At 33.3% G+C, this 72,089-nt stretch overlaps 5 protein-coding genes across 7 annotated transcripts; 2 read left to right on the top strand and 3 right to left on the bottom strand.

Annotated features, from left to right (window-relative positions):
- Positions 1-28,650: 28,650 nt before the first annotated feature.
- LOC132306971 (uncharacterized) lies at positions 28,651-33,470 on the top strand. Of its 2 annotated transcripts, XM_059804595.1 has the most exons (4): positions 28,651-28,805; positions 28,960-29,079; positions 32,929-33,055; positions 33,154-33,470. In XM_059804595.1, exons 1-3 carry the CDS (start codon positions 28,785-28,787, stop codon positions 33,043-33,045), a joined length of 258 nt encoding a protein of 85 aa, XP_059660578.1. In that variant the 5' UTR covers positions 28,651-28,784; the 3' UTR covers positions 33,046-33,055; positions 33,154-33,470. The 2 variants fall into 2 exon arrangements, with proteins under 2 accessions (XP_059660578.1, XP_059660577.1); XM_059804594.1 differs by having other exon boundaries at positions 32,929-33,470.
- Positions 33,471-34,744: 1,274 nt separating this feature from the next.
- LOC132306970 (uncharacterized) lies at positions 34,745-35,431 on the bottom strand. The gene has a single exon (XM_059804593.1). It carries the CDS (start codon positions 35,376-35,378, stop codon positions 34,980-34,982), a length of 399 nt encoding a protein of 132 aa, XP_059660576.1. The 5' UTR covers positions 35,379-35,431; the 3' UTR covers positions 34,745-34,979.
- A 6,282-nt stretch (positions 35,432-41,713) lies between these two features.
- Positions 41,714-45,166, bottom strand: LOC132306969 (probable aquaporin PIP2-2). Its single transcript, XM_059804592.1, has 4 exons — positions 44,770-45,166; positions 42,889-43,184; positions 42,373-42,513; positions 41,714-42,119 (listed from the first exon to the last, which is right to left on the bottom strand). Exons 1-4 carry the CDS (start codon positions 45,074-45,076, stop codon positions 42,006-42,008), a joined length of 858 nt encoding a protein of 285 aa, XP_059660575.1. The 5' UTR covers positions 45,077-45,166; the 3' UTR covers positions 41,714-42,005.
- Positions 45,167-52,928: 7,762 nt separating this feature from the next.
- LOC132306968 (classical arabinogalactan protein 26-like) lies at positions 52,929-53,555 on the bottom strand. Its single transcript, XM_059804591.1, has one exon. The coding sequence runs from the start codon at positions 53,427-53,429 to the stop codon at positions 52,998-53,000; it is 432 nt and encodes a 143-aa protein (XP_059660574.1). The 5' UTR covers positions 53,430-53,555; the 3' UTR covers positions 52,929-52,997.
- A 13,807-nt stretch (positions 53,556-67,362) lies between these two features.
- Positions 67,363-70,273, top strand: LOC132306967 (probable indole-3-pyruvate monooxygenase YUCCA10). 2 transcript variants are annotated; one of them, XM_059804588.1, is made up of 4 exons: positions 67,363-68,102; positions 68,617-68,850; positions 69,300-69,425; positions 69,980-70,273. In XM_059804588.1, the coding sequence occupies exons 1-4, from the start codon at positions 67,485-67,487 to the stop codon at positions 70,145-70,147; spliced, it is 1,146 nt and encodes a 381-aa protein (XP_059660571.1). In that variant the 5' UTR covers positions 67,363-67,484; the 3' UTR covers positions 70,148-70,273. The 2 variants fall into 2 exon arrangements, with proteins under 2 accessions (XP_059660571.1, XP_059660573.1); XM_059804590.1 differs by having other exon boundaries at positions 67,365-68,102; positions 69,983-70,273.
- Positions 70,274-72,089: the final 1,816 nt, after the last annotated feature.

Below are 72,089 nucleotides of genomic sequence, written 5' to 3'. Positions count from 1 at the left end.
ATATTGAAATATAAAAAAGAATAAGAATAAGAATAAGAAAACATATAGGCATAAATATTAATATAAAAAAGGAAAAAAAAAATTTGGCATTATTTTTCGTAGTGTGACTAATGTCCCTTTAATAAATCTATATAAGATGAAAATCAATAAAAACCAAATAAATGAATGCACAATATAATTCTCAAATATATATATATATATAGCAGATAAATTTCAAGAAAAAAAAACCTAGATTTATATTGGTCTAAAGGCTGGATAAAAATGAAAATATAGTATAAATAATATTTAATAGTACATATTATATATACCATTATATTATGATACAAATTATATATAATATTATAATGATAGAAGAGTACATGTTGTTGCTGTTGGGATTTATATGCCCTAGCATAACAAATTCCTATTTAGATTAAAGTGACATGTGTTCCTAACATATTTGAAATATTTATGCTTTATACAATTAGTAAATTCAATGTATTATGTTTCGATTCATTATGGAATTGATAATGTCCACTTAATTATAAGAGATATTTATATATGTATGTGATGACGATCAATACATGAATATAAATAGTAATCATAAATAGTTCATAATCAATAATTATGGATTGACTCATTATTAACTAAGACTTAAACTGGATCCGCATTAGGTTGAGATATATTGCGAGAGCCGTTGTATGCAATTGCTCCCTATCACCGTCATGGAATTTGACTCTTAAGCATGAGAGAAGTATTGACTCTTTTATTAATTAGTAATTACTTTGATTTGTTCGGCAAAATCTTTGGAATCTTTAGACCGGCACTTTGGGTAATTATGTAATTAATAGTTAGAGGATTATATTTTCAATATTTGCATCATTACTACTTGTATTTATTTTGTATTGATTATTGTTGATCACAAAGTAAATTCGAAGGCCTTCGTTTATTTTTAGACAAAAATGATTTATTATATATTTATTTATTTAAATTATTATTTTTGTTAAACAAATGTTTTATTGTGATCAAGCCGAAAATAGTCAAAGGTACCAAAATAAATATATTAATTAAGTAGTTGGATTGATGGCTTTGTGTATCTGATAACTAATTATGCATAGAGGGTTCAAAGTGCAACATTGACTTAGAGGTTATTTATTATTTAATTTGAATTCAATTAATTTCTTTTTAATGGAGTAGAAATTTATTAATGAATTAATTGAATTGGGTCCATGGATCGGACCAATTATTATTTCATTGTAACTAAGAAAATAATAAACCCAGAGTATTCTCACTCATAGCCCAATTTGATATTGAAATCCTATTAGATTTGAGATATGTGAAATAGAGATTGAAAATGATTTATTATTTCCTTTCCTTATCTTTATGTTGCCTATATATACATAGTCCATGTATATATTAGAGGGACTTTTGGAAGAAAAAGGAAAATATATTTTTTCTCTCTAAAATTTTAGGGTTAGTGTTCTCATCTAATGGAGGCTCCCACAAGCTTAGTTTTCCAAGGTCATTCATGGAGGCTTATAGGTGATTCTTAAGGGCAAGATCATTACCAAGAAAATAAAGATCCAAGGAAAAGGCATTGAAAAGGATCTACAATAAGTGAAAAAATTCACTTTAGTAGAAAGATATAAGGTTTACTCAAATATTGATGTAAGTTTTCAATCTATTAATTGAATGATACATCATATTTTATTTTTGCATAAAACTTGTCTCTGTGTGATGAATCAAGATCTATATATGAAAATCCCTCAAAAAGTTTTTTAAACTTGCACGTTTCCCAACAGTGGTATCAGAGCATGGTTTGATTCATTACTAGAGATCATATTTTTATGAAAATCATCATTCATGGATCCAAATTATATATGTGTATATATATATATATATATATATATATATATATATATATTTATTTATTTATTTATTTATTTATTGATATATGTTGATGTATGATTTAATATGTTGATATATATTAATATATGATCATGATGTATGTATATTTGTGATTGGATGATTTTGATGTATGTTTGGGCCATGGATGAAACTTATAGGTTAATTAAATGTAATTTTATCTTTGGATGAATGTAATTAAGGCTTTGATTTAGCCATTTGAAAGTTCAATGATGTAATTTAATTTTTTTCATTGTATTTCAAGTGTAAATATTTTTTTAAAGCCATATAATATTTATCAAATGATGCTATGAAGCTTCAAGAAAGTCTAAAAGAGTTTATTTTGGCTTTAGGAATTTTTTAAAATTTTTTAGAATTTTTCTGAAATTTTTCTAAATTTTTTGGGCCAAATAATATTTTCTGGGAATTTTTTTTATTTTTCTGGAATTTTTCGGCAATTTTCCGGTGACTGGAGTACCATTGGCGGCGAGGGCGGTACCGGAGTTTGGCCGGCCGATCCGGTGCGGCACAGTGCACCCGCATATGGTGCACCCAGATCGTTGACCATTGGATAAAGATGACAGCTGAAGATTTATCATGTGCAGCGCGCCTATCATGCATCTGGCGTGTAAGGAGCACAAGCTAGAGTTAACTAGCTTGCTGGCGTGTGAAAAGCACGCGCCAGACCAAGCCATCATCTTCCACACGCGTGCCACGCGCCGTAATGCCCCCCAGGCCCGTGCCACGCACTGCTGCACCCCCAAGCGTGTGCCAGCGCGTGCGGGGTCCTCCAGGCACGTTCCAAAGGCTGTTTTACCTCTTCAGGTGCGTACCAACCTCCTGCGGGTGTTTGCAAGCCGATGAAGGACCCTCGTGCAATTATTAGAGCAATTAAATGTTAAAAGTTAAATTTATTGGCCATTTTATTTGCTTTATCTGTTATTTATTTATTTATGTGATGTATGAAATGCATGGAATAGATAATTATTAATTAATTATTATTCATGCATTGGATCCATGATATTTAATTAAATGATGAAAATTAATTGGATTTGATTACTAATTAATATAAGAGCACTTATTGGGAAACGAAAAATTATTTTTGTAAATTATTTTTAAAGTATGCCTCAAATTAAATATTAGTGAATTATTTAAAGTCTAAATTTTTTCTAAATTTAATGGGATTAAAATCAAGGCGTTTTGCATGCATCATATCATTTATTTGAATAAATGAAAAACCCTAATTATAAATAATTAAAAATTAAATGGGAGCAGGGATTTTGATACATTACCCCATGACCTTCGTTATTATAAATATTGTAATTAGATCTTCAAAAATAAGGCTCCACGCATGATTTGAAGAGTCTAAAAATTACAAGAATAATTGTCTCATGAAAATAAAAATATTAAATGTTCATTGTAATTAGATCTTTAAAATTAAGGTCTTACGCATGATTTAAAGAGTCTAGATTATAATGATAAGATATTTAATGTTTTATTTTTCGCTGGAGCATTAATAACGTTATACACTCAATCTAAAATCAATAGTGTTAGCTCCCCAACGGAGTGGTCTATACTAGGTGATTTTAGAAAGGTTAAACATAATCGGGAATCATTTCATATAGATAAACAAGGCATTGACTTAAGAGATATGGAAATGATGGGATTTGCCCGCCAATAGCAATAATAAACTTCGCCAACCGAATAAATTATTGGCGTATTGGTTATCTGATTTTTCATGCAGTGGTTAAGGGACCCATAAATATTTTAATGGAAGTGCTCGCCTAATAGCAAATGAATTTCAACAATAGTAATAATGAACTCCTCTATCAGGATAAATTATTGACGTATTGATTGTATGATTTATTATGCTACGAAGTTGAAGAACCCACATTAATTAAAAGAGATTGTTCACCAATAGTAATAATGAACTCTTATTTGATAGAGATTTATTATACTATGTGGTTGACGAACTCATTTCAATTTAAAATATGCATGATATTATTAATAATTCACCTTATATATTGTATAAATGCATTTATATTAAGATATTATGTCTAATCCATTTTATCTGTTTGCTAACATATTCAATGTAATTAGACCTCGTTTATACAGACTAGAAAAATGAACTTAGATATTTTATTCACAACGTGGTGGTACCAAATGTATTTATTACTCCTAAACCTAATCCTTTTACTTTAAGATATCCAAGAGAACATTAATGATTTTAATAAGTGAAATAAGACAAATGATATGGTTCGGTGCAACATTTTAGAGTTTATCTCGAATACGCTCCAAAGCTAACATTTGTATTATTTTATTTGTTTTAAGCATCATGTTAAATCTTAATGAGATGTTTTGGTGAGATTAGATAGATCGTATGCCTAAGTACTATGTCAAATTTAAATACCATCAAGATAACCTAAGGATCTCCAGTAAAAGATCGAATTTAGAAAATGTTTATTATTTAAAAATTTAACTGGAGGTCAATAAGGCTAACTTGGGTGGTAAGTTTCAAGTTGACATGATTATTGCCTTGTTACCACACTCGTTTGACTTTTTTGGAGTGAACTAAATAAAGAACCAGTTTGAATTCACACTCGCTGATATTCTTATATAATTGATAACATATGAAGGGATAATCAAAAGTATGGACGTTCCTATCAATCTAACCTAGTCTATACCATCTTCTTTTAGGCCCAAGTAGAAGGGCAAAAGAAAAAAGAAGGATGATAATAGGACTAGGCAAGCACAAAACACAGGTATCCAAAAGGTTAAAGGGATAAGGTAGTGTATGTTGAAGGCGAAGGAAACTGTTTCATTTGCCGCTAACTAAGACACTAAAGGACAAACTGTCTAAGTAATGACGTGACATAGGAAAATGTATACTTAATCATTGAGCCATGTTATGTGGTTGTATCTATTAGTTCCAGATGGATAGATTCTGGAGCCATTAAATATGTTTGCAATTCGTTGCAAGGATTTCAGGAATCCATAAGCCTCAATGATATGGATATATATTTGTCTTTTGACCTGATGCCAAGGTTATAGCTAAGTCAGTGAGATTATTACATATGAAATTAAAGAGTATGATGATATTAGTATTAAAGAACTATCTTTATGCACAGATGGTATAGACACATTCTCTTTCTTATTTCACTTTTGGTTTATAAAAACTGTGTTGTTACTTTTGGTAAAACTGTTTTTATAAAATTGAAGAGATATGCAATTATTTCTGGTGCATTGAAAGATGGTTAATATACTATAATCACCAGGTCTAGGTATTTGCATGATGTAAAAACTAATGTTACATCTTCTAGATTGAATATTAAGAGAAGATTTGTTATTCCTGACTCATTGTATTTTTAGTGTCTATTATTCGGTTATAATCAGTTAAAATGAAATTCAAAAATTGGTCAAAGAAGGTTTATTACCTAGTGAGGCAGGGGAGCCTAAACAAACTTTTGAATCATGTATTGAATGATAAATAACCCTAAAGGCTTTAATAAGCCAAATGAAATAGACATAAAGAACAATTGGAGTTAGTACACACTGACACGTGTGGTCTTATGAACATTCAAGCAAGATTACTCACGTTTTGGATAAATTTACCTGATGCGACACAAGTCTTAAACTTTTGGTATATTCCGAGAGTATCAAGACTGATGTGGAGCACAGATTAGGTAAACTTATCAAAACACTTCGATCTGATTGTGGATTTGAGTATTTTTCGGGATTGTGTAAAGACTATATGGTTAATGAGGGTGTTGTGTACAGGTTTTTTGCAATTGACGCTCAATGAATTGAGATGTCAAATAGGAATAACAGAATTCTGTTTAACATGGTTAGATCTATGATCAGTTATGCTACATTATCTCTTTCATTTTAGAGTTTAGCCTTGACAATATCGATGCACATTATGAACTGTATTCCATCTTAGTCTGTCTCAAGGATATCTTTTGAGTTGTATTTTTTACTAAATCTTAGTTTGAATCACATGCACATACGGAGTAGTTTTGCACATGTGCGCTTGATATGGACAAGTAAGTTGGAAGTATATCATAGGCAAACTTGATTTGATGGCTACTCTAAAGGCACTAGGATGGATTATTTTATGATCTCAATGATAAAAGTTGATTATTTACACTCACTGTTTATCTATAGGAGGATCATATTATGAATCATATACCTAGTAGCATAATGTTAAAGAATATGGTATTAGTACCAGTTGTACCATATATGAACACATTTATTATAGAAATTAAGAATTATATATGAATTCCCTATTGATACGTCGGCATCATTTAGTACACAGATTCCTGCATTGGTACATTGATGTAGTGGGAGGATTATCATCCAATCTGACAGAATCACGTTTTTAGGTGAGACCTTTATGGACATCCCTGTTAAACGTGAGTTGGACCCAGTAAGCTACATGGAAGCGTGAACCGATATGGATACGGATCGTTTTGGCAAGTTGCTATGAAATCAGAGTTGGAATCTATGTATTCTAATAAAATTTGGGATCTTGTAGAACTTTCTAGTAAGGTGATACCTATGTAAGGCAAGTTAATCTACAAAAAAGATAACAGAAGATTTCTTGGTGAATGAACCATGTGTGTGTAGGGTAATGTCATTATTTTTTCTAATTCTATATATTGATGACATCCTAATCATTTATAATGATGTGGAAGCTTCGTCATCATTAAAGAGGTAGTTATTCAATTATTTTGAAATGAAGGATCTTTAAGATGTAAGCTATATTCCTAGGATCAAGCTTTTGCAAGATCAGGTTAAAAGGAAAATAGGCTTATCTTAATAATCCTACATTGATAAAGTTTTGACCAGGTTTTGTTTGCAAAACTCAAAGAATGAGTTATTGGTTTATTGACATGGATTATTCTCTTTAGTAAGTAGTTTTCCAAGACTAGCAAAGGAGATTGAACAAATGAGAGTGGAATAATATGCTTCGGCATGTGGAATTATCATATATGTCATGATCTATACCAAACAGGACATCCGCTACATTGTAGGGATAGTCAGCAGATATCAGTCCAATCCTGGATTTGATAACTGGTTTGTGGTGAAAAATATCATTAAGTATCTTAAGAGAACCAATGATCTCATACTCATTTATGGATGTGATGATATGGTTCTAGTCAGGTATATTAATTTTGATTTTTAATCAAATGTAGAGACTATGAGGTTCATGACTTGGTGTATGGTCACCAATGGAAGGGAAATTAGTTGGTAGAGTGTTAAGCAGATTTCAACTGCTTACTCAAACCTGAAGGTGGAGTACATTGCAGCCTTAAAGGAAGCAAAGGAAGCCTTTTGGTTTGATCTTACTGATTTAGAGGTTGTGGAGCATACTAGCCTGCCTATTGAGCTTTATTATTGCAATAGTGTAGAAGTAACCCAAACCAATGATCTAAGGCTCCATAGAGGAACAAGGTACATTAATAGGAAGTATCATGTGTTACATGAGATTGTCCGGCAAGAAAATGTATTCATGGCTAGAGCATTACATTGGAACACAACTTTGGTGATCTATTAACAAAGGTATCATCGATTAATAGTTTTAATCGTCACCTGGATAACATTGGAGTTAGATGCAATAAGAATTGGCTGTGAGGGTAAGTGGGAACTGTTGGGATTTATATGCCCTAGCATAGCAAATTCCCATTTAGATTAAAGTGACATATGTTCTTAATATATTTGAAATATTTATGCTTTATACAATTAGTGAATTCAATGTATTATGTTTCGATTCATTATGGAATTGATAGTGTCCACTTGATTACAAGAAATATTTATATATGTATATGATAGCGATCAATACATGAATATAAATAGTAATAATAAATAGTTCATAGTCGGTAATTATGGATGGACTCATTATTAACTAAAACTTGAACTGGATCCGTGTTAGGTTGAGATATATTGCGAGAGCCGTCGTATGCAATTGCTCCCTATCACCATCATGGCATTTGACTCTTAAGCATGAGAGAAGTACAGATTCTTTTATTAATTAGTAATTACTTTGATTTGTTCAGCGGAATCTTCGGAATCCTTAGACCGGCACTTTGGATAATTATGTAATTAATAGTTAGAGGATTATATTTTCAATATTTACATCATTGTTATTTATATTTATTTTGTATTGATTATGGTTGATCACAAAGTAAATTCGAAGGTATTCGTGTGTTTTTAGACAAAATGATTTATTATATATTTATTTATTTATTTAAATTATTATTTTTGTCAAACAAATGTTTTATTGTGGTCAAGCCAGAAATAATCAAAGGTTCCAAAATAAATATATTAATTAAGTAGTCGGATTGATGGCTTTATATATCCGATAACTAATTATGCATAGAGGGTCAAAGTGCAATATTGACTTAAAGGTTATTTATTATTTAATTGGAGTTCAATTAATTTCTTTTTAGTGGAGTAGAAATTAATTTATGAATTAATTGAATTGGGTTCATGGATCAGGCTAATTATTTAATTCATTGTAACCAAGAAAATAATAAGCCCAAAGGATTCTCACTCATAACCCAACTTGATATTGGAATCCTATTAGATTTGATATATGTGAATTAGAGATTGAGAATGATTTATTATTTCCTTTCCTTATCTTTATGTTGTCTATATATACATGGTTCATGTATATTTTAGAGGGACTTTGGAAGAAAAAAGGAAAATATATTTTCTCTCTATAGAATTTTAGGGTTTATGTTCTCATCTAATGGAGGCTTTCACAAGCCTAGTTTTCCAAAGTCATTCATGGAGGCTTATGGGTGATTCTAAGGGCAAGATCATTACCAAGAGATGGAGGTCCAAGAAGAATGCATCTAGAAAGGGATCTACAATAAGTGAAAACATTCATTTTAGAGGAGAGATCGAAGGTTTACTCAAACATTGATGTAAGTTTTCAATCTATTAATTAAATGATACATCATATTTTATTTTTGCATAAAACTTGTTTCTATGTGATGAATCAAGATCTATATATGAAAATCATTCAAAAAGTTTTTAAAACTTACACGTTTCCCAACAGTTGCAATGGTGGAAGATATGCGGCTAAGAGTGATAATGGAGTAAATATATATGTGAGGGTATATTAAAATAGGTACAATGACATTTTTGTCTAAAAAACATATGAGAAACTAAATGTCCAAATAGCTCCCTTTCAGCTAACTTCCGTTAATTAAATCATCCCCCCCAAATAGTTGAGGGGGTTTATTGACAAAAAAATAGAAAATGGGGGTTTAGTAAAAAACACAGATAGAAAAAGGGGGGTTTAATGTAGTTCACCCTATAATATATAAACATTTCACATCAAATAAACATCTTCGATACTTCAACATACACATTCAAGTATAAACTTCCAGTGAGTACACTCACCTTGGCTACTTTTCAAATTATTTATTTTTCCTTCGGTACTGTCGATGTGGTCTTTTCCGTCTCCTTGCCTGAACAATATTATAACCATGTCCTATTCATTTCTAAAGAGAAATAAATAATAATTAATCACCCTTTTTTTTTTTTTAGGTAAAAATAATTAATCACCTTCCTATATTAAATCCCACACTTCACATATAATTGTAACTAAACTTTTAACTACAAATCTTTAACCACCAACTTCACAATTACAACAAAATAATCATGGTATCAACTCATACAAAACAACCTTTTAATCAAGTACGAAAAAATATAATAAAGTAGATGAAATATAAATTGGAACAGTTAATTAAATTAATTATTACTAAAAAGTTAAATAATAACTTTCAACATAGAATTTATAATATAAACCCCTCACCTATGCTTGAGTCTTGTAAGAACCGTAATGATACTCCTCTCCCTTTTCCTTCCTTTTTCCCCATTTTTTTTTTTTTTTTCTCTCTTCTTTTATTCTTATTATTATTATTTTCTTGATATTCCTCTAATCGTTTCCAACAACCCCGTTCTTTGAGTCCCTCACAGTATTAATAATACTAAGGGTATTAAAGCGGTGGAAAGTCCGAAGCTTCTTCAGAAAGCTTTACCAAATACTCCCTTCGCCCTAAAATAAGTGTCATGCTTTTCTTTTTTGTTTGTCTCAAACTAATTGTCCACTTTTCTTTTTCAAACAATACATTTCGCATCTTTCCATATATGTCTTTGAGTTTAAAATTTTAAACTTGAATATTCAAAACTTAAAAGGGCAAGTTAGTAATTTTTCAGGCAGATAATGTACGACCCACATGTCCCCTTAAAAATTACTACTTCCCATAAGTGACACTTAAATTGGGATGTAGGGAGTATTATTTTCAATATACATAATAGTTATCTATATGCATGAGGGTGTGTTATGCTGGCGACTCACTAAGCTTCCAGATAAACTTTCCAATTCACTTGTTATAACAACATTAAAATTTTAAAGTATAAGTTTCTATCCACAACACACACTACATTACAATTGACTGCGGGTCCCATGATTCCTCATTTCTTTTCTTTCTTTACTTTTTTTTATTATTTTTAAATCAATTAAATATGCAAAATTTGATAACAAATAAAGGACTAATAAAAATTTCAGGATATGACAATCTACCCCACTTAAAATAAATTTCATCCTCGAAATTGAAATGCATGAAACATACCAAACAAATGGGGATATTGCGTCCTTATAGTTTCCTCACTTTCCCAAGTTGCTTCTTCAACTGTATGACTTCTCCACAATACCTTTACCAATTGTATGGTTTTATTTCGTAACACTTGTTCTCGATGCTCCAGAACCTGTACTAGTTCTTCTATATAAGTCAAATCCTCCTTCAATTCAATTGGTTCCACAACTAAAACATGAGATGGATCCAATATATATTTTCGAAGCATAGACACATGGAAAACATTATGTAATTTTGATAATTCTTCCGATAATTCCAATCGATACGCCACTGCTCCTATCCGTTCCAAAATTTTGTAAGGTCCAATGTACCTGTAACTTAATTTACCCTTCTTTCCAAACCTCGTAATACCCTTCCAAGGAGAAATACGAAGAAAAACAAAATCACCAACTTTAAACTCCAAATCCCTTCTTTTTCGCACATCCACATAACTTTTTTGTCTATCATGTGTTATTTTCATACGCTGCTGAATTACCTTCACTTTCTCTGTTGTAAGTTCAATCAATTCCGGACCCAATAAATTTCTTTCACCCACCTCACTCTAACATAATGGAGTTCTACATTTTCTCTCATACAATGCTTCATACGGTGCCATCCCAATAGTATACTGATAACTATTGTTATAAGCAAATTCAATCAACGGCAAATAATTATCCCAACTACCTTTGAAATCCAGCACATAAGCTCTCTACATATCTTCCAAAATCTGAATAGTTCATTTTGATTGCCCATATATCTGCGGGTGAATAGCTGTACTGAACTTTAAATAAGTTTTCATAGTTTCATGTAGACTACCCCAAAATCTAGAAATGAATTTTGGATCTCTATCACAAATAATAGAAACTGGAGCCCCATGCAAACATATAATCTCATTAACATACAAATGAGCATACTCCTTTGTAGAACAAGTAGTTTTTACTGTCAAAAAAATGAGCTGATTTCGTCAATCTATCAACTATGACCCAAATAGAGTCATGTCCCTTTTTTGATCTTGGAAGTCCCGTCACAAAATCCACTATTACATGCTCTCACTTCCACTGAGGAACTGGCAATGGCTGCAACAACCCCGCTAGTTTCTGATGTTCAGCTTTTATTCATTGACATATCAAACACTTTGCTACAAATTCTGCAATTTCACGCTTCATATTATTCCACCAGTAGTATTCATTCAAATCCCTATACATTTTAGTACTTCCCGGATGCATAACATATATAGAACTATAGGGTTCATCTAAAATATCTTTTTTTTCAAAGAAACATCATTCGGAACGTAAATCCTATTTGACGACGGCCGTTCCAATACGCCAAACTAAATGTAGTGAATGTGTGGTTCAAGAAAAGCCTTTTATGTCAAATTTAAATTTATAAAAACCACTACCAACACCACTACTAACGTAGCAAGAGTGAGTAGGGATCGTCCCAAGGGATTATACATGTTGGAATTTCAACTTCGACTCTAGCGTACCAAATGATTGCAAAAGAGAGTTGGGTTGGTTGATTAAGCTAAATTGAATTCAACTAAATAAAATAATATGAAGTAAACAAGAGAGAGAGAGGTCTTGGGGTGTAGAGATCACCACCAAGCAATACTTTTCTATACCACTAACAAGTGATCAATTGATGGTAATGGATGTGTTGCAATAATGTTGTGTGTGTAAAAGACATTCAATTGGTAAGGGTGACTCAACAAGTGCAAATTGTCTCAATCAACATGTGTGAGGCCACAATATATCTATTGGTAGAGGAATATATTGTCTAAACATCATGTGAAGATAACAAAATAACAATTCAAGTCATTGAACCTTTCATTAAGCTCATAGTCCAAGCAATCCATAAGGATGACTTAGTTAAACATGCATTATCTAAACATCATGTGAGAGGTACAAAATATCTATTGGGAGAGGAATAAATTGTCTAAACACATGTGAAAGATAAAACATATCATACCTAGTCATTAACCCTTCATTAAGCTTAAAATTCACATACAAGACAATATTAGAGGAATATGCCATTTGGACTCACAAGTATGGAACATCAAATATCAAGAGTAGATTGTCCTCCCATCTAACATTACACTACCACTACACTAAATCTACACTACTAGCATGAAAATAAAGCTATCTAGACTAGGGGAGAGGCACAAACCATCAAGAATAGGCATAAACCATCAAATGAACCAAAATAGCATTCATTAAGCATATCATCTTGATAATCTCTAGATCTATAGCGTCAATACACATAGACATGCATCAAAAACACTAGATCTAGGGATAAGCACATGAATATCCTACTCTAGCATACATAGACATATGGATAGAATAGAATAGTCAATTGGAAACATTAAACCATACAAACCATGAAATAATCAAGATTTATATATACATGAATATCAAGATGTATCATACAACACTAATCCCTCAATAATACACAAGATTAGAGTATAGAAAGCATGCTTGGGGCTAACTCTAGCCCCAAGAAAATGTCTAGCCACTCATGGTAGTGATGATCTAACCCTCAAGGGCTAACTCCATGGCTGCTCCTTATTGGTGAAGATCTCCTCCAATGGTGCTCTAGCTTCCTCCCTTCTTCCTCTCCAAGATGATTTTCAATGTGTGACAAGAGACTCTAGAGACCTCCTTCAAAAAGTGTATCATATTCCTTATATAGGTAGGTCAAATACACCCTATGATGAGCTGTGGTCGTGCAAGGCATATTCTCCAATGATTGGATGAAGGACGGAATAAATGAGCTGGACTTTAACTTTTTCTCGCTGGAGGAAGTTCGATCGATCGAACCTTAACTTGGATCGATCGAAGATGGGTTCGATCGATCGAACTGTATCTTGGATCGATCGAAGTGGTCTGACTCCTTCGGATAAGGACAAGGCTGAGATATTTCAAAGATATTTATGGGGAAAAGGACAAAAGTGGTTGGTAGGCGTACAGCTGTGGATAAGATCAATCATTTGAATAGGACAAAATAGGGTTCGATCGATCGAAGGTGATGTTGGATCGATCGAACTTGGAATTTCAGCAAAGGCCAAGGTTGGATCTATCGAGAAGTACTGTGATCGATCATAGATGTTCGATCGATCGAACTCTAAGTTGGATCGATCGAACTTTTCAGCTGCACAACTTTGATTCCTTTTTGCTCCTTTCTTTCTCCACTTTGCTCCCTCATTTGGTTTATCTCAGGATTGCTTTAATTAAGCTCTTATTTGGCTGAGTTAGCTCAATTTTGGGATTAGTGCCTGAAAATATAAATAACACGTAATAAGTCTAAAGTGGCAAAGTAAGATAGATAAAGGTACTAGAATGCTTAAGCTTAACGGGTTTAAATGCGCACTTTTCAGTGCTCATCACACCCCCAAACTTAAATATTGCTAGTCCCTAGCAATGAACTAAGAAGTAAAGGAATGAAATGAACAACTAAACAAGTATAAACTGGAAAGCAAGTAAAATGATAGCGCTACTTTCGTAGGGAACACGATTGCATTTAACATATGCAATAAGTCTTTTAAACCCCTAGGTTACCCCTAGTGGACGAGTGAAGTCTCGTGAAGGTTTCCAGAAATGGTACCCACAAACATTAAGCTCATTCTTTCAAAAGAGGCACCAATATTGCAAACAAGCATTGGGAGAAAACTACCTCAAGTATGCAATTTTTCAACTGTTTCTAAGCAATCTCCCAAAATTTCAATATCAAGCAAGCAAGTATGATCCTCCACATATCAAGAAAATGATCATGAAAATCGAAACAAATCTAGAATCCATGTGAGAGGTCCGGCATCAAGTGTATTGCTATCTTAGCCAACTAGAGAAGTAATCACATCCTTACCCTCAAACTAGCACACAAATCTAATACCGATCATCAAAATAAGAGAGTGGACCTTTTATTAAAGATTTATTCTTCTAGGTGCGCTTATTCTTTTCACTCTATTTTTTTTTATTTTTTTTTATTGAGGAAAAAAGATGGAAATATTGTGCAATATGTTGATCTCTTAAGCTTTCTAGAAGATTCATGTAGCGAGCGTTAGGTCAATGACTCCCAAACCAGACGACTTTAGGGTATTAGGTGTTAAGACACCCCAACGGACTTACAAACTCAAATCAATTAGGCTACAAATCAAGAGAACAACCATCTAATCATTTCCTACTTCTCACCTTTTGGGAGAAGTTTTCACTTTTATTGCTTTTTGCAACTTCTTCTTCTTCTCTTTTATTTTTTTTTTTTTTTCCAATTATTAACCTAGAGTTTGGGCCCTCCACCTTTCAGCGTGAGAAGTTCACTGCTTAATGAGGCAAGAATCCCGGCTACTCAATGAAAAGGGGTTGTTATCCACCTTTATCAAGAATGAAAGCTTTCAATGCACTACTAGCCCAATTGGGATATAACCAATTCAATAATCAACAAGCATGTACCCCACAAATGAATGCTAGTGTGCACCGGTGCTAGTGTAGAATCCTAGAATGAATCTCAAAACAATCACAAATTCAGGATGATGTGGACTACACATGCAAGCAAGATATCAATCTTTTGAAAAATTTACTCCTAAATGGCATCCTCAAGGCATACAAGGAGTATTGGACTCTCAAGTCAAACAATTTTTAAATTTTAAGCAATATAGTCCTCAAAAGATCAAAATCATAGCTAACATCAATCTCAAATCTCAATCATGCATTTAAAGCTCAAATCTTAAGTATAATGTAACAAGACACCTTACCCCCAAACTTAAACCGTACATTGTCCTCAATGTGCAATGAGAACAATGGAAAAAAAGTGGAAAGAGTATACCGTGGTGGTGTAGACATGAAACCCGGTCATGATCCAATTCGAAAGACGTCTCCCCCAAACTTGGAATCAACAACCTACTTGAATAACCACGCTAGCAAACTCACATCAAATATCAAATGGGATAAGAATAATCAAATCAAGCATTCTAAGGCGATGTAACACATGATGCAAGAGAGATATAAGATCAAGCCCTAACTAAAACATAAAGTATGCATGACTACACATAAGGGCACAATGATGAATCTTTTTAATTTTTTTCATTTAATAAAAGTAAGTATATACAAAATGCAAGAAAAACAAAGAATAAAATGCATGAACAAAATATAAAAAGAAAATTAAATAAGGCAAAATGTAATGAAAGAATATGTTCAATGTAAGAAATGAAAAACAATATGTGCAATGCAAGAAATGAAAAGGGACATGTACAATGCAAAAAAAATGGAAAGAATATGTACAATGCAAGTATATACAAAATTTTCTTACTTTTTTTTTCATTTTTTTTTTTTAATATATATGTGAAAACATGCAAAGAAAAATGAAAAATGTAAGAAATATACAAAATGGGTGCTAAGTTTAACGTCTTTAACAAGACGGAATGCTTCTTTGAAAAATCGTCTTTTTTATTATTATTATTATTATTTTTTAAACAAAACAAATATGTACACAAATAAAAATAAAAAAGTAAGTAAATAAAAATGTAAGAAAATAAGGAATGCAAAGATTTTTTTTTTTTTTTTTTTTTGAAATTAAAAATTAAAGTTAAACAAAATATTTTTGAATTTTTGGAAATAAGATAAAAGGAAATAAAATAAAAGAAAAGAAATATTATTATTATTTTATATATATATATATATATTTTTTATTTTTAATACCAAGATAGAAGTAACTAAATAAAATAAAAGAAACTAAAAAATAAAATAAAATAAAATAAAAATAGAAATAGGAAAAAGTCAAAAAGTGAAAGGGTCAAAGGGGCAAAGTTGTGATTGATCGAAGATGAAGTTCGATCGATCGAACATAGCTGTGATCGATCCGAGATGAAGTTCGATCGATCAAACATGTAAAATTTTGGAGATCCCGAGAGCATGCATTTTTGAAAAATGGATGAGGCCTGAAAATTTTGCTAAGTGTTGGGACTCATGATCGATCGAACCACATGTTGGATCGATTGAAAGATAGTTCGATCGATCAAAATGGATTACGATCGATCGAGCTTTCAAAAATTTGGAGATCCCGAGAGCATGCATTTTGGAATTTGGATGCAGGTCCAAAATTTTTCTAAGTGTTGGGACTCAAGTGGAGTTCGATCGATCGAATCCATAGTTGGATCGATCGAAAAACAATTCGATCGATCGAAGGTGCTCTTGTGATCGATCGAACTGGCACGAAATGCCTAATTTTGAACTAAAAGTGCAGAAAATCTTATGCTAAGCCCCAATGACGGTAACAAGAATGAAAATTTGAAAAATAGATGGAAGAATGTATACAAGAATGAAAAATAAAAAGAAATGAGGGAGGAATAGAGTTGTGAAACTCTACGAATACTAGTGTTTGACGTCTTTAGCAAGACGTTAGGTCAACTCACTAATCAAATGAATCAAAAACTGGATATGAAACATCCTTATTGACCCTCTTTTCACTTTTCTCATTTAATGGCCCACTTATGACAATAAAATCATCCTCCAAAAGAATGACTTGAAAAGAAATAAAAGAGATGATATTGTTCCTTTCATCCACGGTCTTGAAAACAAAATCAATCATGGTTAGGCTTGCCTCTTTGTTGTGTTCTTGAAACACATTCAAATGATCATCCATATTGATAATTGGTAAGGCATTGTCTTTCAAAGACTCATTTGGATTAATAAGAAACACTCTCTCTTCATCCCTCTTCTCCTCCTCATAAATTACCATTTCCTCACCTTCTAAGTAAGCGAAGGAGTCCATTAGAGAGTTTATTTCATTTTTAGAGCTTTTAAAGTCAAAACCACAATTTTTATACATTTCCAAAAGACACTCCTCAAGAGGGTCATTAGAGATAATAGAAGGAAGGCCCTCTTTAACAAGTTCCTCCTCCTTCTCTCCTACCTCAAGTGTGGTCAACATCTCCTCACTCTAGAGTAGCCATCTCCGAGATAAAATCATAATCAAAAGCAGGAAAGTCCTCATTAATCATGTTATGTTATATTGGATTAGTCACTAACTCACTTACCACTTCCTCTTCTATACAAGATAGATTGCTAAGCATTAGCTCACTTGTTTCATTCTCCTCGCTCTCATCATCCTCATCTATATACATTGAAGTTCTTGCCATTTTTTCATTTGCCTCTTCTTCCTCCTCTTGATGAGAAAGAGTACTTGCAATTTGCTCAACTTGAGCTTCTAAGTTGGCTAAAGTTTGAGAATGAGAATTAATAAGTAAAGTGTGTGAAATATGCACATCAAGTAAAGCTAACACTTTTTCTTCAAATCCGGGTGAGTACTTAGAAGGTGGTGGAATTGATTCATCATAAAATGGTGGTGGAGGGCAATAGTAATAAGAAGGATTAAATGAGTGATCAAGTCAATAATAAGATGATGCATGAAATGAATTGGACTCAATCTCATAAGGATTAAAATGTGATGGAGGAGCATAAGGTGAAGGGATGTAATCCCCCCCCCCCCCCAAACTTGGATCAAACAATTCCTCCATTCATAATTAAAACCCAAATGCAAGAAAAAATTGGCATCAACAAGGGCCTATGCTTGGACAAAAATTTAGCAATAAAATGAGCCTCAACAAGGGCTATCACAAGCATACAAAGAAGTGAAACAATTAAAATACAAGAGTGCCAAGAATTGCACACAATGGTCCTTTAGCACTTCAACTCCAAATTTAGCTTTTAAGCTCCAATGATTGCTTTAAGTTCCAAAGTTCGCCTTCCTTGTAGTCAAGTACCTAATTGAACAAATAATAATGAGAATCAAGAGAAAAGAATATACAATGGAAAATAAAATAAAAATAGAAGCAATCTAATGAACACTATTGTTTAGTTTAATTCCAACAAAACCGTTAATCCCCGGCAACGGCGCCAAAATCTGACGACGGCCGTTCCAATACGCCAAACTAAATGTAGTGAATGTGTGGTTCAAGAAAAGCCTTTTATGTCAAATTTAAATTTATAAAAACCACTACCAACACCACTACTAACGTAGCAAGAGTGAGTAGGGATCGTCCCAAGGGATTATACGTGTTGGAATTTCAACTTCGACTCTAGCGTACCAAATGATTGCAAAAGAGAGTTGGGTTGGTTGATTAAGTTAAATTGAATTCAACTAAATAAAATAATATGAAGTAAACAAGAGAGAGAGAGGTCTTGGGGTGTAGAGATCACCATCAAGCAATACTTTTCTATACCACTAACAAGTGATCAATTGAGGGTAATGGATGTGTTGCAATAATGTTGTGTGTGTAAAAGATATTCAATTGGTAAGGGTGACTCAACAAGTGCAAATTGTCTCAATCAACATGTGTGAGGCCACAATACATCTATTGGTAGAGGAATATATTGTTTAAACATCATGTGAAGATAACAAAATAACAATTCAAGTCATTGAACCTTTCATTAAGCTCATAGTCCAAGCAATCCATAAGGATGACTTAGTTAAACATGCATTATCTAAACATCATATGAGAGGTACAAAATATCTATTGGGAGATGAATAAATTGTCTAAACACATGTGAAAGATACAACATATCATAACTAGTCATTAACCCTTCATTAAGCTTAAAATCCACATACAAGACAATATTAGAGGAATATGCCATTTGGACTCACAAGCATGGAACATCAAACATCAAGAGTAGATTGTCCTCCCATCTAACATTACACTACCACTACACTAAATCTACACTACTAGCATGAAAATAAAGCTATCTAGACTAGGGGAGAGGCACAAACCATCAAGAATAGGCATAAACCATCAAATGAACCAAAATAGCATTCATTAAGCATATCATCTTGATAATCTCTAGATCTATAGCATCAATACACATATACATGCATCAAAAACACTAGATCTAGGGATAAGCACATGAATATCCTACTCTAGCATACATAGACATATGGATAGAATAGAATAGTCAATTGGAAGCATTAAACCATACAAACCATGAAATAATCAAGATTTATATATACATGAATATCAAGATGTATCATACAACACTAATCCCTCAATAATACACAAGATTAGAGTATAGAAAGCATGCTTGGGGCTAACTCTAGCCCCAAGAAGATGTCTAGCCACTCATGGTAGTGATGATCCAACCCTCAAGGGCTAACTCCATGGCTGCTCCTTATTGGTGAAGATCTCCTCCAATGGTGCTCTAGCTTCCTCCCTTCTTCCTCTCCAAGAAAAGCCTCTAAGATGATTTTCAATGTGTGACAAGAGACTCTAGACCTCCTTCAAAAAGTGTATCATATTCCTTATATAGGTAGGTCAAATACACCCTATGATAAGCTGTGGTCGTGCAAGGCATATTCTCCAATGATTGGATGAAGGACGGAATAAATGAGCTGGACTTTAACTTTTTCTCGCTGGAGGAAGTTCGATCGATCGAACCTTAACTTGGATCGATCGAAGATGGGTTCGATCGATCGAACTGCATCTTGGATCGATCGAAGTGGTCTGACTCTTTCGGATAAGGACAAGGCTGAGATATTTCGAAGATATTTATGGGGAAAAGGACAAAAGTGGTTGGTAGGCGTACAGCTGTGGATAAGATCAATCATTTGAATAGGACAAAATAGGGTTCGATCGATCGAAGGTGATGTTGGATCGATCGAACTTGGAATTTCAGCAAAGGCCAAGGTTGGATCTATTGAGAAGTACTGTGATCGATCATAGATGTTCGATCGATCGAACTCTAAGTTGGATCGATCGAACTTTTCAGCTGCACAACTTTGATTCCTTTTTGCTCCTTTCTTTCTCCACTTTGCTCCCTCCTTTGGTTTATCTCAGGATTGCTTCAATTAAGCTCTTATTTGGCTGAGTTAGCTCAATTTTGGGATTAGTGCCTGAAAATATAAATAACACGTAATAAGTCTAAAGCGGCAAAGTAAGATAGATAAAGGTACTAAAATGCTTAAGCTTAACGGGTTTAAATGCGCACTTTTCAGTGCTCATCATTGTTTTTAAAATACAAAGTCCCATCATCCATAATTGTGAATTCAGTTTGCATACTTTCTTGAGCTTCTCTTCTTTTCTTATCTAAGAGTATATCATGAATTTGCAACTCCTTAATTTGATTAAGCAATAAAGGTCTCACCGTAACATGTACAAACAATGCTCCTTTATTAGTAATTGTCAAGTTAACTCCCATCAGTCTCAACCCCATAATATTTGCCACCTGTGCACACTGTACACAAGATAGTCTCCCTGAAGACTTCCTACTCAAAGCATTTGCTACTACATTAGCTTTTCCAAGATGATGGTGAATATTACAATCATAATCTTTGATGAACTTCAGCTAACGCCTTTGTCTCAAATTTAAGTCCTTCTGTGTAAACAAATACTTCAAACTCTTATGATCAGTAAATATTTCACAAATCTCACCATACAAATAATGCCTCAAAAATTTCAAAGCAAAAACAAGAGCAGCTAGTTCCAAGTTATGTGTAGGATAATTCAATTCATGATTCTTCAATTGTCTAGAAGCATATACAATTACCTTTCCATTCTACATCAAAACACATCACATACCTTGATGTGAAACATCAATAAAAATCACAAAACCTTCACCACCACACGGAATAGTTAACACTGGGGCTGACGTTAACTTTTTCTTCAATTCTTCAAAACTTCTTTGGCATTCTTCACTCCACACAAACTTTACTTCCTTTCTGGTCAGCTTTGTTAATGGCAATGCAATACTAGAAAACCCTTTAATGAACCTTCTGTAATAACCTGCCAATCCTAGAAAACTTCAGACTTCTGTTACATTAGTCGGCCTTTCCCATTTCACCACTGCTTCCACTTTTGACTGGTCAACATAAATACCATCCCCAGATACCATATGCCTCAAAAATACAATTTTATCAAGCCAAAACTCACATTTGCTAAACTTAACAAAAAGTTATTTCTCTCGTAAAATTTGTAGCACAATTCTCAAATGATTTTCATGTTCATCCACACTCTGAGAATATATCAAAATATCATCGATGAAGATAATAAAAAATGAGTCAACATACGGATAAAATACTCGATTCATTAAATCCATAAACACTACTGGAACATTGGTTAACCCAAAAGGCAATACCAAAAACTTATAATGGCCATATCGAGTTCGGAAAACAGTTTTAGAAATATCACTATCTTTTACCACTAGCTGGTGATATCCTGATCTCAAGTCAATCTTAGAGAACACCTTTGCCCCTTGTAAATGATCAAACATATCGTTAATTCGTGGCAATGGATACTTGTTTCTAATGGTTACTTTATTCAACTGTCTGTAGTCAATACACAACCGCATAATACCATCCTTCTTCTTAACAAATAACACTGGTGCACCCCACAGTGAAATACTAAATTGAATGAAGCCCTTGTCCATATATCTTGCAACTGTATTTTCAACTCTTTCAATTTTGTTGGTACCATTCAATATGGAGCAATGAAAAATAGAGTTGTTATCGGTAACAACTCAATAGTAAAATCTACCTCTCTGTCCACTGGTAACCCCGGCAATTCTGCTGGAAACACATCTGTGAATTCCTTTACCACTAGTACATTTTTTTAGTTTCACATCTTTATTTTCAATGTCAATTACGTAATCAAAGTAACCCTGACAACCTTTCTTTAACAACTGTTTGGTTTGTATAGCTAAGATAAGATAATTTGGAATAACATTTCTTTCTCCTGTAAATCTGAATTCTGGCTCTCCTGGTATCTGAAATATAATTTCTTTCCGGAAACAATTTATTGAGGCATGATACGCAGATAGCTAATTCATACCTAAAATGATATCAAAGTCTAGTATACCTAACGGTATCAAATTCACCTTTTAACTGTCTATCTCCCATTTGCAATACACAATCCTGATATTCATTTGCAACCACTACCACTTCCCCCATTGGTGTAGAAATAAACAATTTACTATCTAATGATGAAAGTGGTCTACCTAAATGCATAGTAATAGATGATGCAACAAATGAATGTGATGATCCTGGATCAATAAGCACAGTAACATTTCTACCTAAAATAGAAAGTATACCTGTCACCACTTTCGGTGTTGCTTGAGCATCCTGAAGTGTCATAGCAAACACTCTTCCCAGGCTTGTGAACCACTTAGAGCACCTTTACTTTCTCTTGACGAGCCCCTCTGTGCAAAACCTCTACTAAAACCAGCAACACTACCCATTGAGGTCACTCATGTCAACATAGGATATTCTCTTTTCCGATGACCTAGCTGGTGGCAATGAAACACTCTTCTACTTTTAACACAGGCCAATCTTTCTTCTGGTGACCTTCCCTTCTACACTGAAAACACTCTCTGCTATTACCACGTCCCCCAAAGCTACCCTGTTGTATAGATTGTTATTCGGAAAACCCTTAACCTATTCCAATTCCTGATGTCTGCGCTTGAGATTCACTACCACTTCCCATTCCATACTACGACCTTTGACCTCCCTGACTTGAAATTCCTTCACCTCCTCTTGATTATGATGGTTCAGATATATTTCTTTTATATCGTTCCCTTTTTTCTTGCAATTCTTTCACATCCCTTTCGGCAATTATGGCTTTATTCACAAGTCTATTGTAATTTGTTTCCTCAAAACTTGAAACTCCGGACTTAATAGCCGCCTCTAAACCATCCTGGAATCTGGTACATTTATCTTCTTCATTTTGTACAAACTTAGGTGCAAACCTCAACAAAGCTGTAAACTTAACTTCATAATCAGCTACAGACATTCGATCTTGTTTAGGAGAATAAACTCCCGTTCCTTCTCTTTTCAGTAAATTAGAGGGAAATATTTCTCATTAAAAGATTTAACAAATGGATTCCAGAATATCACATCTTTTTCTCCTGGAGTAAGCAATAAATGTTTTCCTGTGTCCCACCAATAACTAGCTTCATTTTTAACATAAATGTAATTAAGTTTACTTTCTTGTCTTCTGCTGCACCTATCATTGCAAATATTGATTTCATTCTTCTTACCCACCCCTCTTCTTCTTCTGGTTTGGTAGTACTTGAAAATTCTGGGGGTGTTAGCTTTATAAACCTCTCATGATCCAAGCCTTTCTTTCCTTTTTGTTGTCTCTCTAGCCTTTCTTGTATTATGATTTGACTTGCAATAAATTTTTTATTTTGTTCTACCAAGTTTGTTATAGCCTTCCCCATTTTGTACATAGTAGTTTACTGCTCCTGTTTTCTTCCCATACCATCTTGAATAGGTTGTTCTACTTTAGCCTCAATAAGAACATAAAAGGCTTCTTCATCGGTTCTATGATAACTACTTCCTCCTTCCATTACTTTTTATCTGCAATGAATCTCAAATATAACAATATATATATATGATACATGATCACCACATATATTTGTTAGTATAAAATCAAGTTAAATAAATGACTCTACTACACACTTCTTACAGCCACTGCCAGTCTAGACTCTTACTACCTCCAGAACCTAGAAAACCTAGGCTTTGATACCAAAAGCTGACACACCCCAACCCAATTTACACTATTTAATAAATTGAACAATTGAAATGTATCTAACCATCTGTATTAGCCTTATACATACATGACGTCATCATACATCAGAGTGCTTGCATAACAGTTTACAATTAAAAACAACTATAAACCCATCTTGCAAGTTTTGATAGCACTAAATTGTTAATTACAAGTTATATTATTAAATTCTATTATAATATTTACATCTTACATAAAAGACGTTCCATTATTCTTTTCCCCATTCACACTCAAGACTCTAGACCTGGCAGTGGCGACCCAATCTTGTACCTGAAAAACACATATATATATAGAATGAGTGAGCTTCAAGCCCAGTGAATGCAACACTATTATATCAGAGTAATATAAACAAATATTATCTGATAACTTCAATTTAACTACATTAAAATATAACTTCCAGCTTTACATGCATTAAATTACGGTACTTTCCTTCTAGGGCAGAGTATGGACCTTATATGATATAGTACTCTCCTTCTAGGCCAGAGTATGGATCTTATATAATATATTACTCTCCTTCCAGACCAGAGTATGGACATTATATAATATATATACATTTTCACATCAAATAAATATCTTTGATACTTCAACATACACATTCAAGTATAAACTTCTAGTGAGTACACTCACCTTGACTACTTTTCAAATTATTTATTTTTCCTTCGGTACTGTCGATGCGGTCCTTTCCATCTCTTTACCTGAATTCATTTCTAAAGAGAAATAAATAATAATTAATCACCTTCCTATATTAACTCCCACACTTTACATATAATTGTAACTAAACTTCTAACCACAAATCTTTAATCACCGATTTCACAATTACAACAAAATAATCATGGTATCAATTCATACAAAACAATCTTTTAATCAAGTACGGAAAAATATAATAAAGTAGATGATATATAAATTGGAAGTTAATTAAATTAATTGTTACTAAAAAGTTATATAATAACTTTCAACATAGAATTTATAATATAAACCCCTCACCTGTGCTTGAGTCTTGTAAGAATCGTAATGATTCTCATCTCCTTTTCCCTCCCCTTTTTTTTTTTTTTTTTTTTTTTTTTTTTTCTTCCTCTTATTCTTCTTATTATTTTTTTCTTGCTATTCCTCTAATCGTTTCCAATAACTCCGTTCTCTGAGTCCCTCACAGTATTAATAATACTAAGGGTACTAAAGCGGTGGAAATTCCGAAGCTTCTTCTGAAAGCTTTACCAAATATTATTTTCAATATACATAATACTTATCTATATGCATGAGGGTGTGTTATGCTGGTGGCTCACCAAGCTTCCAGATAAACTTTCTAATTCACTTGTTATAACAATATTAAAATTTTAAAGTATCAGTTTCTATCCACAACACACACTACATTACAATTGACTGCGGGTCCCAAGATTCTTCATTTCTTTTCTTTCTTTACTTTTTTTATTTTTTATTTTTTATTTTTTTAAATCAATTAAATATGCAAAATTTGATAATAAATAAAGGTTAAAAATTTCAGAATATGACAAAAATGATCCACTATGGTTGAAACAAAGTATACTCAACTTTGACTCAGGCTCACACCCTATCATTCTACCAAAAATCAATCGCTGACAATCCCTGACTTTGCGACTCTCTCGTCCAACAGCTCTCGACCTCAGGCTTACTCTTGATCTTTGTAGAAGAGTTATAGGTAGATCAAACAACACTCTACAAATGCTTTGACACCTTCAAAGTGTGATCGTTTCACCCATTTTCTTTATGATCTGAATTTGATGAACAATGAATGAATTCCGCTTTTCTGAATCTTTGAACCTTTAATTATGTTACAATTTCGATGAGATAAAGAACAACACTCCTAAATCACTTTTGTGTTTACGTGTGTGCTCTCAAAAATAAAATCGGAAAAATCAGATTTGATTTTCTGAATAAAAATCTCTCTCAAAGATGGCTCTCAATTAAATCAGAATTTTGTATGCAAAAAGTTGTACCTCAATGTTGAATAAAAGAGGCATTATATAGAGGTTCGGAAGATTTAAGAATACTTGTAAAATAAGTACAATTTGTGCATAGGTTTTAGAAGAAGGTCTGTGTAACGACCCACTCCACCACATGGTATGATATTGTCCGTTTTGGAGCTGAGCCCGCACGGTTTTACTCTTGGGCTTTATCCCAAAAGGCCTTATACCAATTGGAGATGACACACTTATATATAAGCACTTCACCTTTCTTCTGCACAGGCGATGTGGGACTGTGCATCCGTAGCTCACCAGTGTGGTAGCCTGACAGTGTCTCGCACCCGCCCACGGCACACTCGCCCACAAGGTCATCACTATCCATCCCCCTTGAGGCCCAACATCCCCGTCGGCACACTTCCGGCTGGGTCAAGCTCTGATACCATTTGTAACAACCCACTCCACCACATGGTATGATATTGTCCACTTTGGGTCTGAGCCCGCATGTTTTTACTATTGAGCTTTATCCCAAAAGGCCTCATACCAATTAGAGATGACACACTTATATATAAGCACTTCACCTTTCTTTTACCTAGGCGATGTGGGACTGTGCACCCGTAGCTCACGAGTGTGGTAGCCTGACAGTGTCTCGCACCCGCCCACGGCATACTCGCCCACAAGGTCATCACAATCCATCCCCCTTGAGGCCCAACGTCCCCGTCGGCACACTTCCGGCTAGGTTTAACTCTGATACCATTTGTAACGACTCACTTCACCACATGGTATGATATTGTCCGCTTTGGCCCTGAGCCCACACAGTTTTACTCTTGGACTTTATTCCAAAAGGCCTCATACCAATTGGAGATGACACACTTATATATAAGCACTTCACATTTCTTCTACCCAGGCGATGTGGGATTGTGCATCCGTAGCTCACCAGTGTGGTAGCCTGACAGTGTCTCGCACCCGCCCATGGCACACTCGCCCATAAGGTCATCACAGTCTAGTCCAAAAAGGAATCAAAACGGATAAGGAAACTGAAGTTTCTAAACTGATCAGGGGGCTTTGAACCAGTTCAGGATTTGTTGAACTGGTTCAAGATGGCCAGAGAAAATTCGAAGAAACCTTTTCGAGTCTTGAACCGATTCAGCATTCTTTGAACATGTTCCTTTAATTCTTGAACCAGTTCAAGTTGGGCAGAATGTATTTTCTCCCTTAAAAACTTTCAAAACTTCCTAAGTATTCTTACACACTCACAAAAACTTCCTAAAACATTGTTTTCATCATCTTAAGTGTATCAAAGTATGAACATTTGAATTTCTTCAAATTTGCATTCGATCTTCAATCTTGAAATTCTGAACCGGAATTTTACAACTCGATCGGACTTGTTTTGACAACGAAATTAGCCAACTACAAAATATATATTTTTCACAATCTTCCTAATCTACCTAAGTAGAAAAAACAAATTACAATGATTATCAAAAAAATCAATAAAAGACGAACTCTTCTTGAACTACAAGAAGCTTCAACGTTTGTAGTATTTCAAACCTGTAATCTGCACACCAGCTCAACAAAATTACCTGTGAAACTTAATCAAGAAAGATAAACAACATATATCAGTATGAATATATCAATGTATATGTATATGTCTCCCCTTCAATTCTAGAAACTCTCCCCCTCAAATATGCACACTTTTCCCTCTTTTTTTTACAAATTGACAAATAAAGCTTAACAAAGAAAGAAAAGAATAATGTGGGAGAATTGATGAGAAGAGAGATCAAAACTATCATCTATGCATAAAATATAACAATAAACATAAAAACAAGATGATATATAGTAACAATGGAACTAAAGAGAAATATCCAAATAACACATGTTTCCTTCACAACATAAATAAAACCAATCATGTTCAAAATCACACACATGATATCTCCATCCAATCAAAAACGAAATTTCCGAATAAAAATTAAAAAGAATTTTTTTTGGGTATTTTTACATGTTTCAGCATTGTAACAACAATACTGTAGAAATGAACGGTTAATTTTTTTTTGAGAAATTCTTAAATGACATTTTAAAACTAACCATTATGTTTTTCAAACTTGCAACACTTTTTTATCTAACATGTTTTCATTTTTTTGCTTCCAAAAATTTTGCAATAAATAAACGTTACCAAACATACTTTTAGTTATTATTCAAAACACTCTGCAACAAAATACTTGTTTTGTTTCGGATTAAAACAAAACGCAAACTAAATAGGCCATAGTGTTTTCTGTCAATGTTTTCCATTTGCTAGAAAAAAAAAGAGTCCATTTTCTACAATGAACTCAAGAAAGCCTTTTTTTTTTTTTTTTTCATGGCAAGACTATTAGGTATTAATTGTTATTTGTCAAAGGGGAGAGTGATGGTGCAAAACTTGAATACGGACTCTTAGACACAAATAACAACACAACCACTCTACAATATGTCACTTGCAACTCCAGAAATTTCACTTTACTACTTTGTTAAAGAAAATTATTTATTTTTTTATTTTTGATAAATTCTCACTTTATATTTTATTTTTCTAAAAATATTTTCAGTACTGATTGAAAATAAAAATGAGATGGCTGTAGGAGTAACAATTGCCTTTTTTTAAAAAAATAAAAAAATAAATTACTCCATTGCAATCACACGTGGCATTGCGACTTGCCAGGCAAAAAACACAATTGGGTGTATTTCACTGTATCAACGCAAAGGCCTGTACTTGTTCGTTGCAAAAAGATTGGGGCTGTAGGTGAAGACGCCATGATCAGCGTTCTTGCTCAGGTCTGCCACAAGATTTCCATCTTATTTATTAGGATAATTTTATGATATTACCAATTTCAATTAGTTATTCTCTCGTATATGTGTTTTTATATATATATATATATATATTTATACATGCTTATTGTTGTGCGAATTGATGTTACGAAATTCGCAGGAGCGTGTACTTGGCGCTGCAATGGGAAGCATGATCACGGGGGTTATCGTTTTCGAGCAACGCAAGAGCATCTACAAATCAATTTCAAAAAATCAACCTCAATTTACTACCCAATCTCAGGTAAACTTCGATTTTGTTGTCTTTTGTATGGAAATGACATTGTTTTGGATCTGGAATTGTTAACCACTTACTCATGCATACTGTTCGTGTATCAGCCTTTCATCTGTTTAGGGTTTACATTGCGTTTGATTGTAAAAATTTCTCATTTACCAAATAATCCCCTATTTTTAGGTTATCTGGAGGGACTGGGGATATGTGGTGCAAACAAATCTTTAATTTTACACTTGATAACTTGTATATTTTAATTATGAGGGACATTTTCGGGCTTTGTTTGATGTATAAATCTGTTCATTATTTTGGGGAGCTTTTTCATTATTGAGATTTTCGTGACCTTCCCATAGAAATTGAATCAATGGTTATTAATTGAAAATTGCATCTTTTATGTGGTTTGATCAAGTTTCAAGGAAGAGGGTGTTGGGGGACAAAGGGATGGGAAGGTCGAGAGAATGAAGGGGACTGACATGTGACATAGACACTTGACACGCAATAGAGGAATTAGAGGCTGAAGGAATTTAATTAGGCATTGTTGAGGAAGTGATAGAAGTCTATGCAAATAATTCCAAAGGTTAGGTTCGTATCAAATTTGCCCCTCCTAACACCCTTGATTAACGTGGAAAATAATTGGTAATACCCTGTCATTGCTAGGGTAGTGGATGTTGAAGTTTGTCTTAGATGGTTTGCTTATCCAATGAAATGTGATTAAGAGAAATATTGAGGGCTCGGGGTTGGTTCAACTACCTTGGAGATGAGCATTACATCTAGGTAGGTCCTTGGAAGGGTATCGGAAATGGTTTAAAAGATTTCTTAAGAATTTGTCTATTTGGGGACTGGGGATGGTTAAAAGGAAAGGTTCTGGCAGAAAATCAGGGGTGGTGGTTTTGAAAGAATCATTACATGTAAAGCAATGATAATGTGATGTGATACAACTTCATAATGTCCACGTTACACACCATCCTCGACTCTTGACTCATGTTCTTGAAAACTATTCATTCCTTTGCAATAAGAATTGCATCTAAAGTTCTGCACACTCCCATGGATGCGTTGTAAATCTCTTAGATGATGCCTCCTGCACCTCTCCCCAACAACAACAACAATTGAACTTCAACCTCTCCTCAACCACAACAATTTTGCTACCACCTAAGAAGCATGGACACAGGCCACGAAACGCCGACATGCCAAATTCTAAAATTGTAGGACATGGAACACGGCTTGGACACAACTAATATAAGTATGAACTTTCATTTATAGATCTATTGAATATTGATTAAGACAATTATAGAACTTTAGTTAATTTATAATTTTTATACTAAAGTTACATAAATTAGAAGAAGAAGCAATTTGAATATAAAAACGAATATATTTTATTATGTATGATATTACTCTCCTATCATGTTATTATAGTTATGTTTTTGTTCATTACATTTTGTGACACGTTTAATGCCAATTTTAAAAGAGAAGTAGGTTAGACATTTTGATGTAGGTTCATAATGTATGTTCTTAATGTTGTTTTCGAGACTATCATGTGTTTGATTATATAAGACAAATAGTGTAAAATCTGTTGGTTGAGTGTCCAAGATGTGTCGGCCAAGTGTCCAAGATGAGTCAGGCCTATTGGCTAAGTGTCCGAAATAATAAAAATTATTTTTAAATTATGGATACGTCCATGAAGTGTTGGACACATGTCCAGAAGTGTCCATGAAGTGTCGATATCCGACATGGACACATGACCTTCGTAGAAGTGTCCGTGCTTCTTAGGCTGCCACCATACAATGACATGTTACTGGTGTCACCATCATGACTGCCTTCTCCATCAGCACCATCACTGCCCTGCTACTATTATTCCCTCAGTGCCCTCACCACCATTGCCACACCACCTTCAGTATCACCATCATTTGATATGATCATCCCATATCCATTTCCTTCTCTTTTTTTTAGGTAAAATCCATTTCCTTCTCTTCATAATATCTCTTTATATGATTAGTTGCTACCACTATTACCTAGGCCTTTAAATGGATTGGATCCGGACCGGATTATACCTAATCTGATCTGAATCCGATAAGAGCTATATTCAATCTAATCCGATCCGATAACCTGATGGATTTTTAAGATTGAATCCATATTTGTTTTGATAATAATTGGATATCCGATCCGATAACCCAATTTGAAAAGGTTTTGGTTTTTTGTTAAAAAAAATTTAATGTCGAAAAGAGATTAAAACAATGATTAGGAAAAAAGAGAGAATCCAGAGAAGAAATATAAAATAGAAAAAAAAAAAAAAAAAAAAGTAGAAAAATTGGTATTTGACTTTTTCTTAGAGAGAGAGAGAGAGAGAAACTAGAGAGGGAAGAAGAAGAAAAACATAATGGTAAAAAAATATTTTAATAATATGTAGATATTATATATTATAGCATTATATAATATATTTATAGTATATTTTATATTATATTATCAGATTGGATTATTACAGGACTGGATTGACCTTAATTCATATCTGGATAGTTTAGCTAACAGATTATTGGATTCGGATCGTCAACTGGTTATCGGATTGAATGTTCTAATCCGTATCCGAATTTATCGGATCAGATTCGGATCAAAATCCTATCCATTGTAATGTCTACTATTACCATGATATGTCACTGTTGTTACCATCATGATTGCCTTCTCCATCAACCCCACCACTACCACTAATATGCTACTGTTATTCCCTCACCACCATCACCACCCCACCTTTAGTATCACCATCTGACCAACCTATATCCATTTCCTTCTCTTCATAATGTCTTTTTGTATTCGCCTTTCTTAATTGCTATGTGCCAAAAGCAGAAAATACGAAAGAAATGGTTTAGCTTGTTTTTCCAACAGTACCATTGAAGATATTGAATGGTGCTTAAACATTGTCAGCTAAATTAACTATGACATTTATATTGAAGAGGGCGAGCCTTGGCGCAACGGTAAGGTTGCTCCATTGTGACCTGGAGGTCATGGGTTCAAAACAAGGAAATAACCTCTTCGCAAGGTAAGGTTGAGTACATCTAACCCTCCCCAGACCCCGCAATGGCGAGAGCCTCGTGCACTGAGTTTGTCCTTTTTTATTTGTGTTTGTATAAAGACAATACTGTGCAGTCTCTTTTTCAAATATAAGATTAGCTGAGCTTTGAATCTACGAACTCTTAAAAATTCAGTTTTTTTTCTTAGGATCCTGCACCCAATCAATGTAAAATTAGATCAGGCATTGACTCTATCAATTCTTTGACATTCAACAAAATAAAAATAAAAGTACAAAAATAATAAAAAAATGCATACCATATTTTGCTAGCATTATTGCCAGCGTCTTCTCACTTTGACTATTGCAGGCAACTCTCACACAATATGCATGCTTCATGAGAGGTCCAGGGTGTATCCACCTTCTCATGTCTGTGGAAAGTTAACCATGTCAAAACAGTTGATAAATCTATGAAAATGCCAGACCTTTAATCATGCCTCAAGATCTTTAGACGTTTAATTTTATTAGAGTTCTGTGTTGGAATTTTTACCAAAGACTCTGATATATGCTTTAGATTATTGTGAATGGCGTGTTCTAGTCTGTGTCTCAGTTTTCCTCGATCAGTCTTATCAGCACAATGAGAAATCTCTAGTTATAATGTCGTTACAAATGTCGGATGCATGATTACATTTTTTGAAGAATCATGTTCCACGTATATATTTATTTATATTTTTGTACAAATATATTTATGTATATATATGTATATTTGAGTAAGTAATCATGTTCCATTTTTGTTGAAAGGAACATTCCATGCTTCTATTGATTGTATCATTAGAACTTAAAAATTTATGCTTTGCACCTTTCAGATGAGAGAGCCTTCTCTTGGAAAGAAATCTCATTTTGAGTTTGCAAACCTTTGGAACAAAGCCGTGGATCAGACACTAGGACGTGCAATTGAGTTTCTTAGCTCGCGTGGGTGGTAGAAATGTTCCGGTAATTCCAATACTGATATATGGATTATATTCCTTCCATTATGTGACATTTATATGTGTGACGGCTTTCCCCCCATTCTTTTTACTTCTGATGTGTAGGAGGGACACAGCCTGTAACAGGAGCTTTATTATAGATACCTATCATTGTTCATTCTGCTGCTGTTGTTGATGCTTAATTAAAATCACTTCGGTGAAGATTTTTGATACTATTGCTGTCTTTCCACTACATTGTGAAACCCTCAAGACTTGTGTGTGTTGCCAACCCTGTAGACATGGATTACATGATCAAGGTGTGAATTCTATGACATGGTATTTGTCTACTTGATAACATTTAATTTATCCGTCATTTCATTGGCATGAAGCCGCACATTGTTCCTCTTTATGGAAGTATAACGCCAATTTTTATGTTTATAGGATGTATTTACGTGTATGATTTTTCTGATGTACATTGTAACGCTAGTTAGAATCTAAGCCACACAATTCTTCTAAACCGGTGCCACTCTCACGCTTCGCGCCGCTCCCGTTCTCACGCTCCTCGTGCGCTCACGCTCCCATTCCCACTTTGCGTGATTTAGATTTTGCCGCTTTTGCACTCCCACTCTCGCACTTACTCCCGTGCTTTACATGACTTAGGTTAGCATGCCTACCAGGGAAAAAAAAAATGAAGCTTACAGAAGGCTGGTGCTCAGCTTAAATTCAGTTCATGGTGATTGTGAGTGAAGTCAGCTCAGATCAAAAGATTATGGTCCAATGTTCGAATATTGCTTCATTCATAACCCGGCCATTTATACAGAATAGCGAGGGTTGTTCCAGTGGTAAAAGCTTGTCCTGAATCCATAAATTAATCTCTTTTTAGAAGTATTTCATTTCCACTTCTATGGAAATTCGACTCACAAATAAAAGATGCCTAGCAACTTGTAAACAGACTTTGGAAGAACTAGGTTTGGTTCTTACAAATTAGAAGTATTCCAAACTGCCATTCCCTCCTCTATCGTGTCTCTTTGATGATTTGGTTTCTTCACTTATCTCAGAACGTGTAGAATTTTTAAACATTAATATTCTTTGAAGATATCATTTTCTCCACAAATAAGAAATCCCCAACAGAGTGTAAAGTTTTTAACAATGAGCTAATATCCATTGACCTTGTAACTTTTTTTTTTGATAACCGGGGTGTCCGGGGCTTTGCCCCGACTATTCCATGGGACCCATGCAAGGCAACCCCCCCCCCCCCCCCCCCCCCCACATGGATCGGGTAAAACTCGGACTATGTCCGTGCAAGGAATTGCTCGCACCCAAGGGGAATCGAACTTGAGACCTAAAGCTTAATGAGGCTCCAGGGCCCAAGCCTTTTCCACTAGGCCAAACCCTTGGGGTTCCATTGACCTTGTAACTTGTTGATCAGAGAAGCTGATTGGAGATTCATATGTTTGAGTTGCATATGGATGCATGGCTTGTCTTGATAAAAAGTGCGAGGCAGTTTACAGGTGAAGAAACTCAATTAAGGCTTCTTTATATTTGATTAGAAGTAAACTATTAGTATTTTAAGCTTTTAGTATCTATAGTTCCAACCCATCCTTTATTTGTTTGACTGGCTATGATGATTGTTTGATATTACCCTCAAAATTCCATTGTTGCTTAACCCTTGCCTCTGTCCCCCATTCCCTTCTATGCCAATGATAGTTGTCTAGCAATTTTCTTTTTCGACTCAAAATAGGATGTGGTAATGAATGACATTGACTAGTGTTATGAGTGCAGAATTTCATAAAATTAATAACTAATAAGAATTATAGGTACATCTCACATCCCAAATCAAAAATAAAAATAAAAAAAATAAAAATAATAACGGAAGAAGAAGAAGAAGAAAGGTTGGGGTTGGGTGAGGAAAGCTCACTCTAGGTATCACTAAGCCAGTCAGAGTGAGCATATCAAACATCAGGCTGGACAGAATTAGTTCGTCGACTCAAATTGGCTCGACGTGTGATCGTCACATAGTAAACACCCATCGCCAAAAGTACTGCAAATACAAAACTGAAAACAATTCCAGCAATGCCACCGGCACCCATTCTGTTCCCACTCGACTCTGGTGTTGACCTGCTTTCATGTGCTGAACTCGATTTCACTGTAGCTGCTAGAGTCAATGGCGAGCAATTTGAAGCAGCACACGGGGTTTTAGTACCTGGCTGCTGAGTATTCGGGTGGAAAAAGTCGAATGCTGATGGAGAGAAAGCCATGGGGTTCTCATAAGAGAGCCCGTGAGGAGCTCTCTCTTGAGCTCTAGTGATTGACAGGAAAGTAAGGAAAGTGAAGACCAAGATGGAAGCCATGGGTGTTATGTTCTGTACTTTAGTGGTGACTCAAAAGAGAAGTTTGGTTTTGATTGTGGAATGTTTGCATGCTTTGGACTGGTTTTTATAGTGTCTTGGGAAGTGGCTGTTGCTTATGCTTTAATCTAGTGATGGCCAAGGCTGTTTGAATGGAGGGAGCAAAATGATTTCCATGCCACCCCTTGTTTAAAATGCTGCTGTGACTAAATTGCCCTTTCAAGGTCCACCTAGTTGTGCATTTGATACACTTTTCTTTACTGCAGCAATGGTTTTTGACTCCTTTACTGTCCTTGTATATGTATATATAGGTATGTATTCAACACATACTTCAAGGATGGTTTGGATTCAAACCTGCAGCAATGGTTTCTAAGCTGTCATTTGATCAATAGGTCATTGGGTGCCCTTATAGTTAGGACTCTGATCATGTTAGTTTTTGGGTCATTTTTACTTTCACCTGGTCATTGCCTTTTCACATCCAACTGAATCCAACTGCAGTAAAAGTTCATTGGAAGCCATTATCAACTGGTGTCACATGGTGTGGCTCTCAAAATTATGTTTTCTCTACTTGAGTGAGTGTCTCCTCAAGTAGAAGAAATGTGTTGGGACCGGAAAATAAATTCACATGTTCATTTAATTGATCCAAAAATGCATATACAGATACAAAAATTTATATGTATATATGCTTGTGCACCAGCCAAATTAATTAACGTAGTTAAAGTTAATGTAGTTACTGTAAAGCTATCTTTACTATGGACCTGGGTATCTTTTGCTTATTGTGGAAGTTAGTCCTTGTTAATATATGAAATTTGTCTTGTCTATTTGTAAAATAATTGAGAATGAGGCGTTTTAATTGAGTGACAAATGACGGTTGTATGCCTGAGGCATTCCATATCTACTCTTTATCTACGTTGTTAAGGGTATGTTGATTAACTAACTTTTGTTCCTTCCGTCTTCAAAAGGGCGAGAATTAGATGGAAGCATGGGGTTGCTTAGCTTAATGGGCCAGCAAAGGGCATAAGCATTTATGTATTACATATACATATACATATACATATACATATACATATGATGTGTGTAATTATAATGGCTAGTAAGCCTAGTATTCATCACTCGACTTGCCGTAGACATAATTGCAAAAGGAGCAAAGCGCGTGCTAAAGCTGAAATCAATGCATCCTCCTCCCTTCCTCTCCCCCATCTAATATTAAAATAATGCCCTCCCACCACGCTTCCTTATCTTCTTTCTATGCAACAACCAGTGACTGAATCCTGTGTGTGTGTGTGTGTTTGTGTGTGTGACACATTTAGAATTTGCACGAGATCAGTGTTTCAGTTAATGGATTTTCAGTGCTTCACATGTTCTGACCATGCGCCTCCTGGGTCACAAGAATTGCCCGTATGTGATGAAAGAAGAGAGAGAGTTCCTGGTTGAGATGATTGAGTTGACCCAGTAGAGCCAATGGAAGAACTACTGAAATGTATGGGCTTGAAACAAAGCCCAAAATTACTTATGGACTACGCCTGTACTGAATTCATCAATTATGAGCATCCCATTTTACCAATATAGTAATCTTCCTCTCTTTCTGTCCATATGCCATTCTACTGGGGCAACTTCTCTAGTCTGCTATCAATTAAGGTACATTCACATATATAATTGGGGGCTTCAACTTGAGGTTGTGTGGCTTACGGCATTTGACTCCCTTGCAGCTACAACCTGAAGAAAATCCGGTTCCGTCCAGTGCGAGATGCACGGTGCATCCCACACTAAATGGAACAAGACGTGTTGTTCCGTCCAGTGCGTGATGCACGGTGCATCTCGCACTGGATGGAACAGGACATGTTGTTCCACTGAGATGATTCAGGTCCACTCCAGCTAAGTTCTTTATGCAGAAGCTTGGAAGTATGAACACGGCAATACGGCAAAAAAAGAGAAAAAAAAAAATTAGAACACGAATGTGGTATGAATATGTCAAAAATAATAATATGATATATATATATATATATATATATATATATATATATATATATATCCATCTCACTTGGCATCACTAATGGGCAGTGCTGTGAGAGAAACTTGGAAACATACATAACATTTTACACTATTTGCCCAAAGTGATTGTTATTAGATTCGAATTGTATCCTCAAATTTGTTTATATATATATAAAACAATAATTTGGTAAAAGTGTGACCAACAAATTTGAGGATACAATTCGAAAATAGTGTAAAATGTTATGTATGTTTCCAAGTTTCTCTCACAGCACTGCCCATTAGTGATGCCAAGTGAGATGGAGAGTGTAATGGGCACTGGAACATGGTCAACAATCAAGTACTCCATAATCGTAGTCTTAAAAGAAAAAGAAAATCATATTATTATATTTGTTGCCTATAATGAATCATATTCTTAAAAAAAACAAAAGGGTTTGGTAGCCTGACATAATTATGGATCTATATGAGATGTTTGTATTGACACAAGTGTACACATTTTCTATTTTGGTAATAATTACACATCATATTGGCATTAATTCTCTGAATATGAGCTTTAAGAGTGTCCACCAATTATTTTACTTTATTTTGCAGAAATCCATGTTGGAAAACAATAATGGTGTAACATATTCATCACCTTTTAATTTAGTTCCTGATCTGCTTCACTTATGAGTAGCCAAGTTGGGGCTAGGCCTCTAATTTGGTTTCTATGTACCGAGCATGGAAAAAGCCTTATCTATTTTACCTATATCTATTTTATTATTAAAAGTACAAGTGGGTGTCAAGAGATAATCAACCACCAAAAGTTAAAAGTTAATTTTTTTTTGATTTTTACATATATATATATATATATATTTTTTTGTGGGGATGCAACGTACATTTCACCACCACTTGATAAAAGAAAATTAAATTTTTGTTGCTTAAAGTATATTTCTGATTGGTGATTGATAGTGAAACCATATGCCGACCATATTGTCACTGCTTACTATCTCTCTCTTCTCTCTCTCTAGATATGTCCAAGGCAAAAGTGCATCATCAAACGTATAAATCCTCACCAACTCAGATTTAGAATAATGGTTAATTATAAGTGATGAACAAAGAAGAAGATTAGGTGGATGAGCTAACCTAATAATAAAAAAATGACTATGAAAGCATTGTCAACTTTTTAGAAGGATAGCTCTCTCTATTGATATGATCATCTCACGCATTATCTATATATGTATATGTGTGTGTGTGTGTTTCCCAGCTTAATTTATTTTCTTTATTCTTTTGCTACCTAATCGACTAATTAATTTAATTAAATGATTAAGAATAGATATACAGCATTATCATCTCAGTGCTTACAAGAAACATCACCACAAAAGATCGACAACTCACCATTATCTTGATAATAGTTTAGCCGTGTGCTTTAAGGTCAGTAATTGATGATAATATTTATATAAACTGAGGATAAGGATGCTTAGAATGAAGGCATATATAGCTTTAGAAATACTACATATTTTATCATTGATATATATATAAAATATACTCTATGTAGATGGCAACATGGATGCTACTCCAATAATATACTTGAACGTTCAAAGCATATTATTGGCATTGCACTGGTGCTGTTATTGAAAAGACTTGAACCCTTCATTTTTTTTATTTTGAAAGGAGATGAGATTATGGTACTATTTAAAGCAAATAATTAACCAGTTACAAAGTTTAGTTAATATTTGATATTGTTTATAAGACAATACTTACCTATTCACCGGTAAATAGGTCATCCTATTAATTACTGATGTGTCCCAATTGCAAATGTACAAATGGTATGTAATTACAAAAGCAATCTCTTTTTATTTTGTAATTACATTAGCAATTAGTATGATGACTTATTTACATGTGAGTAGGTAAGTATGAAAAAGACTTGATTACCCACCAGTGAGTAGGTTATCTCTACTCACCGCTGTGATCCAATTACAAATGCATAAATAGTCTGTAATTACAAAATCAAAAAAGTTACACTAATATTTTTTGGAATAAATTTAGTCACCCTACCTAATTTTCTTATTTTTTAGTTTCTTAATTTTTTAATTTTAATATGTGTGCATTTGTAATTATTAGATTACATTAATAGGAGTAAGAATGACCTACTTACGAGCGAGTAAAGCAAGATTTGTCGGTTAAGTATTCTCCTTTTACATAAAGTTGAAATTGCACTTCCACCATTATACATACAAGGCAGTGACCCCTGTTCTATGTGTTACAATTGTCCACCCTTTCCTTTCGTTAAACTACACTATATAATTTCATATGAAAAAAACAAACTGCGATCCATCTCGAACAACTAAATAAATCAAACAAAACATGAGTTCAATTTTTTATATACATTTTTCAGTTATCAAAATTAGAAAAAATAATTTTTTGGTGCTTTGATTTTGGGTCACTATTTACGAAGTATTTTAGTACTATGCAAAATAAAATAAGGTCACACTAAATATACTTTTGTTGCCAAAATCAGCATTATAGCCGCCCAAAAATAAAAATAGTAAAAATAAAACGCATGTCAAACAGGGCCAAAGAGAAAATAAAAATAAAAAAGAAAAAAAAAAAAGAATGAAGAAGAAGAAAGAAATTCAAGAAAGTCTTAAAATTAAGATGTAGGAGCATATTTGGGCAACAGGTAAAACCTTAAAGCTCATGGGTAGGTATATCATGATCATATATTAATTTAGAGTAATACTTCTATAATGAAATAATCCATCATATTACACTATTATTCAAAACATTATACTAATAATTGTATTTTCAATGCCAAAATGTCCACTATACTTTTAACAATCTATATAGGAAAAAATTATTATGGTTAAAATCATAAAACCTCAATTACTTTCAAATTTTGATCATAAAATCCCAAGTTATTAAAGAAAATTCATACACCTTTAAAAAGTGATCACATTGCCCCAACATTTGCATGTCGTTAACCGGGGTATGAAATGACAAATTTAACCTTACTATTTAATGTTAAATTAAAAATTAAAAAATATTTTTTAAATTTATAAAAATACCCTTTAATCTTTTTTTTTCACCCTTTCTCTCTAAAACTCACCTGTCTCTCTCCCTCTCAAACACAATTTTTGTAATTTAAAAAAATAATTTTTAGTTTTTAATTTAACATTAAATAATAAGGTGAAATTTATCATTTCATAACCCAATTACTAGGTCAAATACGAATATTGGGCCACTGCGATCACTTTTTAAAAGTGTAGAGATTTTTTGAAACAGGTTGGAATTTTATGATCAAAATTTGAAAGTAGTAGGGGTTTTATAATTTTAACTCAAAATATTAAGACAAAATTTACTGTGACAAGGAATGTTGGCATCTCGATCCCAATGCATAAAGCCATTTCAATTTTTCAAATAAGTTAGAATCTTTTATTAGGGGTGGCAAAGTTTGACACGATTCACCAACACCACTCGAGTTAATCGGGTTTGGGTTGACTTTAAATGAGTTCGGGTCGTAAATAGGTCGACATGATTGATCCGTTTAATTAATCGTGTAATATTTGGGTTAATGGATTCAACTCGTGTAACCAATTTATACCCGTTTAACTATACATGTCATAAATAAATTTCTATTTTAAGTTTCAAAATAACTATCTAAATTCATGTCTTATAATTTACTCTATAGTAGATTAGAGAATATTTAGTATTTTTTTTTTTTTTTTGAATGGTATACCATTTAGTAATTTGGTTGAATTAAAACTAATACTTTTCTAATATTTATTGTTTTATTGACTATTATTAATAATTTAAATAATATAATATTTTATTTTAGTAAATAGGTCATTAAACTGGTTACACGTGTACTCCGTTTAATAAACAAGTCGGGTTAGTGTTGAGGGTCTCTGACACTAAAATTAAACTGGTCATGTTAGGGTTGAGCTATTTAGTAGAATACCCTTAAGTTGACACAATACAATTATAACCTATAAACACAAATAGAGTAAATTATAAGACACAAATACTGATATAACCCCCAATCCTTACTTTATAGTTTATTAACTATGTACATTTTATTCCAAAATGGAGGTTGTTTCATAAAGTCAATGTAAACATTCTATAATTATCTTTAGATGTTCCAATTTTTTTTTCTTTCTAAATTAATAATATAAAATTTTAAATTATGAAGGTTAGTTTTGGAATTTCAGGTTAGGACTCGTTTAAAGAAGTTGAAATTTTCAAAAGGGACAATTGTTTTAGGACTAGGATAGTACAAATTAATTTATGATTGAAAATTCAACACCAATGATCATAACCCATTTACTTAATTTATCATGAACAAGCATCATGAAAGAGAAGGGAAATGAAAGTGATGAAAAAAGAAGAGAGGAAATAAGTTAAAACACCACACAAGTACATCCCAAAGCAAGATTTAAAGAAGAAACAACATGAGAGATTGTTGATACAAAAGACACCCATTTCACAAAGTAAATTTTATCTACAATTCCATGGCCCTCCAATTTGTTCTAGAACAAAACCCTTCCCCAAGGGTACTTTTGTAGACAACATTCACTCCATTGTTATTCCTTTTGGAAACTTCATTTCCATCTCTTTAGAACCATCAACAGATACATACATGTATACATACATATGTATAATTACTTAGGCATTGCTCCTGAAGGATCCCAGAGCCTTAATGGCAGCTGCTCTTAGAATGAATTGGTGGTAGAATGCAGCAATGGCAGCTCCAATGAAAGGTCCAACCCAGAATATCCACTGAGACGTATATAAATTATAAACAAATATAAATTAGACAACTCATAATAAGTAGCCGTTTATTTATTTATTTTTTTGTTTTCTTATAAGTGGAAGTTGATGTGGTAATGACATCAATCTTGTCAATAATGTCATTATGACGTCAACCCTCATTCAAGTTAAATAGTTAAATTAGTTTCGTTTGTTGGACTACGTCTTATGTTCTTTTGAATTATTGTTTATTAATGAAGATAGGGAGAGAGCATATACATACATGATCATCCCAAGCCTTGCTTTTGTTGTAGATCACAGCAGCTCCAAAACTTCTAGCAGGATTGATACCAGTGCCTGTGATTGGGATGGTGGCTAGGTGAACCATGAACACAGCAAATCCGATGGGCAGGGGAGCCAATACCTTAATTCATGAATCAACAAGGTTAATTAATCAACTGGTTCTAATGCTTTGTTTGGATATACAGAAGAGAAAAAAATAATAATAATATTAGTTATAAAAAAAAACAAAAAAAAAAAAAGAAGTAGAAGAGAATCTCTCTTTATGTTTGTATAGATATATATAGGAGGACTTTTAATAGTGAGAATGCATATAATAGTATATATATATATGTATAGGATGTGGCGTGTTAGTTATTTTGTGTTGCTTTGATTTTTTTTTTTTTTTTTTGTCTTGTCTTGTATGTCTTTTCCAGGTGAAATGATAAAAAATAATAATAATAATAATAAATAAATAAATGTACTCCAAGGCGGAGGAAGGTTTTGATAAGGTGCTTACGGGAACATGGCAGTCTCTTGCGTTCCTCTTGGGATCAGTGGCTGAGAAAACAGTGTAGACCAAAACAAAGGTGCCGATGATCTCAGCAGCCAATCCAACGCCCTTGCTGTATCCAGCAGCCAGCTCGTTGGCCCCACCACCGTACGTCACATAGTATGTCTTTTGGAACGCTTTCACCAACCCCACGCCGCAGATTGCACCCAAGCACTGTGCTACCATATACATAACTGCTCGGATCAGCGACACTTTCCGTGCCAAGAACAACCCAAACGTCACTGCCGGGTTAATGTGTCCTCCTGTGGGCACGTTAAAAACATCATTAGCCTTACACTAAAATGCGCGGACTTAATCCACAGTAGCGACTTTCCAGTGGGTATTTAAGACCTCAAATTACAGTAAAATAATAATTAAATTTAGCTAACTATTTAAAATTATATAAAAATTAATTTTCAGATAACATATGACAAAAATGCGCTTCTAGGCTTTTTAAGGGTTGTGATTAAAGTGGTAGATTTAAATTATGGGGTATTGAATCGGTGAATCTCAAATAAATAAATAAATAAAATTTATTTTAATTCTAAATTTAAAACGATTTGATGCTCCCAAATATAATATTATAATTAATTTTTCACCACTTGGTGAGATCCCTAGTGGAATTTCAAAATATATATGATGAAATTTTAAGTTTGACGTGTATATATATATTTATAGCGACAAGTGGAGAAAATATTATTAAAAGTATACTCCACATAGCACTTTTATCCTCTATTTGAAAAAGTGTGGGACAAATACTCCTAATCTTTTCACATTGTGCAAAAATATCCCATCTTATATAAATTAGTATTGTAATATTCGTTTTGCCATCTTACTCTTCCGAAAATGTTCAAGGGAGTATTATATATGCTACTAATCTCATAGTATAAGGGTATTATGTGCACATTACCTTATATATATATATATATATATATATATATATATTTGAATTTTTTTTTTTTCTCTCTCTCTATATATATATCTAAACATTTTTTTTAATTTTTTTTTGAGAATTTTAGAACAAAGATTTGAATTTTTTGATATTTCAGTTTACTCTTCTCTACAAATTATTTTTTTATTTTTTATTTTTCGTACCAACATTGTTAAACAAAAAAATAAAAAAATAAAATTCTCAATATTAATGTGCACTGGTTTTCGGAATTTGGAGTAGATTTGTTTTCTTTAGTTTGTACTTTATTTTCGTTTTTTATTTTTTATTTTTATCTTTACTTTTCTTTTAAATTTTTATTTTTATTTTATATTTTTATCTTTACTTTTCCATTTTCGGCGTCCTCCAATTGTGTTATTTTCGGTCATTTTATAAAATTATTTATTTTTATATATTTTATAAAATAGTTCAGTAATGGCAACTTAGTCAACTTAAGATTTAAATTTGTCACGGGACCTATTTGCACCAGGTATTTTTTGCACGTGAGAGACATCCTCCAATAATTTCATTTCATAAATTTAAATCTTAAGTTGACTAAATTTCTATTTATATAAAATTAAAATTTTAAGAATATTTTTTTGCACATAAAGAGTGTGATATCACTCTAAGGTTTTCTAGATTTGAACCATATACGTATATGTATTTTTTATTTCCATAAAAGTGGTAACTCGCATTAATAATGATAATTTATTAACTTGCATTAATAATGATAATTTATTTATCACACATGTTCATAAACCATGATTTTTCACCCAACTGTGAATAGTTTACTTGGTGTTTGTGCATTGAGTTTTGATTTTTGGTGTCATTATAATTTGATTGTTTGAGGTCCTAAATGAACATTTAGCAGCTCCATATATATATATATATATATATATATATTAAAACGCAATACTCACCGGAGATACCGGCGGTGCAGTAAACGAGGACGAAGATCATGCCACCAAAGGCCCAGGCGATACCGAGGATTCCAACGCCTCCACACTGGTCGGTATTCTTGGTGGGGTCTGTCTGGCTCTTGTAGCCGATGACGGTCAAGACGGTGATGTAGAGAAAGAGAAGGGTGGCGATGAACTCGGCGATGAGAGCACGGTAGAATGACCATTTGGTGAGCTCCTCGGGATCGATCAACGGAGCCGGTGGCGGGTCCTGGTAGTCCTTGGCCGAGAACTCGCCTCGCTCCGCTGCCTCAACCTCCTTTGCCATGCTATTTATCTTATGTATATACACCTACTTACAGAACTAGACTGTGTGTTTGAAGAATGAGAAAGAGAGTGAGAGAGCGCTATGTGTTGTGTGTATAATGCGAGGATGGGAAATGGAATTAGTGGAGGTTGCTATTTATGGAGAGAGAGAGAGAGACCGAGAGATAGTGTGTGTTAATAATTGTGTGTAAATTATAAACTTAATTTTTCGCCGCCCATACAAACTAAAAATCAATTTATTTCGCTTGCATGGTCCCACCAACGGCTCTATCTCTATGTTGAAATAAATTCACCCTCGCGGCCTCACCAGTCACCCTCACCCTCCCAAAATTATTACAAGCATTCTGACTATTATTCTGTTAGATAATAAATAAATAAATAAATTTTTATTGTTACTCTTAGATTTTGAGTTTATGAAACTCTTAATAAGAGATTAAACATTGCTTCATCCATCCCAAAAAAAAATTATATATATATTTTTTTATTATTTTGGGATGTCTCGAAACATATATTTTATTTAAAAATTGAATGTATTGTTTTTTTTTTTTTTTTTTTTTATTAATAATTTCTAACTATCATTTTAATATTGATTGGATTAAATAAGTATAGTAATTACGGAATAGTACATTGTCTTTTAATAAAGGTAAATTTAAAAATTTACTATTATTAATACAATAAAATATATATATATATTATAAACCTACTATCATAAAAAGTTGGGCTCCTCTAAACACCTTAAAATTTTTGGGACAAGGAAGTACTTGTTTAGAAACTTGAGAGAGTGAACTGTTGGTATGAAATTTTAGTTTCAAACAAAGGTTATTGTGTCATTTTACTGAAAAGTTTACAAGGGTACTGCTATAATTCTATGGAAAAGTATGTTTTTAAAGACTTACATGATTTGCATTCAAGAACGTTAGATGTGTGTAACGACGGGTCACTGCTTTACGATTTGGCCTAAAAATTCGAATTCAAGCAATAATACCATTTAGTACAAATTGAATACTTTACGATCCAATTTAAAAATTTAAATTATTAGGTAGTCTTAACACCCAATCTTATATGTTCAAAACCCTTCTCATTTAGATCCAACGTGAGATAAGAATTCATGACATGTGATTTGTAATGAAATGGAGTTGACATGAATACTAGGAAGTTCATCTTAGTAAGTTTGAATTTTAATTTTGAGTCTGACTTTTAAAAAGAGTTATATGTAGATCTTTGTTGAAAGATTCATTGAGAATTTAAGTCAAATATGAATTTGACTGATTCTCAAACGCTGGAGTTTTATTCAGATATGAGTCATGTCTATATGGTCTGATTTTGTTCTAATCCAAATATCAATCTAAATTGACATGAATCCGCTCTAGATCCTTTTCATTTTGAGCCTTAGTGGTAGCTCCACCATGTAAAACACTGGAATTTGAACACATCTTATAAAGAATTCAAGATTCACAATTTTTAATCTTATCATTATAATTTCAAAACTAATCAAGAGGAATATATTTATATATAGACTGATGTCACAATTAATTATAAAGTGATTCTTATTCTGGCAAGGGTAGGTGTCCTGTTGTTGGCTACTTGCAGCTTGCCAGATACATTTATCTGGACACACCAAGAATCGTATAAATTAATTAAGATATACTCGTATGTAACATATATATATATATATATATATATATACACACACACATATATACACTGTAGTGATAAATTATTATTTGGTCATGATGATTGGCATGTTTTAGCTATAATATTAACAAAGCATAATTTTTAACAGTTGAACATTTTGAATCAATCACTGATCAGAAAAGGTGATGGTAAAAGTTCTGAAATGGTCGAGTTAAAAGAATAGAAGTATTCGTTGTGTGAAGAAATATAAAATCAAAATGAATTACTGATTTGAAAAAAGTAATATATAATAAATAAAGTCAAGTGATTGTGGTAATTTCATGGCCTCTATTATTCTATCTTCGACACACACACACTTATATATATTTCTATTACTACTTTACAGAGGAAGTGAACTTTTGCTTGCTCTTATAGTTAATAAAGTGCAAACTAAGCATTGAATAATAGTATTGACATTTTATTTATTTGTTTATTTATTTTATACAGTACATAGTATTGACATTGACATATAGTATTTTTGTGAGAAATGCTAACGTATTGAACCAACCGCCCAAAAATTAAAGTCCACTGTTTTTTATTTATTTTTTATTTTTTTTAACATGTTTGTATTTAGAAAGAAAAATAATCCACGCCATAGAAAATTTGTTCCAAGTTCCCACCTATTTATATATTAGATTTTGTATTTCAAACCGACTCTTATAATAAATGTATATGGTCAACGACGAACAACGGAGTCATTAATTTTATAACTATTGTTACGTGTATTTGATGGGACTGCTATTTTGGCAACTAAAATAATTTCCCAATTGCAAATACAATATATTATGATTGGAAAATATGGATACAAAAAAACGGTTTAACAATTAAAACTCACAAACTGTCTATAATTATTCGTGACATGTAAATTTTTTTAAATTTTTTTTGCTAAATTTTATTGTTTAGGATCTCAAAATGGCCTTTTATTAATATTATTCGAAGACTATCAAATAATCGAGTTGTTTTCAGTATTTCTTTACCTTTATAAATAATATTTGTATTTTTCAGTATATCATCATTATTTTCGCTTTACATAACTTTTTCAATTTGCTCACTATTTTAGTATTCAAATTAATCTCGCCAATGAACTTTAAGACTTAACAACCTGAAGGGAGGGACTATCCTTAAGCCGGTATTGGCACTCGGGATAAGTATGACTTCTGCATATGTGCTAAGTACTGGACCACTGGTACACCCCCACACCATGCTTCATTTTATTTTATTTTTAGTGCCAAACATGGTGGTGGCCACCTTTCCAGTTTCAAGTGCAATAGATGGGATAAGTTTATGTCACCATGAATCTTGAATCTTGATTCTTGATTAGAAAATAAAATGAAAAACCAGAAATTCGATAACTGAATTGCACTTTTTTTAATGGGTAAAGACCAAAACACCGCCCTCCTATATACTAAATCTGTAAAAACCATCTATTGTATTTGGTACAAGTATCATTTAAAAATATATGCAAATTACATATTAATATAAATTTATCTACAATTTTGACCAAAATATTTTATAAAAAATCCAAAATATTCTTAATATATCCTTAAAAGCTGAAATTAATGTTTTTAAATTTTATTTTGTCTTAAGGGTATTTGAGATATTTCAGTCTCTAAATTAAAAAAATGTCTTTATTTGTTGAATGTATTCAATTTTAAAATGTAGGATCATTAATCAATAGATTAATAAGTATTTGGGAATCCTATACATATAGAGGGATTGAATTTCTTTTCTTTATTTGAAATAAGGAGAAAGAGAAATATGGATACAAACTCGTTTTTGATCCAAACTCACGAACTACCTATAATTGTTCGGTGACATGTAAATTTTTTCGTTAAATTTTATTGTTTAGGATCTCAAAATAGCCTTTGTTAATATTATTCAAAGGCTATCAAATAGTTTAGTGTTTTTAGTTAGAAGTGGAAACAGACTTGAATTACCTTAAAATTTAGAATGCACTAAATCGAATTGTTTTCGGTATTTCTTTACCTTTATAAATAGTAGTTGTATTTTTCAGTATATCGTCATTATTTTTCGCTTTACATAAAGGTTTAAAGTTGTTCACTATTTTACTATCCAAATTAACCTCGCCAATGAACTTTAAGAATCTAAGTGAACTGATCAACTATTTTACTGTCCAAAACAACGTGAAGGGAAGGAGCATCCTTTTCTGAATCTTGGGCCGGTATTGGCCAAGTATGGATTCTGCATATGTGCTAAGCACTGGACCACTGGTACACCCCCCACACCATGCTTTATTTTATTTTATTTTTAGTGCCAAACACAGTGGTGGTCACCTTTCCAGTTTCAAGTGCAATAGAAGGGATAAGTTTATGCCACCATTGATAGGGAAAAAAATAAACCTTCCCTACCCTCGATAAGATTAATTGAATTTTATTATCAAAGATAATGAAATTAAATCTAACGTGATTCAACAGGTAAGAATTATCTTACTATAACCGGAGGAGGTCAAAAGGATTAAATCATATCCCGACAAATCTGGTAATAAATCTCCTATAATTTCGCACAAGCGGAAGATAAGGTCAATCATCGATATCAGCGGAACGATTTTGATTCCAATCGACAGCCATAAATAGGGTATCAAGTCATTAAAGAAGGTACGACGTAAAAAAATTACTATTAATCCCTGCCTTCTTTTTAGACCTCCGTGACTAATTTAATCGTCGGAGAGCTCTTGGCAGGCACTACACCGGTACCGTCAAGGTTTATCGATCTTCTCCTCTCTTCCTTGCAAGAAAACGGTATCGTATCGGACTACGCGAATTTCAGCCTCAACAGTTGGCTCCGTTTGTGGGAACGACGATTCCCTTGAATCAATTAATTACTCGTTGGGTATATACGTTTGCAGTCCGGTATGGTTACCGAAGGAACACCGTCGCAGGGATCTGGTTAAAGGGTAGAGTCGGGTGAAAACCTGAACGTCCCAAACAACCAGGCACGGCTTGCAGCGTTGGAACTATAGGTTCAAACTCTAAGTTAGGGTATGAACCAGTTGATCCAGCAAAATGCAACGCTCTTGCAACACCTTGTTCCACCGGTTCAACAAAACTTTCCAGAACAAGATCTCTTAAGTCCAAATGGAAGTAATGGGAATCTTGAAGAGAGGGATAATCATTCCCCCCAAAATGAGACTGAAGTGGAACAAAACTAGGTGGGAACCCGACATAGAGAGGTGGTTCACCCATCTCTCCTACGGAATTCCCGACCTCCTGAAAGCATAGCCTTCTGTCTTAAGGAAAAGACAAAGAAAGTTACCCATCTCGACTTGCAGATCAAGGATCTCAAGGGGAAAATGGAAGATGTAATGCAGGCTATGAAAGGGAAAGGTCCTGCCATCGTAGATGACCTGGTACAAAGGACCAACTTGCCTTTCAGCCTCGCCATTATGAAATGTCCACTACCTAGCAAGTTCAGGATGCCCTCGTTCGAAAGTTTCGATGGGACCAAAGATCCCCTCGATCACTTGGAAACTTTTCAAGCTCTTATGCATTTACACGCTGTGCCAGATGAAATCATGTGCAGAGCTTTTCCCACTACACTTAAGGGATCAGCGAGAGTTTGGTTCAACAAGTTGAAGTCAGGAACCATCAACACCTTCGAAGAATTGAGTAAGCAGTTTGTGAGCCACTTCATTGCAGGTCAGAGGTATAGGAGGTAGGCTACCTACCTGTTTACCGTGGAACAACAAAAGGAAGAGTCGATTCGGGAATACATTACCCGATTCAACGCATAGATGTTGCAGGTAGAAGAGGCGGACGACAAGGTAGCTTTGACCGCTTTCATAGGAGGACTCCAAACCTCCAGATTCTTGTTCTCCTTATCAAAAGAACCTCCCACCAGCATGATAGAGTTACTGGTCAGAGCGCAAAAACACATCAACGCTGAAGACACCATGAGTGCACGGAAGGAAGGAGAGGACAAGAAGAGGCCAGCCCTTTTAGCCAGGGATGAAAATAATACCAAATATAAGAAATCGTTCTTCAGCCAGAGTGACAGCATATATCATGAGAATGACTCAGATGAGTATACCGACTAGAAATTGTCTCGCGGCTGGAATTAGCCTTATCAAGTCATTCACAATAAAGACTAGGGGCATCTTAATTAATCATTTTAAATGGAGGATAACTCCATCACGTGTTATTTTGTTTTTAATAATGATGGTCTTTAATAAAATTCCTTTTAGTTTATACGTGCAGTATCCCCGTACTATAAGGGGATAGTAAATGAGTGTCCTGTATTACAAGGACCCAGGCTGAGTGAATCCCGTAATCCGTATCCCCGTACTATAAGGGATAGTAAATGAGTGTCCTGTATTACAAGGACCCGGGCTGAGTGAATCCCGTAATCCGTATCCCCGTACTATAAAGGAATAGTAAATGAGTGTCTTTTATTACAAGGACTCGGGCTGAATGAATCCCGTCATCCATATCCCCGGACTATAGGGGATAAGTATCATGTATTATCAGGACCCAGGTTGAATGAATCTCGTAATCCATATCCCCGTAATATAAGGGATAATAAATGAATGTCCTGTACTACAAGGACCTGGGTTGGATGAATCCCGTAATTAATATCTCCTTACAATAAGGGATAGTAAATAAAAATCATTTATTAAAGAGGTGAGTTGAGTAAAACTCGTAAAGTTCAATTCCCTTACTAAAAGGATGGGCTGAGTAAAACTCGTAAAGTTCAATTCCCTTACTAAAAGGATGGGCTGAGTAAAACTCGTAAAGTTCAATTCCCTTATTAAGGAGTGAAACTCATATAATTTATTCTCTTATCAAAGGAAGAGTACTGTTCCCTTGGGTGCCAAAAAAAAAAAAAAAAAAAAAAAAAAAAAAAAAAAATCATGAGTTACTATTCACATGAATAGTGCCCGCGGGAATAGTACCCGCAGGTACTGTTCACAGGAGTATTAAAAAAAAAATTCCATGAGTTACTATTTAAGTGAATAGTACCCGCGCCCAAAGCTAGACGTGTAAGCTTGAGAATGGGGGACAACTGATAGGGAAAAATATAAACCTACCCTACCCTCGATAAGATTGATTAGATTTTATTATCAAGGATAATGAAATCAAATCTGACGTGATTTAACAGGTAAGAATAATCCTACTATAACTGGAGGAGGTCAAAAGGATTAAATCATATCCCGACAAATTTGGTAATAAATCTCCTATGATTTCGCACAAGCGGAAGATAAGGTCAACCATCGACATCAGCGGAACGATTTTGATTCCAATCGACAGTCATAAATAAGGCATCAAGCCATTAAAGAAGGTACGACCTAAAAAAACTATTATTAATCGCTGCCTTCTTTTTAGACCTTCGTGACTAATTTGATCGTCGGAGAGCTCTTGGCAGGCACTATATCGGTGCCGTCAAGGTTCATCGATCTTCTCCTCTCTTTCTTGCAGGAAAATGGTATCGTATCGGACTGCGCGAATTCCAGCCTCAACAACCATGATTCTTGATTAGAAAATAAAATGAAAAATCTAGATGGAAAAGTAGAGATTCGATAAGTTTATGTCACCGTTGTGCCTTTTTTTTTTTATGGGTAAAGTGTAAAACACCGCCCTCTTATATAAAAATTGCGTAAAAATCATCTATTTTATTTGGTACATCTATCATTTAAAAATATGTGCAAATTACCTATTAATATAAATTTATCTACAATTTTGACCAAAATATTTTATAAAAAATCCAAAGTATTCTTAATATATCCGTAAAAGTTTAAATTAATGTTTTCAAATTTTATTTTGCCTTAAGAGTATTTGAGATATTTCAGTCTCTAAATTGAAAAAATATCTTTATTTGTTGAATGTATTCAATTTTAAAATGTAGGATCATTAATCAATAGATTAATAAGTATTTGGGAATCCTATGCATAGAGGGAAGGTCCATCAATAATTGTGGATGCTAGCTACAACATGCACCATAATAATGCTGATTTGACACAACTCATTCACAATTATATACTTGAGATAAATGAAAATCTGCAATCAGAAAGAGAAAATATGAAACATAATAATTAATATTAATTTAACATAACACGTTCACAATTATATACTTCGAGATAAATGAAAATCTGCAATCAGAAAGAGAAAATATGAACCACAAGAATCTAAATCAAACACAACACATTCACAATTATGTACTTGGGATAAAGAAAATCAGAAAGTTGAAAACAATAAGAATTAATTGGACATTATCAATCCCATACAAATAAATCATCACAAACCATAAAGCTGCATCAACCAAAATGCTACCAAACGAAGAATTACAATTATATTCAGATACCCAGACAACTTGAGAGCTACTGAAGAGGAGGTGGAAACTGGCAAGGACCCAGATGGCGCGAAGGCGGTGTCCGGCCGAGCACCGACCATTGCATCTGGATTTGGAGGGCTTGGGCTGGCGGGAATGGTGGGCAGTGATGACTCGGTTGGACTACCTGCAGGTGAAGGTAACAATGGAGCAATGTCTGGAGAGAGAGTAGGAGCTTCAGGAGAGGACTCTGGAGGATATGGGAGCAATGCAGGTGCTGATGAGATAGCAGAGATAGGTAAGTTTAGGTTATTAGATGTTGATAATGGTAGTGATGAAGATGGGCAGACCATAAAAGCTATGGTCAATCCCAAGAGTAGTGACCATACAAAAGCCATTGCCAAATGATAATGGAATCAATGCCCCTTTACTAGGGACTATTATAAAGTTATATTCCTAGAGAGAGAGAGAGAGAGAGAGCCAAGAGATGGTTGATTGGGTAATGTTGTGATCGAGTATGGGAAATAAATATTGAGTGCGCTAGATGCACAGTGCACCTACTCATTTAAGTTGTACGTGTATAATATGTATGGTTCAAATTAGTTCAGTGAACGTACTTAATATCTTTTTTAGTTTGGAATTCTTTGCAGTGCAGCACAAGTGTTGTACTGCATTGAATACTCAGAATTATTTTTATGTATACGTGATCAAACATACGAGTGTTGATATCATGTGAATAATGTGAACCGTCAATTGCAGCATAACGGTTGCGCCTCAATGCAGTTGATCCACTCCCATTGTGGTGGTACCAACATACCATGTTCCGCCAAGTGCTAAGGGACAAGATTGATGGTTTTGTTGTTTGTTATGGGACACATGAATATGAGGTGTCATTGTCCTTTTTCCTGTGTGATTGATTGTGGTTGATCTTCTTTGTCCTGTTTTTTTTTCTTTTTCGAGGTGCGCAGAGAGAGAAAGAGTGGATTGTGAGCTGGGTTTGACAATTGATATGGAAGATTCAGAAGTTGAGGATCTAACTCCTCAAAAAGACATTATCTGATCAAGTTTTTGAATTTATTAGTTATTGCATTCAGATTAGAAGGAAATCAGTATAAAATCTACACTAATATTATCTCTAGCTTTGATTAATTACGAAATCTATTCTACCAATGCCGCTTTAGCTTTTGGAAGCACCAAATCTAAAGCGCCGATTCGTTACCCATGAATAATGCATATGAAAATTTATTAATAATGGTTTCGCGAATTTGAAAATGTGAGGTTGAGGACGAAGTCTGATATTAAAGTTGCAAAGAAGACTAAGTAATGCAGATTTGTTGCATTCTTACCATCATGCCTGAGGATCAGTGGATGCAGATTATTTAATTATCGATAATGGTACCATTCAGAATAATCCTACCATGAAATATTGCTCTTCAAAAATATATAATTCTCTTAAATTGCGTTTTTTTAATTTTAATTATTATATATATATATATATATATATATATATATAAAACTATACTAGATGAAGTCTTTAGCAAGACTGGCCCAGTTTTTGTAGCTTAAAATGGTCGCCATCAACATCCTTACTTTCCATCTTGGGTCAATTAGCAGGCCTTAAGGCCCATAAGATAGAAACACTATTCTTTAACAAGTTTAGTCTATTTGGGTAAGGCCCCAAACCCAATCCTTAGTTTTGGGGTCAATGCATTCCAGGTCAGCTCAGTGGTGGGCTTGGGTCTGATAAACTTTCAGGCCCTTCCGAGAAAGTACTCTCTCATTCCACATGGTCAGGTGTACAAGTAAAATTTTGGGTCTTGTAGTTTCACCTTGCACTCAAGTGGACCATTGTTGGATTTGGCCCATTCGAGTTCAACTGCTTGCGTGGAAAAGAAAAATATATGGTGAGAAAAAGTGTTTGATGTAAACTAATACTCAATATAACCAACAAGCCTTTAGTTCTAAATATTATATATATATATATATATATATATATATATATAATAAATTATATTATTATTTTTAACGTATTCATGTTATGTCTGTATCATACCGTTTTCATATCCGTACGTCTTGGTCCTCATCTTCACATACCAGAGGTTTATAATACAAGTCCCATATAGTTGAGGATTCATGCCCCATATATATTAGATACGGTGGGTGTGTACCTTGAGTAAAGTGTGTGTAGGAGTATTTCCTTTTATAATGATTTGAATCTCCAAATGATCAAAGTGGGTAAATATGAGTTAGGTGTATTTTTGTTGCCCAAAAAAAATATATATATATATATTATAAATAAATAAATAAACTTACTACTTGCATAGTTACATAGTATAACCTTCTACGCCATCACAGAACTGATCGTGCATCATTGACAAGTAAATTACTAGTCGAACCTTTGGAGACATTGAAAAAATAGTTCATTTATACCTGTGGCAGAGATAGTTGACTATGTGGTGGAATACAATGTCTTTAGCATGTATTGCAACTAATTTATGTTGCGTGTAGGAGTATCACTTTGAAATTGAGATTCAAAATTTTAATTACATATCTAAATTCAACCTGGCGATACAAATGGAGAACTTGGTTCTGACTTGTCCGACCAACAATTACTTGGTACCCTCAACTAAGATTTTTCTTTGGGTTAATATAACTTGTATTAGAAAAAATCAAGATGAGTAAAAAGTATATTTACCGGAAATGATCAATTTTACTTTTTATATTACCACTTTCTTGAATCAAAACCATATATATATAACCTTCCGAAAAAAAAAAAACCATATATATATATATATATATATGGTTTTGATTCAAGAAAGTGGTAATATAAAAAGTAAAATTGATTATATATATATATATATATATATATATAGTTTCTTTTCCAAGTGCAGTGACACTTTGCATGCCCTTTTATCTCTGACCAGTCTTTTCATTTTCTTGAGAAGTAAGCTTACAAAGCAGACCAGTCTTTTGAGGAGAGAATGAAAAGGTGTTTGTGAGAGGATACATTTTCTTTTTATGTTACTTCCTTGGGTTTAAAACCAGACCCCATTTGCTAAGAAATGAATGCTAGTGTGTAGACATAAAGGGGGACATGTTTTTACTGATCTTGTAGGGTTAAAGCATTCAAAATTACTTGAAACAAGCATGTCTACTGAAACACACACACACACATATATATGTATGTATGTATGTATATATAGGTAGCTACAAGCTAGCTAGTTAGCATGCATGCATACTTGAATGAGGTTGATCATTCAATGGGTCCAGTCCAGTCTTCTATGAAAACTTCTTTTGTGTTACTTCATTGGGATTAAAACCAGATTCAATTTTGTTTGAGAAATATTTAATGAATGGATTTAAGTGTGTGTAAGGTTAAAGGGGAACATAGTCACTGATCTTGTGGGGTTAAAAGCAATGAATAATTTAATCAATTTACTGCAAACAATCATTTCTAGTGAAACGTAGCTTCCATACTTGGATTGAGACTTTAATCATTTTGTGGGTTTATTCCAGGCTTTGTTTCAAGAATTACTAAAATTACTACTACTATATGTTAGTAAATATTTGATTCAAAGCATCATTTAAAGCCTCATTGGGTTTCTTAGTTTTAGGTTGTATGTGGACATGACTACATATTTAGATTTCAGATACAAGTGGCACTTCACACATGTTTCAACATTTTTCGTGTTTAACACCTGTCTGAATGTCTGATAGGTCACAATACGGTGAAGTGTTCGTACTTGCTAGGCTGAAACTCAAAAATTCTGAACTTCAAATAGTTTTTCAAATTTTAAATGGTTTTCTTTCAATGATAATAATAGGTTATGAAATTTAAATAACCTGTTCAATAAAGGATTGAGTGTCCTCAAAAAGCCTAAACTTTTCGTTATTGTTATTAATATACAAAAGTCTCCTATCTCGATTCAATATTTACAAGTGAATTTCTAATAGAAGTATTTAAATAGATTCAACAAATGTGCAAAACCAGCTTTCCTTTCCAATTTTGCGAAACAAATAGAATATAAACCTATCGTGTTTGAGTTGGTCAAGTGTATACACAGGATTTATTTTAACAGGTTAAGGGCATGTTTGGTACGTATTTTGTTTGTTTTTGTCAAATGTCAGGTAGTGTAACAATGAACAATGAAAAAAATGCGGTTTGGTAAAACTATTTTTGTTTTGCATAGTGACGAAATTTCGTGAATAGTAACAAAAATTTAAGACACCAATTTAGTATTTCTGTATGTTTTTGGTAGCAATAAATTATAATTAAAAAAAAAAAACTCTTAAATAACATTTTTAAACTAATCATTATATTTTTAGTACTTACCAAATAAAGTTTTCAGGTTTTTGTTACCAAAAATCATCATTATATTTTTAGGATTTATCAAATAAAGTTTTCATATTTTTGTTACAAAAAATCATACAAGAACGTTACCAAATATGTTTTTAATTACTATTCAAAATAATCTATAATAAAATATTTATTTTATTTTCGATTAAAATAAATGCTGAAATCAAAATTAGGTACCAAACAACCCTAAAAAAAACAATCTACAACAAAAATAAAATACGTACCCAACATACCCTGAAAAAAACGAACGTGTTCAAAATGAACCCCATAAAGAGGACTCTACTAGATGGAATTGCGACAAAAAAACCTATCAATTTGTGTGTTCCTTTTGGTTCACCTCATGGCAGGCATAGCATGTGATTGCAAACCTTCACCGCAATAAATGGGCTCCTATCACAATCAATACATTTATATCTATTTTGAACAACGACAACACTAGTAAGTTAATGCTCTCATGAGAGCCAGAATTGGGTGAAAATCTAGTATTCTACTTTGGAGAGTTTCAATCATGTGATGGTGGGATCTTCTTAACTTTAGAGTTTTCCTTCATTAGATGTGGTAGTTGGAGAATGATCTCCTCTTAAAATATTACAGACTTTCTTCACAATTAACTCTTCACTTTAAGAATTTAGAGATTTATTAAATGATTTTTATAAAATTTTGAAACATTATTTCAATACAAATGGTTCTATTTATTTAGATGTAAAATATTTTTTAAAAAATATTTTTTTATTTTTTAGTATTTGATTGTCGTAAAATATTTACGGAGGAAAATTTTTACAAAAATAATTTATCTATTAATTTTTTGTAAATTATTTTATACCTTTACCAAATATTGAAAAGTGCAAAAAATAAAAAAAAAATTTACCTAAAAAATAAAAATATTTTCTGAAATTTTTTTTTTTATGTTGAAACAAACAAAGCCTAAATATAAAAAATTCACGACTCTATTCGCAAAGAAACTTTTTTGAAAGCATTAATCTTTATAGTATTTTGAAAGCATTAATCTATCGAGTAATGCTATTGCGAGAGCACTCTTGCAAAAAGTCTAAAGAGCTCTCACTTATTAGCCACACGGTTCTTTTTTTAGGAATTTGGGAGAGAGAATTAATTAAGAAAGAATCATTTGTAATAAGGAAACAAATAATCCTTTTTTTTCTCTCTCTTTTCTCCACGTTCTCTCTTTCTCTCTCTTAGTTAATACCCTTAATCAATTTGTCTCTTGGTTAACCCTCAACCATTTTTGGTTATTTCTTGCCATATTACATCATTTATTCCATTATTGAAAGATTTGATATTGTAAAGCTTGAAGGCTTGATTTTGGCCCTTTTTTTCTCTGTCGGTCTCATCACTATAATGAACTTGAGACTATTATGTGTATTTATAATGCATACTCTAAGTACTTCATGATTTTAGAGCTTCCAACAAACAGTAGTTCAAACTCAAAAGCGAGCACCTAATATGGCTCACCATATCGTACGGTTAAACTAGAATAGAGTTGTTACTTTATCTGTAAACAAAACTGAAGAACAGTTTTATAACTCCTCCAATTTGATTTTTATTAAATAGTTTGGATTTTTTACCTTTTCATTTAGTTCTTAAAGTTCAAAATACTTACAATTGAATAAGTTATGAAAAATGCTGTAATATCAAATCTTTCAAGAATGGATTAACCAAGGAGAGAAAGAGACAGATTGGTTGAGGGTGTTAACCAAGAGAGAAAAAAAGAGAACGTGGAGAGAAGAGAAAAAAAAAAAAATTATTTGTTTCCTTATTACAAAAGATTCTTTCTTAACTAATTCTCTCTCAAATCCCTAAAAAAAAAAACGTGTAACTAATAAGCGGAACACTTCAGACTTTTTCGCAAGAGTGTTCACTACTCCGATCTATATATATACTATATCTTTTAAAGTAAAACATCATTTTAACACATTCACATCTAACTAGAAAACAAAGTTTTCAATGCCAGCCATTACTTCACGTAACACACAATGTGAATTATGGTAACCTGAAAATCACAGCACCTTGTAAATTGACTTTTAAAAGTTGATACCTAATATGGAAAAATAAACATATTTTTTTGAGACAGAAAGTGATACCTAACTTGTAATCAACAATCAAAAATAAACAAACAACAAGAAGGTAGTCAATGTAAGGCACACATCATGAATTTGGAAATCCATATAAAAAAGTTTGGACAATATCATACGCATGTCATGTGAAAATTGTTTACAGTACATTGATTGGCGTAGGTCATACGTACAACAAAATTATTATTATTTTTTTAATCATAAATTAATATCATTTAATATTGCATTCTCACGGAACTTTTTTTTGGCCTTCAAATTATGGGTGGCCACGGATCGAAGTAGGCATTAATCTTAATTCGATCAGTCCCTAACGAATTAAGCAAATCTTAATCTGTCATATTTTGCGGATCGGATTAGATCCCTATAATAATGGATCAGATCGGATTGAATCGGCATATTGGATTTTATCTACATTATCCATTATTATTTTTATTTTTATTCTTATAATTAATATTATTTATTATTTATTTGTCTTTTAACCATAACCCAATTTATAAAATTTTAATTTACTTATATTAATTCATATATTTAAATAATTATTAACTAATACTCATTAGAATCCATTAAATTATAATTAACTAATATATTATTTGAAAAAATATATATACATTTTACGAATCAGACTCATAGATCGGATCGGATCGAATTTTTAACAGCCCAATCCATGAATTGTGGATTCGATTTTTTTGAATCCGCCACCAATTCGTTGGTATAGCAATCCGATCCGATCGGATTTGCGGATTCACAAATTATTTGTCCATCCCTACTTTAAATTAAACATCTTAAGATTGTGTTTAATGGTGTGGAATTAAATTTTTAAAATTTTTCTTAATTTCAATTTTAAAACTTTAATTTCATACCAATGCGTAAGATTAATTTGGCAATCAAGAATCTCACAAGGCCCGCCTAGCTTAGTATGAGTCTACTGAGAGGGACAAACGCTGAAAGGGAATGGGTGAGGGTCCAATCAATTTCCAGCCACAGCAAGCGTTACGCGTTAGTGACTTGTCCTACAAGATTACAAGAATCGTTTTCAATCTATATCAGGTGCATAAATGTGCATCCAAAAACTATGTATAGTATACATCTATATATATATATGTGTGTGTGCGCGCGCGCGCGTGCGCGCATATCGTTGTATCATTGTATTTGGATTGAAAACGATTCTTGTAACCTTGTAGGACAAGTCACTAACGCGTAATGCTTGCTGTGGCTGGAAATATATATATGTGCATATCATTGTATTTGGATTTGGGATATAAGTCACGTAACCCACTTGTATTAATATATACACAAATAATTTTTTTTAGATTCAAATTAATTAACAATTAAAGAAATGTAATAATTGAACATTTTTTATGGCAAATGTTATATATATTATGAAGATACCCATCTTCATTTGGTTGACCAAATATAAAATATCAAACTAAAATCAATTTGATCACGATATTTGATTAAATATAACTACATCAATCATGGTTCAAAATCTTATATACAAAATTAAAAGTTTGTAGTTAAATTAAAATAAACGGTGATAAGAATGGCACTGTCTTATGTTCAAAGACCTGTCCAACAGCAAAAGTTTGCTCTTTAGGAAATCAACTATACTAACTCCGCCCTACTTCAAGGTGAGTTTTTAAATCGTATACTATCTCCGCTTTAACAAGATAGATGGAGTACCGACTTCGCCTTGCTTCCTCTATTTGATTTAGTACAATAAATTAAATTATGACAAATAAATGGAGATGAATGGTTTTTTAATAAAATCAAAAATGAAATTTGTAGCAGAAAATAAAAATAAAATTTTCATTGAGAGATGCAAAAATATAAATGTGAATGTGTTAAAATTATGTTTTCTAGTTAGATGTGAATTTGTGAAGTTTTTGTTTTGAAGTATTGAAAATTTTGTTTTCTAGTTAGATGCAAAAAAAGTATTGAAATATTTTGTTTTCTAGTTAGATGTGAATGTGCTAAAATGATGTTTTACTAAAAAGGGTATAGTATATATATGGATTAATGCTTTCGATAGAGTTTAAGGAGAGTGGGGAATTTTTTATATTTAATCATTGTATTTAGATAATGTTTTAAAAATTTATAAAAATCATTTAATAAATCTCTAAATTTTTAAAATGAAGAGTTAATTGTGAAAAAAATCTACAATATTTCAAGAGTAGATGATGAATCCAACCACAGGAGACCTCCAAAACTAGGAAGATCCCACCGAACTCCAAAACTAGGAAGATCCCACCACATTTAATGGAGCATGAACTGGACTTTCACCTCTCATTAATTAATAGTGTTGTAGTTGTTCAAAATTGCTATTATCTAGTAGATATAAATGTTTTGAATATTGTGAAAGGAGCCCATTTATTGCGGTGAATCACATGTTATAAATGCCATCTGCAATGCCTGCCATGAACTTAATCAACCAAAAGGATTATGACTGCGGTTGGGAACGGGTTTGGAGCCCGCCTCTGCATTCGTTTAAAAATATCGTCTGGCTTCGTTCTCACTTAAAACTACAAAAATAAGGGGTTTTTTTATTCTATTTTCGTAACAATTTAATATTTTTACATTCATATGTACTCGTTTTGCCCGTTTAAAATCATAATTTATTTATGGTTAAAATAGATATATTTTTTTTTTTTTTCTTCGCATCTTCAGTTCTTTATCGTTGCAACTTTCTTCTAATCAAATTCATTCGTTACTTTAATATTGTTATATAAGGTACTTAAATAATTTGTCTATCTAAATGGAGTGGGGTGGGACGACCTCCCCCCACCCCGCACTAAACCCGTGTGAGTATTTGTTATATCAAATCATTCTCACCCAAATAAGCTGAACGGTCCTCCAAAATCGTAAAAAACGGGACAGGACAGGGCGGGGTTGGTAACTGCAGGGGCAGGTCAAATTATCATCCCTAATTATGACTAAAAACAAGGCAAAAGTGTAAAAAAAATCTTCCATTATCACCAAAAGTAAAAAAATACTTCTCTGAACTATTTAAAATTGCAAATCTAACCCTCATCTCTACTAACGTTGCCAAAAGATCCTCTTGGTCACCGCACCACATTTTTCGACTCCCAAATAGTCAAAATTATCAAAATACCCCCACTTATTAATTTATATAAACATTATAAAATGTAAAAAATGTACAATACCCAAATTGTAAAATAAATCTTGTTCGAGACTAGTTTTAATTTTTATTACTATATTCGCTACTCTTTGATTTAGAATTATACCAAATTTGTCTCACTAGGGGTGAGGCGGGCTGAGAAAATTGCCACCCTAAAACGTAGATAATACTTGGCTTGGGTGGTTAGGCAATATAAAAATGAAGTTCTTTTTTTTTATGGGTGATATGGACAAATAAAAAATTAACATGTGTTCCAAAACTTATTTTATATTTTAAATATACAAAAATAAAGTCAAAACCCTAACCACCGCCACTCCATACCTGCCGCTAGTAGCCCTGCCACACACTATCTCTCTCTCTCTCCACTATTCTCTCTAGCTCTCTTCTTCTTACCATACTTGGATTGAATTAAGATTGACTCATTAAAACATCATGGAAAAGGGAATAAGAATTATAGATCTTAAATTATTCTTTATCGCCAATACATAAGAAATATAGGGTTATGGTTGAATGGTGAGAAATCTTTATTAGAGCCTCTATTTCAAGCCAAATATCATGACGGGGAGAGAGAGAGAGAGAGAGAGAGAGGATGCTTTGATGGGGATAAAGGTCAAAGACGGATGAATATTAAGGTTTTGATGTTGTGCAATGTAAATGGATAATTTTATATATGTAATATGAATTCTATCCAGGTTAATTCTTAAAAAATGGGTCTGCTCCATTTTTTAACTTAGCAGATATGTAAGTGTTTTATTGAACCAAGTCAGCTTAAGAAAAAACTTCTTTCTTATATGGCCTAAAATAAACATTATCCATTAATACTAAGAGCATTTTCAGTAATATGTTAAAATTTTTTTTTGTGTAAAATATATAATGTCACTTATGATGTGTAAATTTTTTTTATCTCTATCCGTTTGTTTAGATATATTGTCACATCACTAATATATAAAAGGGTTACATAACCTTTTTACACTGCCAGATCAACATATTTCCTTTCGCATCCCTCTTTCTCGTTCCATTAAAGAATCCACCATATATTAAGTAAGTTTGTAAAAGTTATGTTGGGTCCTGGCATAACACATGATTGATTGTTATTGGGAGATATATTTTTACACAATATGTTTAAAATAACCGTTGGAGCTAAAATTAAATAATCCTAAATTTTTGTATAAATTCATCATGACACATAAGATTTACACAAAAATATATATATATATATATATATATATATATATATATATATATATATATATAATGGTTGGAGATGCTCTAAGGTGTCTTTTATTTAAACAAAATTATAAAGATCTCCCATATCATGTATTCAAAAATATACTCGCTTCTTGGGAATGACAACGGGGTGAGTTTGGGACAGAGTTGGCTAAACCATACTCCGTCCCATTGGAAAATTATTCATACCAACTTCGCCCCTACTTTAGGGGATTTTTTATTCATATTCCAGCCCCGCTTTTGCGTGGCAAATAGAGTACAACTCCGCCCCGCTTCCTCCATTTAATTTAATACAATAAATTAAACTATGGTAAATAAATAAAGATAAGTGGCTTATTAATAAAATTAGAAGTGAAATTGCAATAGAAATGTAAAATTAGTACCTCGATGTGATATGAAAAATTATAAAATAATGAACAAATAAACATCTCTAACAAGAAAATAAATAAATAAATATATATATATAATCGGGTTTGGGTCAGGGTAAGTTAAACATTAAATTTGCCCCCCAACCCGAGACGGGCTTTAATTTTTATTACCATATCCGCCCTATTATATTTAAGGACTTACCAAATCCGTCACATTAGGAATGAAATGAAAACACGTCAGGACAGAAGAAATTGCCACCCTTTCTTATTTGTCATAAGGTTACGCAGATTCTACAAAATTTATAGTTCTACTATGTACTAATTTACGATAAAATTTAAAATAAATATTTTTTCTATAATTATTATGATCTTTACACACGTAGTCGGGGCTCACAAAGGTGCCGTGAATAGACGCCGGCAAAGAATATAATTTTTACTTGTTAATTAACTTTAAAAAATATTTAATTCATCCGACTAGAAATTCTTTCATCCGACTAGTAAGAATTTCAATTAATCCAGAACAACCTATTGTCATATATAAATTATATCCATCCATACAAGTCTGGTTTTTTTATTTTTATTTTCTTCCAAATAGAATGTATTACAAAAAAGATACAAGGGTAAGAATATAAATTCACATTTAACTCAACTACGGTCCCACTATAATTTAAGAATATAATAAATTCACATTTGACTCAACAACACTAAAATTCAAGAATATAAAGGGCCCTTTCACTTATAGTTCCTTTCCTCGTAAGTTCGTAGTCAAATCTTGATGATATGAGTTGGCAATATTACCTACCAAATAAAAAAGTCTTGCAAAGTTGTCAAAATATACGTAGCCCCATGACTTTCGTTGTTTTAAAACAAAAGATTGTAACAGACCTGGATAAGAGCTATTGATCGACTCGATCGAAAAACTCATGCCATCACATTGAATAATCACTCTTCAATTTATATAATATAACAATTTGCCATATATATATATGTGTGTGTGTGCACGTGCGCGCGTACAAAAGTTTCCTGAGATTTCAGCAAATGATCAAAATACCCGTTGAACTAAAAAATGAACAACTCACTCCTAGTGCTTTCAAAAGGGAACACTTTGCTTCCCCTGGAATCCACTTTTCGGTCGACTTGTTTGTGCAATTACATAACTACCTTGTATGGATAACATTTTAAAGGGCTAATTTTATAAAACTCTCACTGCTTTCAGATTTTGATCATAAATTTCTAACCTATTTGACAAAACCCACTACCCCCTATGCTTTAAAAAACACATTGCTTCAGTATTCGTACTGACCCGTTAATCGGATTGTGAAATGACAAGTTTGGCCTACTATTTAATGTTAAATTTAAAAATTAAAATTATTTTTATTAAATTACAAAAATACCCTTTTTGTCTTCTTCATCGCCCCCACTCTAAAGGTCTCACTTCTCTCCCTCTCTAAAAACAGAGGAAACATCCTATTGGGAGTGGTAGTCATCTTTTCAGTTTTACATATTTATTTTCCTTTTTTATTTTTTTTTTAATTTATATATATTTTTAATTTATTTTACTCTTCTTCTTCGTCTACCATCGGCAGCCATATTGTTGTGCGCCTGTAAGAAGAATTTCCGGCCGACAGCGACCAAGATAGTCATCGCAGGTGCTACCATCTGACGAGCACACCGGAACCCAAGTCTAGTTGCTGCATGTTGTAGCAACCGGTTTGGTTACAAGAACACACGCAGCGTTGCCTTTCTTCTTCTCCACCCAGGTCGCCGGAGGCAACCTAGAATCCATAGACGACGGTGACCCAAAGGTCGCCATCCTCTCTCAAGCCCTTGGGTCGGTTTATGCGACCTAGGCTTTTTTTCGAAACGGCCCGCAGCGACCAAGATGGTTTCCTCGGAAAATATTTTCTGAATCATATTAGGCATTTTCAAGCATATATTTTTATTTTGAAACTATGCTGTCTTATTTGCATCAATACTTGGATCTGATTCAGTCATACAATGACTAATTACATCGCCGACAACGAGTAATTCTAAGATGTACATAGTGATGAAGCTTTTGTGTGGGTCGTCAATGGGGTGCCTTAGATTGGGTCTTCTTATTCTTGCCGATTTCTTCAACTTCTCTCCATCCTCATCACGCTCACCCATTGGTTTGATCAATCATCAAGTCACAAATCAATAATGCTCATATATGTGTATTTGATATCATGCGATCAAATAAAAGACCAACGCAGCGATGAAGCGGGTTTTCAATGGCTTGCCTCAGATTGGGTCATTTAATCTCGCCGATTTCTTTAATTTCTCTCCATCATCATCAAGCTTACCCATTGGTTTGATCAATCATCAACTCACAAATCAATAATTCTCATATTTGTGTAGGTCTTGTGTATTTGAAAAGGTTCCTCTGTTTCGGAGAGAGATGGATAAGTGAGAGTTTGAGAGAGAGGGAGTGATGAGGAAGACAAAGGGTATTTTTGTAATTTGAAAAATAATAATTTTAAATTTTAAATTTAACATTAAATAATAAAATTAAACTTATCATCTCACAGCACGATTAACGAATCACATATGGACATGGGACGCCAAAATAGTATTAATATTGATATAAATTTATTACAGTAATTATCTATTATTATTACTATTACATTAAAAATTGAGTAATGATAAGAGAATCGGGAAGGAATTCTTGAATTTATTCCGAATTTGATATAATTGGTTATACATTAATTTTTGGAAACTGTTTAGGTAGATGAGGTGGACAAAAACATGTTAGATTCTGGACTTATTCGGAGAAATTATTTGGTGACCTTATCATTTTTTTTAAAAAATATACTTGATTTAAGAGGAAAAAAAAAACGTAATTATAAAAAAATATATATAAAACAATCATATCCAACAGATATTTGGCGTGAAAAAATTACTAGTTGAGGTCTTTATAGGGCAATATATATATATACATACAGATGAAAGCTAGTGGTTCTAAAATTCCAACCCATCATCCCAGTTGATGGGCATTATAATCCTACATTAGACGGCAAGTAACGTCGGTATTAAAGTTGGACCCCACAATTTTCACAATTTTATCCGGGTCCCACAAAAACTCTTCCAAAAGCCATTTTTACATGGTCCATATGTACCAAATACATGGTCCATACATGTATTAACGTTGCCTGATACTGCTTTAATACTGTTCTATCCTTGTTCCCTTCATTGTGAGTACAATACAAGGGAATGAACTGAGAGAGATCATCAATCAATATTATATCAACCAAGTCATGGAGATGCAAGAGCAAGTAGCAATCGTCGTCGGAGCCGGGCCGTCCGGGCTGGCCACCGCGGCCTGCCTGAACCGGCTTTCGATCCCCAACATAGTCATAGAACGAGAAGATTGTTTCGCTTCGTTGTGGAAGAAGAAATCTTACGATCGTCTTCATCTCCACCTAGCAAAGCAGTTCTGTGAGCTGCCTCACATGTCACTCCCAACCACTAGTCCCACCTATGTGTCAAAAAAGGTATTCATACAATATTTGGACGACTATGTCACTCATTTCAACATTAGTCCTCTGTATGACAGATCGGTCGAGTCTGCGATTTACGACGAAATTAATGAAAGATGGAGTGTTAAGGTCAGGAATGCGAGTTCCGGTGAGGCGGAGGAATATTCCGGCAGGTTTTTGGTGGTGGCCACCGGAGAGACTAGCGACGAATTTATCCCGGAGGTGGAAGGTTTGGACAGTTTTACGGGGGAGGTTATTCACTCAACTCGATATAAATCTGGTGAGAAATATGGTAACAAAAATGTTCTGGTGGTTGGGTCTGGAAATTCTGGTATGGAAATTGCACTTGATCTGTGTAGTCATGGTGCCATGACCTCCGTTGTGGTTCGAAGCCCGGTAATTATTTCATTTGTTGAGTTAATTTAATTCTTATGATAATTATATATATATATATTAGTATATATATCCATATATATACATCTTCTTGTTCTTGTTTTTATTTGATTTACTTACTTTATTAGTGATTGCATGCATTCGAAATTTCCTAAGGATTTAAAAGTTGAAAGTGATTAGTGAGATTTGATTTTGAAAAAAATAATAATTAAGAAATTTTACTTTTTGCCAATGAAAATGATGTTATAAGATATTGATTTTGTGAAAATATGTTCCCTATAGTATGGTGGCCTATGTACTCATTGTGTTTGTGTATACATAATTACATATATGACGCAAACAATTAAGAAAAGTGACTGTGTTTAGTTAATTAAATCTAGTCAAACAATTATGTGTATATATATATATGTTACCTCTTTATGCATCATGTTTTGTGGTATAGTTTAGATATTAATGTAAATACTGTGTGTGGTTTATACGATCGATGATGGACATGTGATGTGGTTGGATGATGCAGCTTCACATTTTGTCAAGGGGAATGGTGTATCTGGGGCTGACGTTGTTGAAATACATTCCGTTGGGCACTGTGGACTCCTTGCTGGTTATGCTTAGCAAGCTAAGGTATGGAGACCTAACCAAGTATGGGATTAGAAGGCCCCAAGAGGGTCCCTTTTTTCTGAAAGTAAAGTACGGAAAATACCCGGTTATCGACGTCGGAACGTGCAAGAAGATCAAGTCTGGCGAAATTCAGGTATGCAAGAGAAATGTATATATGTTAAAATCTGAATCTTATTTTGTGTGTATAGAATTTTCACTGCTGTGTGCACACAAGAGGATCTAAGTTCATATATGTAATATGGGTCGGAATCTAAAGCTTTCACTTTTTACAACAACGTGGCATCAAAAGTTAGACAAATTTTAGAAGTGCATTTCACTGCTGTGTACACATGAAAAGATCCAAATTCATATATGATAACACGGGTCGGAGTCTAAAGCTTTCACTTTTTATAAATGTACTACTTGGAGTGTCTAAAGGGCATTGAAAATTTGATGTCTGAATATTGTTTTACTCTTCTGCTTAAAATAATGCAAGGGATTCCATGAAGTGGTGGTTGAATATGGCCCTTAACAAACAGTAAGTGGTACTACATTTTGGTATTTTTCTCATATTTATGGTGAATTATGTGTGTGTGCGCACAGGTGTTGCCAGCAATAATAAGAAGCATACGAGGCAATGAAGTACTCTTCGATGATGGCAAGTCACATTCATTTGATGGGATTGTTTTCGCTACGGGATTCAAAAGATCTACAAATAAGTGGCTTAAGGTAAGGAAACACCACAAAATCTATCTTATCTTGTGAGAAAATCAAACGTCTACTTATTTCGTTTGATTAGATAAAAATAGCAAAAAAGGAAAAAAGAAAAAAAATGAAATGAAAACTATCTAATTTCTTCATATTTAATTATTGAACGAAATAATTTTTTAAAATATGTAAAAAGTTAAATTAATTATTTAATTCAGGATTTTTTTTGAAAAAAGACATCCCTTATTTTTGTTTGTATGTAATGTGTGGGCGACATTTGTTATTTTCTTAACAGAAGTTAGGTCTTCACCATCCACCTGTCCTAGCTAGCATTGATGAATGATAAATGACCCATCTACTGCCATTGATATTTTCATTTTGCATACCCTTTGGGCAAAAATAAAAATAAAAAATCATACACCATCCGTTTTAAAAGAAAATAAGTGTTGAAGAACTGTGACTTAAAAAATAATAGATATCTATTTTGGGATAAAGAAATTAATAAATAAATAGAACCCAATTAAAATGATATAAATGCTAATACTAAGTAAGTAGACTGATTTGATTGGTTTAAGCAGGGAGACGATTACCTTCTTGACAATGATGGGATTCCAAAGCCTAGTTTTCCAAACCATTGGAAGGGGAAAAAGGGTTTATATTGTGCTGGATTAGCAAGAAGAGGATTGTATGGAGCTGCCAACGATGCCCGAAACATAGCCAACGATATCAAATCCCTACTGTGACTTCCATAATATTATATGTTCTAATGTGCTTTTGTTCAATTGTAATTCGTACTGTTACTTGTTATATGAATTTGAATTTGCATAATAAAACAGTAAGGTAGCACTTTGCAGTTTAATTTAAGAAAATTGATATAATTGTGAGACTCTTTTTTCTGGATTACGTAATCCACCTGATGTGGTAATTAATGATTGGGATAAATACCTAATAATTTAGAACAACTTCGAATAGTAGGACCAAAACCCGTTGCCTTACCACTTGGTCACTCCCTATTTCGATTTATATTCGATATTAATAAAGATTAATAATTTTTTTTTCTTAGTTAGTACTCACATACACATGTTTCGACTTGAATTCTGATCTCCCTTTGAATAGTTGGGGCCTGGTACCCTGGATCACTGTCTTGTTGATAATAAAGACTAATATTAGTATCGATTCATTGTCATTTTCAGTCCAAATATCTATAAAATATATTATATTGTTGCTAGGATTTTGACACTGTATAGATATGGAAGTAGACTGAATTTTTTAATCATTACATATAATTCAATTAAGATATTGTATGAAGTATAATTTCTTCTATTCTCCTTTGAGAAATAGAGGATTTTTTATTGGGTGAGTACAAAGAAAAAGAAGGATTTTTTGGTCTACCTTATTTTTCTTTATATCAATAACTCAAGCCAAATGCAATTATCTCCAAGAACAAAATGTCCCTTATGCTTAATATCTTTAGTTTGATTTGTATCCGTCTTAATTCTGCCCTTTAATTGGGTAGTTTTTTCATCTCCAAATTGCCGGAGGCCTATGCTTTTTTGAATCCAATCGTAAATATTATGCCAGTTGTACATTTGCTCTTCTTTCTCTTAGCCTTTGTTTGACAAGTTGATGTAAGTTTTTGATGAGATCTTTAATATTATCCTAGAAAATTCATGATTTATTCAAAGAAAAAAATTATGACACTTGATAAGATATAAATCTTACAATATGAGTCCTGGATTCAACCATTGAAATTCTTGGAAAGCTGCAATAAATTTGAATTGTCCCATTTCTCCATTCTAACCTTTTTTCCGAGGAAGGCCATAATAGGCTTAAGGTTCCCCACAAGTCTTATATAAAAGAGTTATGGTTTCAATATATGAAGCACAGACACGGACACGGGACACGAGTACGATACGACACGGATACGGTGACACGGCAAATTTTAAAAAAATAGGACATGAACACGGCGGAGATACGCCTATAAAATTATATATATATATAATTATATATTCAAAATATAATTATTAGAACCTTGCACATTCATTTTCCTAATAACAAACAGGTATATATAAATAAAAAATTACAAATAAAACAACAACAAATAACAGGACCAATTTCAATAATTTCATCTCTATTATAAGAAAAACATAGACAAGACAAAATAGAAAATAAATGAAAAATAAAGTTGATCCAAATTCCAAACAAAGATGTGCAGAAGAGATATAGCTATAATGAACTAAATATGTACATGAATTAACATATATACTTTCAGTATTTCACAAAATCTTGTTCATGTAACTTAAAAAAAAAAAATGTCGTGTTCATGTAGATAGATAATTGAAGAAGAGGAGAGACTGAGAGAGGAAGTGAGAGAAAATAAATTTTCTGCGTAATATTCTGTTATCTGTAATTGTTTTTTTATTTTTTCAAAATTTTACTTTTAAAATTAATAAATTACATTAGGTACCCCATTTATCTTTAAAAAAAAAAAATTACAAAATATACCCCGCCGTGTCCCCTGCGTGTCCAAGCCGTGTCCACCCCGTGTCCAAGCCGTGTCCACCCCGTGTCCTTCCCGTGTCCGAGCCGTGTCCAATAAAAAATAATTTCTGAACACTTCACAGAAGTGTCGGACACGTGTTCGAGCCTCAGACACGGGTGTCGGTGTCAGAAAAATTTCCGACA

Source organism: Cornus florida, unplaced genomic scaffold, assembly GCF_030987335.1.
Source record: "Cornus florida cultivar Cherokee Brave unplaced genomic scaffold, ASM3098733v1 CherokeeBrave_3.0.0_Hap2_Chr05, whole genome shotgun sequence".
In the NCBI taxonomy this organism is placed as follows: Eukaryota; Viridiplantae; Streptophyta; class Magnoliopsida; order Cornales; family Cornaceae; genus Cornus; species Cornus florida.
The sequence above is the reverse complement of the archived record's forward strand: the minus strand, read 5'-3'. Positions and strand labels throughout refer to the sequence as shown.

Coding starts and splice junctions, on each gene's coding strand:
- LOC132306971 (XM_059804595.1), top strand. CDS start 28,785: ATGATCAGCGTTCTTGCTCAG. Junction 28,806..28,959: donor TGATCAGCGTTCTTGCTCAG/GTCTGCCACAAG, acceptor CGAAATTCGCAG/GAGCGTGTACTTGGCGCTGC. Junction 29,080..32,928: donor AATTTACTACCCAATCTCAG/GTAAACTTCGAT, acceptor TGCACCTTTCAG/ATGAGAGAGCCTTCTCTTGG.
- LOC132306970 (XM_059804593.1), bottom strand. CDS start 35,378: ATGGCTTCCATCTTGGTCTTCACTTTCCTTACTTTCCTGTCAATCACT.
- LOC132306969 (XM_059804592.1), bottom strand. CDS start 45,076: ATGGCAAAGGAGGTTGAGGCAGCGGAGCGAGGCGAGTTCTCGGCCAAG. Junction 43,185..44,769: donor CTGCACCGCCGGTATCTCCG/GTGAGTATTGCG, acceptor ACGTGCCCACAG/GAGGACACATTAACCCGGCA. Junction 42,514..42,888: donor CAAGAGACTGCCATGTTCCC/GTAAGCACCTTA, acceptor TCATGAATTAAG/GTATTGGCTCCCCTGCCCAT.
- LOC132306968 (XM_059804591.1), bottom strand. CDS start 53,429: ATGGCTTTTGTATGGTCACTACTCTTGGGATTGACCATAGCTTTTATG.
- LOC132306967 (XM_059804588.1), top strand. CDS start 67,485: ATGGAGATGCAAGAGCAAGTAGCAATCGTCGTCGGAGCCGGGCCGTCC. Junction 68,103..68,616: donor CCGTTGTGGTTCGAAGCCCG/GTAATTATTTCA, acceptor TGGATGATGCAG/CTTCACATTTTGTCAAGGGG. Junction 68,851..69,299: donor TCAAGTCTGGCGAAATTCAG/GTATGCAAGAGA, acceptor GTGTGCGCACAG/GTGTTGCCAGCAATAATAAG.